This window comes from Curcuma longa, chromosome 20 (assembly GCF_044706935.1).
Source record: "Curcuma longa cultivar G26 ecotype Majalengka, Jawa Barat chromosome 20, ITB_CL_G26_1.1, whole genome shotgun sequence".
Classification (NCBI taxonomy): domain Eukaryota; kingdom Viridiplantae; phylum Streptophyta; class Magnoliopsida; order Zingiberales; family Zingiberaceae; genus Curcuma; species Curcuma longa.
Window position 1 is genome coordinate 11,796,294 of NC_133880.1, and position 64,918 is coordinate 11,861,211.

The following is a 64,918-nucleotide window of genomic DNA, read 5'->3' on the forward strand; positions in this document are numbered from 1 at the left end:
TTTATTCTTCTTCCTTGTTAGTGGTGATGTCAACCCTCCATCATGTTGTCTAAATTTGTTTGTCAACAGAATTTAGCGAGGGTATAGAACTAGAGCTGGTAGACCTACGACGAGGAGTAGGAAGCCTGGCAGAGGTCATATGGCTACGGGCCAAGTACGCGTTAGTAATATGAACTGAACTTGCTAATTTCCTTAGGGATGAAGATTCCTTTAGACTCTTTATTTGTAATAAAGCAGAAATAATGGTTACAACTGATTGTGAAGCTATAGTCAAATCTAAGCCAACAAACAAAAGAACTTAGAAAAAGTCTTAGTACAAAAAGATGACTAAAATTCTCTAATTCCATTATCAATAGAGGCTTAAAAATCCATTGGGAACATATTAAAGGAAGTGATAATTCCTTAGCAGATACTTTATCTAGGTTTTTTCACTAATAATAATTTTGCAGATGGATAGACAACGTAAGGTACGTTCCTTTGCTATGCCAAACATAAGATTTTCCCTTTCCTATAAATACTAAACATGAAGTTGTACTTCAAAAATATAAGAAAAAACATGATCATTGGTCTGCAAGAAAATTAGCAAGTTCAGTTCATATTGCTAATCCGTACTTGGGCCGCAATCATATGACCTCTACCAGGCTCCCTACTCCTCGTTGCAGGCCTGCTAGCTCCAGTTCTATACTCTCACTAGATCCTGTTGGCGAAATAAATTTAGACAACATGATGGAGGGCTGACATCACTATCCATTAATAAGGAAGAAGAAGAAAAAACAAGCATTACAAGGCACCAAGGGATAAGAACAAGGAACCGGTGACAAAAACTCTATGAGACTCAACTCCCAAAAAGAAAACTCCACTCCCAAAAATAAAACTCCACTATCAAAAAGAAGGCTCCACTACCAATAAAGAAGACTCCATTATCAAAAGAAGATTACCCCTTCATCCTTCACCCCTAAGGAAAAATCTCTATAAATAGCCTCCTCCTTTACACAACCAAGGCATCTAAAACCTCTTACTTGAAATTCTCCACACCCTTCTATTCCCTCTTCCTTCTCTTGTAATCTAAGTGTGTTTGACGTGCTACTAGTCTAAGTGTGCTATTGAAGTATTATAGTGTGTTCTTTCTTTTGCTTTTCTTTTGCTTGAAAGTCTTGTAAGTTTTCAAGTTTATGTAATCTTGTGCATATATTAATACTAGTTTAGTTTACTAATGGCCAAGTAGAACTTCTTCTAGGCCAAGAAAGGAAGACTCGGGTCGTATTTCCTCTGTTTCTGTCCCCAGTCCTTCTCTAAGTAATTTCTAAACGAGATGAACAGTAACTGTGAAAAGAACTAGAAGTTAAGCTCATAAGATTTGTGCGGGCTTAATAAGGCAACGGTTGAGGCCATAAGACCTGAATAAAGCCAGTGCAGAGTTTCAAACATAATTCTCTCACAGGTGAGGCTCACTGGAAGATAAATAGGACAAGAAGACTAATCCTACTTTCTTAGCCTAGAATTTGTACCAACCATATAAAAACCCAAAAAACCCAATGATAAAAACTCAACATAAAATCAACACACAATACAAAGCCCACAAGAATTGGTATCATAGCTTTAAGACCTTGGACTATGACAATATATGACGTCAACCACTACTCCTAGCTTAGAGTACTTAGACCTAGCTCTTTATCCAATTGGAATAGTGACCATAGCCGACTTTTATAAACATTGTTACATAAGGTTGAAATCCCCTAACCATGCTTTACACTGGTTCTGCATAGCAAAATACACTTATAGATCTACAGATAGAACTAGGAAGAACCAAGGATTGAAATTTTAGGTGAAATTTTTCGTTCTGCCGACGGAGCGGCACCAGCACCGACACCGTGTTTCCGGCCGGGAGACGCCGCCGAAGGTGTCCCCCGGGGCGGCGACACCTCCGGAGGTGCCGCGCGGGCCCGGCGATGCCTCCGTGTGTGGGCCGCGCGCGAGGCATCGCATTTTTTTATTTTTTTAAACTTAGGGGTTTAATTGAGATTTTAATAATCATTCCTAGCTGTAGTTGGGGATAATTGATATAGAATTTATTAAAATCTCTAAAATTATCTTATTACTTTTAAAAAATATTTTATTTTTTATTTTTAAATATTTAGATTAAATTTTTTTATTTTAGTTAATATATTTTATATTTTAAAAATATCGAAACTATACTGGCACGGTACGGTACGGTACTGAAACTGTATCGTTCCAGTCCGGGACCGAAACCTCGGTACGGTTTGATATTTTAAGCCTTGGGAAGAACTGTAGAAATCTACCAAAATCAGAATCATCTAACTTTAAAACAACTAATATAAACGGTAGAACAACAAAATCAAGACTTAAAAGATCTGAAGAGAAACATTGATTTTTTGAAAGATACTCAAGGCTCTTTAAACAGAATATTTAGTCAACTTAATTTACTTACACTTCCAAAGAAAAAGGATTTTCTCATACTAGCTAAACTAATAGAAGAAAATAAACCTAAACAGTTTGAATTACAATCTAAAGATCTACTGATCCAAGTAAAGAACTTCTTAGAAAAACCAAAAGAACAAATAGAATATGATTTTAAAACAATACATGGTATTTTAGAAGAATTAAAATATAAATGAACAAACTACAATATGAGAATACATATTATGAAGAAGCTTTGAACTTTACACAACAATATTCTAAAACCAAAGAAGACGGTTATTATAAAGGTAGACTTTTCAAGGAAAGGTGATTAAATCTTAACACAACAAAATAATACTATAATAGCACTACTAACTTCATTACACCATTAGATAACGTTATTAGAAAATAAATTATTACATTTAGAAACTCAAGTACAAAAGAACAATCAAACAACGGAGTAGAAGAATAGTATAGACCACTTAACCAAAGATCTCAGTAAGCTATCTACAAGGAATATTATTCCAAGAAAATAACCAAAAACATATTCTTTTCTAACTTATACAAAATGAGCCTTACAAGGCAAACTCAAACCAAACATTTACTGGTCCTTCTAGAACCCTTAGGGACCTTCAACACAATACAACAGTACCTGTAGTCGTCAATTAGAAGAAATAATTGATGTTGAAAGAAATCTAGAACTATTTTCCAATGCACAATTAAATGCTTTAAATCCAAACGCTAATATAATCATGGAGCTTTATCCTTCACCACTTTAGTTTTTAGACATCATAGAACTGAAGCCCTACACCTTCCAGATGGAGTAGAAGAAAGTCTTACCCTTATGATAGAAGAATCTGCCAAACCTCTAAATATGTTCGCGAGCTTACAATTCAAATATTGTTAAACTTGAGCTCGATTCGATAATGTTTTGGAGCTCGAACTCAGCTCGTTAACTTAATCGAACGAATTCGATCGAACTTTTTTTTTCGAATCAAGACCCGAATAACTCGTGAGCGGCTTGACTCGTTTACACCCCTAGGCGGAATGAAACATTTCACTTGTATTGGGCGAAATGACACGACATTTTAAACTATGTTCCATACTATTGTATGCTCCAAATCTCAACTTGGAAAATTGCCAGAAACATCATCTGATGAGCTTTGTGCCATTTTTCTTCAGAAACTACATTAATCCAATGATTTTCAGATTTCTCTAGTGTTCATGCGAATTCTCACTCTAAAATATTTTTTAGGCCTTGAGGAAAATACCTGTATGTGTGAACTCAAATATTCTTCTTGGAGCTACCACAGAAGTTGGGTTTCTTTGTTATTTCTCAGTTTGTTCAAACTCTGAAGAGGCCGCAACCCACCTTATTAAACCAATCTTAATGACCATATTATCCTCTTTTGAAGGTTCCCTGGTTACAAGTTTTGGTGGTGAAAGAGATTTTAATGCATCTCTAAACTATGAAGGTTTGTTTATATTTTTTATGTTTGTTTTGTTGTCATATGCACTCTCTGAATTATTGTACATGCAGGCTATGCTTTTGTCTGCACTTGAAACAACATTGGTGTATCATCTAAAAGTTCTTGCAATAGCCATAACTTATGGAGGGCCAGTGCTATTGCAGTTTCAGGATGAACTGAAGTTAGCAATTGGGTATGCATTTACTGGAAGGTCTTAAAATACTTATTATAGAGAACTTCATTTTATAGCCTGACAACTAGTTTAATTTTTTTTTATACTTTGAAGGTTGGTAAAAATGATTTAGTTGTGATATGACAGGTAATGGAGCTGGCAATGATGTCCGCTGCTCTCTTTTTGCAAGTCTGATTCTCTAATACCCTATCGACCAATTTAAGCATGCAGGAATTTCTGCCCTTAGTATTAAGGCTTATGCAGCTATTTGTTATGTATTGCTTGATTACTTGTTGTGGATGTGTGGGCTGTCTTCTAGTAGGCTTGCTATTTCATTGATAGAAGGATAGCTTTGTAGCAAAGTTAGTGAGAATGAAATGAATGAAAAAAGTGGTACCCCCTCCTTGGTGGCATATTCCTACTCATGATGAACTCTCCTTTGTAACTGAACTCTTGGATATATTCATTTCCAATTTAGTTGATTTTGATAGTTCTGTTATTGCTGGGGCTGTTGCACCAAATATTGGCAGTGCAGAAATGAGGGAGAGGGTTGCTCAGCAGATACATGCAGCATGTAGGTATGCCCATATCTAGCTATGTGTATCTATCTTGATATAATTTTCTGCTATAATTTTGACAGATATTTACTGAGAGAAAGGTCTGAAGATGCTTATCATTAATATTTTCTAGCTATGTACTTATAATACTTATCATTAATATAATAGATGCTTTAGGAAATTTTGGTAAGTGGTCAGCACTATAGATAGATATCTAACAATTCCTTGATGAGAATGATATCCTATTGATATAAATGTCTTGCCATTTGTTGTCCTTTCCTTTTCATAATGTAGGAAGCTTGGAATATGACAAATGGTCGAGGCACAATCAGGCATGGAACTTGGAGTCAGCTGCTACAATTGCCTACATGTAACTTCATTATATCTTCTCATGCTAGAGGGGAAAAAGGTACTTGCTGTGAAATTATTATCATTGAGCTTACCACTGAATGGTTGCTACTTGTACTCAGGTACTAATGTTTTTGTTAAAGTGTTGGCATTGAACACAGGTATGGTGGTGGGTAGATGAAGAGTACAATGTGAAGTAAACTCTTACTAGTTGAAGTGCTTGAATTTATTAGTTCATTAATTTCTGTTCAGACTATTGTATTTGTTGTGTGCTGGCACTTCTAAAATTAGTAGGAGAATGTGATTTTTTTATTTGACTGACGATCTTGTTGCTGTTAAGATAAAACAATCAATTCAGCTACTTTTTTCATTATTTTCTAATCTTTAGGCTTGCTGGAAGATCTCTTTGAACAATGTTGAAGTGATGGTCGTCTTTAGTTTCCAAGTGTGTCCTCACCCGAGTGCAAACTTGCAGGATTCAAAAGCTCCAGAACATTTAGTACTTGGTTCTTGCTCAGTTCTTTCAACTCAAACTGTTTTCAGGCATTTAGCAGTGGTAGTGTATTCTCCTACCGTCTTGTTTATGTTGGTTGTCCTAAATACATTGCTTTAACCATGCACATTCATTCCTTTACTTATGTCTCTATATATAGGATGCAGTTTTATTCTCAACATGCATCATTGGTTTGCTAACTAGGTTAGTTTTTAATATTATGTCTTCCCCATGTTATGACTTTAACTGCTGCAGTATTTGAATCTCACCTACACTGCATATCTATGAAGCTCCCACCATGAGTAATTGAATGTTGAAAAAGCTATTATTGAGGTATAGGACATTGTAGAATGACTGGGCATCTCATAAGTTAATGCATTTATATTTTCTCTCAAATTCAAGTTTTGCATTCTTTCAGTTGTTTGTTAAATACAACAATCATTTCTCTGGAATATCAAGAAGTTTTTTCAAGGCTTTAGGTGTTGAATGAGGGAAGTTAGAAATTATTAAGTTAATATCCCACATCAGTTCCTTGGGCTTTGAGAACACATGCTTGCATTGGATTTGAAATATTTCTAACATGTAGTTAATAAATTGGTCTTCATTATAATCTTAATTTGATTATATTTCTAAACATAAATAAATAGTATACCATATAGTTTGGCACGCACCATAACCTAGTTCATCAAGTTGATCATCTTGTGACTATCATGTAAATGATTATTTTGTTATAATAATAATGTCTTATTATTTTTCTTTATTTATTCACCTTCCTCTTATATTGTTATAGCGAGATTACAATAAGATTAAACACTCGTCTTCATTGTATTTCATTTTTTATTTTTGACTTTTTTTCATGATTTTTCTCCTTATATGGTTATGTAGCTGACTACACTCTTGTTCTTGTTGTTCTTCCTTTTCACCATTCTTTTTTCTCTCCTCTTTTCTTTCTTTTGGCTAATTTTCTTTTCATCATATTGGTTTATTCTATTTTGTGTTCTTCTATGTTCTCTTCTATTTTAGCCAAATTTTCTCATCTTCCTATGTCTTCTAAGCGTCATCCTATTCTTCTTGTTATCTTTTTAGTTGCTTCTACTCTTCCATAATTTCTATATAAATTTTCTTTTTTTTAAAATTCTTTTATTATTATATATATATATTTTTTACTTTTCATCTTCTTTGTACTTTAGAATTTCTCCTTCGTCCTCTAATTTGTATTCTCATCTGCATCTTTTTTTTTTCTCTTAGATTCTCAATGTTCTTATAATTCTTTTCCTTTTCCTTGTTCCTTCTTACTTTTCTTCTCTTTAATTTCTGCTTTTGTCTTCATTTTTTTGACATATTCTTATTTTTTATCTTGTTGTTTTATATATTTTTCCTTTTGTTTTTTTCCTTTTTTAACTTATCTTTTTTTTCTTTTCTCTATTTTCATTCTTTTTGTCATAAATTTTTATTATTTTATTTATCATTTTAAATCTAAATAATAGATACATAAAGTTAGCATCTCATATCCATGTAGTTATTGAAAGACTAAAAGTTAGATATATAAGCAGTTATCATTGTTTTGTTTTGTTTTATCTTAGTTCTTCTAATTTTCTTTCTCTTTTCCTTTTCATATACTCTCGCACCCTTTTTTTCTTTTTATTGTTCTAGTCTTTTTTCCCCATCTTTTCTTCGTTTTCTTGCTAAATTCTTTCGCTTTAGTTCTTCCTTTTATAGTAGATCATTTCTTCTATGTGTTCCTTCTTCTTCCTCTTTTTTTTCTTTTCTTCTTCTCTTTACTTCTTTTTTATTTTCCTTTTTGTCATATTTTACATCTTATTCTTCTATCTTATTACTTTTTTCTACTCTTCACATCTTCCTTTGTTTTAGTCTATGTGTTCATACGATCATTTTCTTCCTTTTTCTATTTGCTTTGGCCTCTTTTGATTTGTTCCCTCTTTGTCTCTTCTTTTGCAATTCTTTATTTTTAATTTTTTCCTTTGTCTTTACCTCTTAAATTTTCTTCCTACTTTTCCTCTCCATCTTTTATATCTTTTTTTACTTTTCATCCTCTTTGTTTTCATCTTCTCTTGTAGATGCAGTGTTGTTGCTCTTCTTCTTTGTATTCTTATTTTCTTTTTTTTGTTGTGGATAATAAGAGGAAAATATGAACTAAACCTAATTTTAATTGAATGCTCTAGAGAAGTGGTTGATCATATCCCATTACTTAACACATAAAAACTAAACTCCTATGCCTTAATTTGAATTACTATGGTCGATATGTACTAAAATGAAGGCATAGAACTGCTCAAGCGACGTCATAATATTTCTGCTTTTCACATTTCAAATTTAGATTTGTTATTTGTTATTATTCTTATTGATCAGCTACTAAGGAGGCTTTATAGTGATACTCTAAACTTTTATTCTTTGCTTTCTTAAAGAATATCATTAAAAGATTTTTTTCTGTATCTCCTATTTTTCTAACCAAATCAGATTGGCTTTTCTTAATGCTGAATTGAATTGTTTACTATTACTTTAATAATGGCCGCAATTAACAATTTAATATTTTAGGGGCCTAAAGCTCAAGATAAATCTTGTAGTTTCTTTGTCATTATCTCGTCTTGCCACAATGGTGATATGATCCCTTTGGTGCTGGTTCTTCTTTCTTAATCTTTTTCTTCCCCTTAGCTTGATCTTTTGACTTTCTCTTCTTAAAACATTTCTTTAAAATTTCAAACAACATAACAACTTTGTATTTTTTTCTTAATAGATGACTCTACTGTCTTAAACATGTTGGCTAACTTTGAAATTGTGAATTCTAGATGGTTCATTTGATAGTTAATCACAAACTGTGAATACCTATCAGAAAAATAGTGTAAAATAAAGTCAATACTTAATTTATGATCCATTACAAATCTAAGTGATCTTAATCACTCAATGTAGTCATTCATCTTTAGTACATACTGCATCTTTGAGCGAAAAGCTTAGTGATCTCGAACCGTTTGGATCTAGCTTGCTTAACAAATAACTCGCGAAGATGATAAACAATCATATAAGTATCCATATGCTCATGTTGTTTATGCAGTTCATTAGACATTGAGGTTAACATGATGCAACTGGTAAGCTCAGAATTAGTCGTATGTTTCTGATGGGCCAATATTTGATCCGATGTAATATCATCAGCTAGTCTCGGGGAAAGAGGTTCTTTGAGAACATAGGCTATCTTCTTAACCTTAAGAATAATTCTCAGGTTTAGAAGTTTGGCCCAATTAGTTTATTAGTATCCAAAATTGAGCACAAATTTAAAGAAGACATTCTTATTCTATTAACCTAGAAATACAAAATTTAACAATTATGAGAGAGATGAATTTATTATGTAATGTAATACATAAAAAGAAGTCCCACTTGCTTATCAAATTCAAGAATATTTACTTTATTCGGAAGATGGTAGATTTTCTCTAAGTGGATTGATATTCATTATAGATAAAAACAACCTTGGAGAGAGTCCAACAAGCCATCCTTAGTCCTAGTGGTGGGTATTAAGTATACCAATTATATATCACGTATATATAACTATCATATTATATTATCAACTTATTGATATTTGTATAAATGTCAAATTGTCAACTCATTAACATATATACATGACATGTATATCACTTAATTTCACCCCTATCCATATTAACCTTGGAGAGAATTCAACAAATCAATGCTTCAAGTTAAAGCCGACCTATTAATCATGAGACTATATCTCAATGGTCTGAACATGTTTAATTTTAAGTTGGGCTTGGAGAGAGTCTAACAACCCATGCTTAAAAATCAAATTCTGATTCTAGACTATATTAATGAAAGATGTAAGTTTTAAAAGTAAATAAGAAATATTTTATTTTATTTGGTATTATCAATTACATACAAAATAGGAAAATTATTTATATGCTTTTACATGACATAATTATGGCATATATATAACATGAAATTAATCATACATATATCATAATATAAATTATAACATAAGTCTATGTCACCATTACCATAAATTAATTTAGAAAATAAATATATTAAAGAATTTAATTTTATAAATTATAATTTTTAATTAGATTAAAAAATATTTTTTAAATCTAATTACATATCTTTATTAGGAAACAATTCTAAATCAAGAAATTTCTAATTAAATTATAAAATAAATTTTTAAATTGATTTTTCTCGAAAAATAGGTACATATGTATAAAAACTGATTTGAGAGGTAAGGACTCCCAAATCGAATGTCAAACATATAGTGTATCAAGGAGTTACCACCACAACAAGTTGAGGTTAACTCCACACTCTTCTCACCATCATGCACTCACATGAATACATGTAATCACAAAGATACAAATCACTTATCCACCCTACAAGCACTATCATACGAACCTAAGTCACATGCTACACTTGCCCCTGGTCAAAACAACAACCATAGCAATCTGCAGTCAGCAGCTCCAACCAACAGTGCCATCCAGCAGCTCAGTCCAGCGAAATCAGCAATGCAGTCCAGGAGCTCAGCTAACAGTCGACTGATTTTGCCTTAGTCAGTCGACTGAGTTTGCTTCAGTCGATTGATGTGAATTCCAGTCGAGTCCAAAAGCTTTCTGTTCACCATTAGTCGACTGGCCTTCAAAGGCAGTCGACTGGACATCAAGATCAGCAATGTTGTCCAGGAGCACAGCTAGCAGTCGACTGATTTGCCTTAGTCAGTCGACTGAGTTTGCTTCAGTCGATTGATGCGAAGCTCCAATCGAGTCCAAAAGCCTTTTGTTCACCATCAATCGACTGGATGTGAAGCTCCAGTCGAGTCTAAAAACCTTCTGTTTACCGTGTGCAAGAGATCTGACAATCTTTGGATAAGCGGGATAAGTGAAAGGCATGCATCAAAGGTATACCCTATTAGATAGGATTTCATAGATCTAAACTTGTATGAATTTTTCGCATGGATCACAGAAGGGATCCTATTTTCCACTGTGAATTTTGATTTTTGTCACATAGGATTCCCAACACTACTTTCATATTCTTGCTTCCATCTTCAGGTTCCTATAAGACACACATACAAGTATAAACAAGCAACCTAGTCTAATCCTATAAGTCTACCTGACTTACTAGGCTTTCCTCTTGTTTGGAGTTCACTCATCCAAGACTTCTCACCACCTAGGGTTCACTCCCCTAGTATTTTCCTTTGCCAAGCATCTGATCACTCTTGACCTACTTGGACTTGTCCTTGATAGACATCCAATCATCCTTGACCTACCTGGACTTTCCCTTGCCAAACATCCAATCACCTTAACCTACTTAGACTTGCCACTTTCCAGACATCTGGTCATCCTTGACTTGCTTGGACTTTCCCTTGCCTAACATCCAATTAGGACTTTCCCATCTGATCACCCTTGACCTGTTGGGACTTTTTCCTTACTAGTCATTCAGTCAACCTTTGACATGGCTAGACTTAGCTTATTTCTAAATATCAGATCTTGTTTAGATCAACTCTTGGTTAATACATTACCAAACATAGGTATATTATCAAATATCGAAATCCTAGAGGCTGATTGCATCAACACACTATTGTATCTATCTTAACATAACCCTTACTTTCATGGTAGCTAAACTATGATAGAACTAAATCAAGAATAAACACATCATACCATAAAAGATATGAATAAGAACATACAATTTAAATTCAATGTCAGGTTACTCCCTAACCGACATCCGTTGGTTGCTTTATAGACTCCAAAAAGTATCATAACATAATTTCCTTTTTTACCCATGGAGGCATCATCATCAAACTCTAGCCCCGTGGTGGGCTTTGGACATCTCATTGCTAATGATCAAAGGGGAACATAACCATGGTGGCCACCATTGCTAGGCTGTGTTCCTCATTAGAAGTTCTGGGTGATTCTCTAATGCAAGTATTCATTTATACGTGATAACTATTGGGTTTCTCCATATGTGTTTTAATATTTTATTTTGATAAACAAGCAACGGAAGCATAATAATCTAAATTATTATAACACACGCATCAAAAATCATACGAGGATACGCACGTGTGTGGATATAATCATAGAAAAGATGACATAAATAAATTATACATGTTAGATGATGTGAAGCAAAAATGGCATTAACTAGCAACCTTCAAAAAAGTTGTCTCTACTCGTATTCATGTCGAGATCTCCATGAGATGACTTCACTAAGTCATGTGTTGTATCTCCATTTTGATACTAGTCAAAGGAAGGGGACAAAGTGATCTAAGAGAGAACTTATAATCCGATTCGATATCTAACGGCTCAAAGCAATTCGATGATACAAAATCAAACTGAATGGAGGCAATTAAGCTGTCATTCGAAGGTCAGATGGCTTGCTGCCTATAAGGGGTAGCATGCCTAATGGCGTCAGAGTTCTAGTAATAATTGCTTGCTGAAACAATAGCCAAGGGCAGAGGAAGAAGACCTCACTGCTTAAAACACCTGCTGTCTAGCGACTCCTTGGTGTGTTGTTGGTTGTGACCGATAGCCACTCCACTTCAGGAGGTGGATGGCCGATGGAAGAAGAGAATTTAGTGGTTCGTCCCTCTTAGACATGGAGGCACCACCAAAGGTGATGGCGGCAAGAAGAAGAGAGGAAGTGGGTGGTGGCAAGAAGAGGAGAGGAGAAGAGGAAAAGCCTAACCTTTAGGTTTTTTAATTCGTTAAATCTCTCTTCCATAGAGATCTATTTATAGATCTCTAATGGGTTTGATTCACGAACCAAAAACTCATATCCATTAGCCTAAAATCCAAACCAATAACCTTAAGTTTGGTTTAAAACCAAACCATGTTAGTTCAAAATCAAACAATCTTTTAATTAAAATCAAACTAATTTGATTTATAATTAAACCAAAGAGGGTCCACTTTATCTTCAAAAAATGTTGCCCATCTTTGCTTCCATTCTGACAAAATATCTTTCATATTTATCGTTCATCTAGTCCAACCAGACTCAATCTCTCTCAATTTAAGAATTCAATTCTCAAACTTATTTTATATTTTTTTTGGATAATCTCATGGTGCATGTGACCTAATAGGTTCCCAGTTTATGTTGACCCTCCATAATTAATCATTAATTATAGATCGATCATGATTGGCGCCTAGTAGTACATCATGACCTCCAATTAATCAAAAAATCATAATTAATTACAAAACCACTTCTGAACCCTTCAACAGCTATAGTTATTTATGTGTCTGTTCCTTTCACTCATCTTATACCTACTTAGTTCAGGATATGGTTTATGTGTTAGTCTCCACTAGGGTAACTATGTCATACCTAGCCCAAGAAGTAGTTCCTTGTCCTACATATTCAAATTACTCAAACAGCTATCCAAGAGGACCATTATCTTAATGTGTTTCTGTTTTGGCCAAAAACTTATGAGTAACAATCCTGACAAGTAACTATAGGATATACGTCTCCTAATAAAGGAGTGGTGAATCCTCTATGAGCTACTCAATCACCTTCGGCACTTTGACTTATACCCAATCATCCCGGAGCCACACCTCTAAAGAGATATTTGCTTAAGATGTTAAAGTATAGGTCTCCTTGATCAAGATGACTTGAATACCTCAAGTTGAAGGAAACTTACACTCGAACTACAATGAGATCTTCATAGACATATATAGAACCACATGAAATCTCATGGCATGTCACATTTGATGAACTAGTTATCTTTAAACCCTAAACATCTATATGTTAACCCTAAACCAAACCAAGTTAGTTCAATTTGGCATTTTCATTGGGGATCATTGAATTACTCGATTCAAAGGTTGATAAGTTAATGATGTTAGAGTTTTATTCATTTATTATTATTTTTTTATGTTGTTGGATTGAGGATTAGTGAACTAATTGGTTAACTGATTAAGTCATATTAATTGATTAGGTTGGTTTAGATCCGGTTAGGAATAATTGGAGTCTAATTGTACTCAGTTGGATTTCAGGGTTGGATGAATTTCCGTTGGATCAAGTTAATGTGAGATCCTGTTGATAAGATCTGTTTTTATGGATTTTCTCGATCAGGGTTGAGTTCAAGTATAGTTGTGTGCTGTTAAGGATGAGAATTATTTGTTGGAAATCAAGATTTAATTAAGGTTAAGTATGGATTTAAGCTTAACCAAATCAATTGGTTGGGTTAGGTTAGTCGGGTTAAATGGAGTTGGTTGGACCCGGTTGATCAAATTGGTTGGATCTATTGATGGATCTGATTCGATTTGATCCGGCTAAGGTTAACCCTAGTTTTGATTAGGGCTTGATTTTGTTATAGTATTTAAAATACATGCTGGTATTTAGTGGGTAATTGTTATTATAATTACAGGACATTGACGGTTGATCCTGTTACACACGAGGGGTTCTTTTATCGACGTGCGTACATCAGGTGGGTACTCCTGTGCTTGGTCAATACAGGATTGTTTGTAAGTGCTTAATTATTTTTGTTGTTAATTACATTGTTAATAATCTTGCTATCTCAGTTGTATGATCCTGACATGATACCTTATTACGTATTCTTGATGTTGATCTATATCGTTGATACCTTACTGTGATTAGTACCTTACTTGTTGTATGATACCATTGTATGATATGATGACTATGCCTGATTAGATATAGGCTTAACTGTTGCATTGAGCATCATGATACATACATGATAGTAGCATATATATTGTTCATCATTATTGTTGTTGGCCCCACTTGTCACTGTGTGATAGTGGCATAAGAGTGAGAGCAATTGTTGCGCTAAATTGGGTGCAACCAGGACTGGCTATATAACCCTCCTGATCCCGCCCGCTCCCCACTTGTGTAGTAGTGGTTTGTTATTGGAGCGACTGCGATTTTTTTTCGTGCGCCTCAGTTCACTGTACTGGGTGAGTGTCTGGGGTGGCGAGTGCAGACAGTGACCATGCATTGCATATGTGCATACATTGTTGGTAGTAATTTTCTGCATTCATAATCATTGCACTTGTTGTTACATGGCTGTAGCTATTACACTTGCTGATATATGACTGTGATCGTATGGCATGATACTAGCTATTATACGTAGTTTATTGATTTTGTATACTATCCTGCTGTTCCATTATATATATATTACTTTGTTGTGCACTTTGTTGATTATACCCACTAAGTATTGTATACTCACTACCCAGACCCTGGAGCTACCCCCTCATCTCACAGTAGGTGTATTTGCCTTATTTCGTATGTTTTATTGGATTACATTGGATAGTGGTTTTGATGTTTACATTCATGTTGTACGAATTTGGATCTAGCGTTTATGTTTCGTATGTATGGACATGGATATTGATATGAGTCCATTGTGTCGTTTATGTTTTCGTAGAATTTATCGTTGTTTTGTTGCGATGTTTTATGGTTTATATATGTTGTAGTTGTGGTGATGCGGTTGTGGTAGTATATTATGTTACGTGCATGTGTTGGAGTAGTTATGGCCGGGTGGGCCTTTGTTCAGGTTGTTTAGTGCTATAAACACATGTAATATATTGTTGAGTGGTCATGTAGGCCCTACAATTTTATGTATTCAGGAAAGTTGGATTGTTACAGGGGAGATGCTGCCGAAATTTTTCGGACGACCGTCTCCCGGGACGTAACAAATTAATAATAATTATTACAACACACACATGCATAGTCTCGAAATAACAAATACAAGACATGGTAGGAATTTAAAATTTTTTTACAGAATAATAAATTATTCTACGCTTACCTATCGTATGACGCTAAACGAGAAGGGCCTCAATCGCATGGTCCTCGTCGGAGTCCTGCCTCTATGGTGGTCCACGGAAGTGATCTTTAGGATGACTTCCAAAGCTTCAAGTCACGTCACAGTCTTCGGTACTAGTCGATGAGCAATAAGGCTGATACGAGAGAAAATCCTAATATCGAAAACACGCAATAACACACATCGCGATCATTTCCAGGGCTTTTTTTTCTATCGTCGGGAATCAAATTTCAGACAATAAAGAAATAAGTAAAAGGGACCAGAGTAGTTTTCGAAGAATGGAAAACACCGTAGGCACACGAGCGCAAGGAAGGCGGCGTTGGAACCAGAACCATGGTGAATTCGTTCGTCCATTCCGTCGGACGCGAGCGTCGCACGAGAAGAAGAACTGGCATGCCAGAAATCACGGGTGTGGTTTGGGTCGGGTCGGGAGAAAAGAAAAAAAACCAGGTTTTTATGGTTGAACCGGTTAGGGTTGAACCGGGTCTGGGCTGAACCGGACCTGGCCTACTGTAGCAGACCGGTTCGCTTTTGGTTCACTTGGTTCAATGACCAAACGATCTTCGCTTTGATCCAAATTAGTATTGTTTGATTCATCTTCATAAGACAAATCTTCTCATCCCTTTTAATTTTCCAAAATAATTTTCATTATAAACCAAACCAAGTTGATTCAATTTGGTTCAAAATTACTCGGTTCAAAAACCAAGTCTTCTCTGATTTAAACCAAATCAATTTTGCTTGTTGTTTGGTCCAACCAAACTAACATTCTCTCTATCTAAGAATCAAATTCTCAAATTCATTTAAAGTCCTTCAAAAAACTTCTAGTGCGTGTGACCCAATAGATTCCTGATTATGTTAATTATCTATAATTGACCATTAATTACGGAATGATCATGAGTAACACCTAGTAGTACATCATGATCCTCAATTAATCAAAAAATCAATGATTGATTTCAGAATGATTTCTAAACCCTTCAGTAGCTTTAATGATCATGTCTCGTTCCTTTCACCATCTTATACCCGCTTGGTTCAGGACATAGTTTATATGTGTCAGTCCCCACTAGGCTGACTACGTCACACCTAGCCTAAGCTCCTTCTTGTCTGTGGATTCAAGTTACTTATACATGTGTCCAAGAGTGCCATATTCTTTACATGTGTTGCTTTAGCCAAAAAGTTCTAGTAACAATCCTAACAAGCAACCACAGAGTATGCGTCTCTTTTTTACAAAGAGCGGTGAATCCTCTGTGGGCTATTCAAACACCTTCAGACACTTCAACTTATACCCAATCATCCCGGGTCCACACCTCATCAGAGATGTTCTTCGGATTTTGTGGACCAACCACAACCAATATTAAAAACATATGCGATGTTTTCATGCACATTCCAGGTGGAAGATTATACATTGTTACAATAATTGACCAACAAAAATAATTTCTTCCTGATTTACCAAATAGAGCAAATCCATCAGCACAAAGATCTAACCGAATGTTTTGAGTTTCCTTCGCAAATTCAGGATATGTTCTATCAAAAATTTTCTACTGTTGTCCATATGATGGATGACACATTAGTTCCTCTTCTGTTTGATGAGTTGCATGCCAAGTCATGTGTTAAGCAGTGACTTTTGATGCATAAAGTCTTTGTAACCTAAGAGTTAAAGACAAATAAAACAACGGAGTGTATATTTTACGTCGTTGTTGACTCCTTCTGGTACACCCGACCACGGTTCAGAACCGACGGTTCAACGGTTCGAAACCGCCGGTTCGACGGTTCATGACAGGTCGACCCTTAACCTTAACCGCCCAAGACGGTTACGGTTCACGGTTCGGAACCGCCGGTTCACGGTTCGCGACGGTTCATGACGGTTCAAGATTATTATATTAAAAAATTTAAAATTTAAAATTTATATAAAAAAATATTGAAAAAAGAGAGAAAAGTCGATGTAGTTTAATGGTGTGTATTCCTTTCTCTCACGCGGGAGACTCTGATTCGATCTTCATTAACGACATGTAAATATAATTTTGAAATAAATATATAAATAAATTTATTGAATAAGTTTAATAAAGATGTTGTAGTATAGTGGTTTCTGTATCCATTTCTCACGCGGAACTCTCGGGTTTGATTCCCACCAATCGCGTATTATAATATATTTGAAATAACTATATTATATATAATATCGTATTGAAATTATGTATAAAAGTCATTGGGGTACAGTGGTGAGTGTCTACGTATTTGATCGGTGAGAATTGCATTCGTTGTCCATCAACGACGTCTTAAAATTGACTGGAATTAAATAAATATAAATATAGTATATATATAATTATATTAATTTTATAAATAAAAGGTATTGTAGAACAGTGGTAAGTATTGTTGGTGCAATCTTTGCCCCAAGTGCATTGAGTTTCAATGTTTGGCTAAACTATGTTTGAAGTTAGGCAATACTTGTGATCTAACATGTGTGATGCAAGTTTACAGGAAAGTTCAAGTGGGTAGTCTTGTCAAGCAAAAGTCCAAGTGGGTAGTCTTGGCAAAGCAAAAGTCCAAGTGGGTAGTCTTGGCAAAGAAAAGTCCAAGTGGGAAGTCTTGGCAAAGCAAAAGTCCAAGTGGGAAGTCTTGGCAAGGAAAAGTCCAAGTGGGTAGTCTTGGCAAGGAAAAGTTCAAGTGGGTAGTCTTGGCAAGGACTTGACATGACGAAGCTGATGGAAGCATCTCAAGCTAGTGCAGGGAAGGCATGAGGCTGTGTAAGATGTTTGAAGGCCGAGGTCTAGGTCAAGAGAAGCTGAAATGTGATTTTTCAGCTTCACCAGTCGACTGGCCCTGCCAGCAGTCGACTGCTCATAAATCAGACGCACACAGAGAAATCAGTCGAGCCAAAGGAAGACAGGAGTCGACTGGGCAGTCGACTGGTGTTATGGTGAGTCGACTGTTGCCAGTCGACTGGTCTTGGAACAGTCGACTGTGATTTGAACGTTGCAGAAAATTGGCAAGCATTTAATGCGCTTTAATGCGAGATTTTGTTGCCGATTGAAGGCATCAGTCGACTGGCCCTGCCAGCAGTCGACTGATGTTGCAGAGTTATAAGAAGAAGCCTGCACGAGAACAACTCATCTTTTTCGCTATTCTTTTATTGCTTTGTGCTTCTTCTGAGAACTTGTTTGTTCTCCATTCTCTGCTTTCTTTCTCTCCTCCTGGACATTCTTTCATATCATTTTTGAGGAGATCAAAAGAGTTGTAAAGGTTTCTCCGCCTTCGAGGTTTTCGAGAAGGAGAAGATTCATAGTGCATCGGGTGTGTGCGTGCGTGTGGATCCTTGGATTAGTCACCTCTGCGGAGGTGGAGACCAAGTAAACAAACCGGGTTAGCGTTGATCTCTTGTTTTCTCTTTTATATTTTTGCTTCCGCTAATCTCTGTGCAGAGAAAGAACAAGAAAAATTGAGAAACGCTATTCATCCTAACCCCCCTCTAGCGAACCAACCGATCCTAACAATTTCATCATCACCCCAATATAACATATAACCATCTTTGCAATCATCAATTCTTTCCACTGGAAGATCTAAGTCTTTGATGAGTTTTTTCATATTGTAATAATCATTGAGCATTATGTGATTACGTGGCAATGTCTCTCCAATAACTTGAACAAAATCATTAAAATAGTCTTCAAACATATTATGTTCTGCTTTAATATTCAACAATCTTGCTGTAAGAGATAGTTTAATGCAATTGTCACAACCAACCCATAATGGTTCATCTGTAGCACGCAATAATTCTTAAAATTTGAGATATAATTCATTATTCAAATTTTCACCAACTCTTGGTACTTGTCTCTCCTCCAACGATGATACATAAGGAGTAAACATTTGTTCAACCATTGGAGGAAAACTAAAACTTAGACCACTCAGTTCAACAATGAAATTCTAACCCACTGCATCAGTTACCATCCTCTGATATGGATTAAATTGATCATAATAACTTTGATCCCCCATGACTGAGTATTGTATATTTTGTCCATAATTCTCATCAGATATGAATGGTTCACCATGACAAGTCCAATTATAGTAATTGAGAGTGAAACTAAATTTACAAAGATGTTTTCAAACTTTATCACACTGTAAAAATTTATTATTGTGACACTTTCTGCACAGACATCTTATCTTTTCTCTATCCATAAACTCAACATTACTTGAAGTAAACTGCAAAAATTATTCTAACCCCACAATAAATTCATCGGTTAAACATCTACGTTTAAGTAATTCTTTTTATACATCCAACTTCTTACATTCTACATTTTTTCTGAACTCAAAAATTTTAACATATTAAAATATAAATAATACTTATATTATGTCCCGAGAGATGGTTATCCAAAAAATTTGACAGCATCTCCCCTGTAATAATTCAACTTTCATTGAATACATACCAAAGTACAGGCCCACACGACCATCTACAATCCAACATATGTAAATACAAGACTAAACTACATAAATAAGGGTCCACACGACCACAACTACATATCCAAACATACATCAACTATAGCAACCCCACTACAACAAATCCACATACAACAACGAAAACACCAAAGCACATCGATAGTGCACACAATGAAAATCCAACGACAAACTCCAAAAACCACACATCGAAAACGATCCACAACCGCACAACCAAATAAAATCCGAAAACCATAAGACGTAATCCAAACTGTTACTTTTCCTGCTATGAGATGGGGCAGTCTGGCAGAACTCCAAGCTTCAAGCAACATCCTTATCTACTACCTGAAGAGACAGAAAAAAATCCCAAGGTCTAGATGGTGAGCATAAAATACTCAGTGGGTACTAGAATAAAAGTGCACAACATAACAAGGTATCAAAGGAACATAAGCAGGGATATCAAAGGTATACATTCTCAACATGATACTTAAGGAACAAGGTCAACATTCTACGTACAACTATCAGGCATCATACAATATATGAATAATGTATGTCATGTCATACAAATGCAGCAACCATAACAACAAGTGCAATAACCATAAATACATATAATAGTAAGTGCATAAACTATAAATGTAGTAAACAACTAACAACAAATGCATGCATGGTCACTGTCTGCACTCGCCACCCCCAGTCATCCACCTAGTGCAATGAACTGGAGTGCACGATAGGACAACTGCACATCCTCCAACAACAAACCACTACACGTGAGTGGGGAGCGGGGAAAATGTCACTATTTGCCCTCAACATCCCCAGACACCCATGCTGTGTAGTGAACTGGGATGCACGGCAGGAATCACCCACTCCAATAATAGACCAGCTACATGTTAGAGGGAGGGACAGTATTTCAGGAGATAACAGACCAGCTACACGTGAGGGGGAGGGGCAGTATTCTAGGAGAGCTATCTAGCTAGTCCTAGTAGCACCCACATTGTGTAGTGTTATAATGTTCTCACCCACGCTGTGCAGTGAGAGTTAACAACAATAACATGTTATAATGCACAGTTCAACACATAGCTACTATAACATCAAGATATACACAACATCAATCATGATAAGTCAACATAGATAAGCAATTAAGGAGACTATATTAATGATAAACAGATCATATCAAGGTCAATGGTAAGTGTCAAGCAACGAATCAATAAGGATAACAATAGGATAATTTATAACAGGATTATACTAAATCATACACTACAAAAAGACCTGTGTTGATCAAGCACAGGAGTACCCACCTGATTGATGACTTGTCATAATAAAAACCCCCTAAATACAACCGAATCCACAAGTCAAGGTTCTGCAATTTACAAAAATGCAACACCCTCTAAATACAATATTACATTAAATTTTTACAATAAGGTAAACTCCAACCGAATCTAGACTAACTCGACCAAGTCCAACTAACCTAACCACATTTAATTAGATCCATAACAATTGTTACATCCGAATCCAACTATCCTAATTAGCACAACTCAACCATTAAATTAACCTAACCTAATCACTCAACTGAATCAAGAGTTAACCCTAACCCAAATCAACATCATTTCATTAATCTAATTAATCTAATTAAACTAATTAACTAAATATTAAACTAATTAATACTTTAACCGACTTATTAATTATCTAATTAGTCTTCTTAATCTAATTATTCATGGTAACAACAAAACCTAATCTAAATCATGCCAATTTAATGTCAAAATCAACAGCAACCTAATCCAACTGAATTTCATAATTCGACACATACGAACTTCACATCTTAACCGAATTTAACCTAACCAAGCCATAACACTCGGATCAATCACATGGTAACCCAATGGAACAGAACCTCATAGATCCAAATTCTTAACAAACTATCTCCTAAACTAATCCATAACCATCATAAACAAACCCTAGCAGAACCATAAATCCTATTAAACAGATCAATCAAATACTAACTTTATTTATTTATTGATAACAAACTCATTAATTTAATTAATTAATCACTAATTAAATCATTCATTAACTTAATCAACTATTAATTAAGCGATCCAAAATTAACGAACCTATGGTTATCTTCTTTCTTTTCTCCTATTTCCACGATGGCACCAATGACTCCGTTCCTGGCAGAGGCCGACGGTCGGCTAGTGGAAGGCAGTTGTATCAGGGCATAGAAAACCAGAGGTGTTGTAGCCTTCGTTGGAGCGCCTCTAAGGAATTCCCTCAGTGCAGACAAAGCGCCATCCATCTTGAAGGCGGCTGTTGATCGGAGCTAGGGTTCCACGCGCCATGCTCTTCTTGCTTCTCCGGTGTCCTACGAGCAACGCGAGAGCGGTGCAGCGGCGGCGGTGCTTGCATGGGACGAGGAGGACGGGAAGGCAGGGAATGGCAGCGGTCGTGCAGAGGGGGATCGCAGGGGAAAGTCAGGCAGACGGCGGCGTCAGATCGCGGTAAGCGCGGCGCGAGCAGGGCCGAACAGGGGAAGGAAAAGAATTGCAATTGAGCTCGTCTCTAGAACCCTCGGCCTCGACCCTCTCTTATAGCCTTCGTCGGCACGAGAAAAGCGCCGAAAATTTAGCTATCGACGGCGAGAACAGTGCGGTCATTAGGCGTGGAGGAAGAAGAAGTGCGGGTCATGCGGTTCATGTGGAAAAGGGCGTGCTGGGTTAAGATTGGGGAAGAAGAAGTGGTGGGTCACGTCAAACGGGCTGTTGCGGTTCATGTGGAAAAGGTTTAGTTATAACAAGGAATAAACAGTAACTTTCTGGGTTAAGATTGGGGTTAAACCCACTTAAAACTTAGGAATAATAAGCATTAGCATTCAAATAAATATAATTATAGCTAACCATTGAACTGGTTACTGTAGTATCTCTCCAATTACTTTACACCCACATAAATTATAAACATGCACAAACAACATTAAAAAATTAATCAATAATTAAATTTAATATGCTTAAACAAAAACTAGAAAAGTTGAATCAGTTTCGAACTTGCCACCAGTGACCATTGAACGTGGCAACCACCGATCACGATCAACGGCAACCAGCCAACTACCAGGCAGCCGGTGCGGCCAGCGGTCAGTGCCCTACGACCGCGCCTGTTGGCTGGCGGCTAGCGGGTTGCGGCCGTTGGCCTGGCCCCTCGACCACCAACCTGGCCCAGTGGCCGCAACAGCCACAAGGCCAATGGCGGCATGGCCAGTAGCCACGACCCGCCGCTGACAGGGTCGCGTGGCCAGCGGCTGACGAGTCGCGGGCAACGGCCCGGTGGCGAGAAGTATGATTCGGTCGGCCAACTGAAGGGAGGAAGGAGAGGAAGGAGAAGCATACCTAGCTCTAGACATGAAGAAAGCTTCATTCTTTGGAGATATCTGGCAAAAGCACGGTGACGGCGGTGATTGGCGATGGCGGAGGCATGCTGCGGGAAGAGAAAACGCAAGAAGGGGAAAAGTTGGCAGATCTAGGGTTTATGGGAATTTTGGCAACGAACGATTTTTGTCACAAAATTTGTCGTCAAATTGGAAACGAATTTTAAGTTTTGTCGCCAATTTGGCGACAAAATCTAGATTCGTCACCAAATTGGCGACGAATCCAATTTTCGTCGCTAAATTTTAGCGACGAATCCAATTTTCATCGCTAAATTTTAGTGATAAATCCGATTTTCGTCACCAATTTGGCGATGAAAACCGAAGTCGTAGCTAAATTTTGGCGATGAAAAAATATTTCGTCACAATTTCACGACGAAAAAAAATCATCACAAAATTGAGACAAATAATTATTTCATCGCCAATTTGTGATGAAATATTTTTTTGTCGTAATTTTGTGATAAAAGATTTTTCGCAACGAAATTTGCGATGAATTTGATATGTTGCAAAATTAGCAACAAAGAAAATGTCGTCGAAAAAGTTGTTTCTAAATGACGATGAAAATATTATTCGTCGCAAACTTTGTTGCAAATTTGGGACGAAAAATTTTCATCACTAATTTTCATTCTTAAAAAATTATTTTTTTGTAGTGTAAGGATTACAGAGCAATTACAAGATTGTCATCAAATCTGGTCCTCTTAGATACTCTCTTTTCTCCATATAATATAAAAAAAGGTTGTCGAATTTGGTCTTCTCGTACATTTCATAATGACGCTGTTCTATTTGATGTGGAGATGTTTTTCGACGACTATATAATCTCTAAAAAAAGGTTTATTCCAAGTCTTTTTTTTTCTCTCCTTCATATATTTCTCTTTTTCAGGGAGACTCACCTTCTCTTCTGTGAAATTCTAATTTGAGTGTCGGAGTGATCTGTTGAGATTTCTCGACATCAATCTAACTTTCTATTAAAGTGCATTTCAAGTTCTTTTCTTTTTCTCCGATGAGATCTTTCCAGAGGTCGTACATATCAGATTGTTCGTTGACTAATGACTTGACTATCTATAGTATTTGATCGGAATAAATATACATAGAACACCCGAGAGCTAAAGTAGCCATAAATGAAGGAGTTTTTAGTGGAGACCAAGGGGGAGTTTCTCGAGGAATTGAAGGCCCATGCTTTATCTTGCTTATGCCAAAGGTAATGCCTCCAAAAGAGCCTACTCAACGAGTAACCCCACTCTGCAATCTAGCAAGTGTAACCGGAAGGTAAGCTTGATATCAAGTACACTACTACTGATTAGGATGCTTTGGCCATCAACAGACAACAAGGATTATGCTCTCCCAATTCGCTTTGGATCGTCCCATTCACTTAGTCGAGCTTTGGGATGAAAAGGTAGGGGAGAGTAGATTTCCTTGTCTTCGTGCACGCATCACTTTTCAAATAATTTTCCGATCAACCATTCACAAGAGCCACTACCTCCAATCAATATCAGTTTGTTGAGAAACCATATAAATGTATTATGCAAAGAACAGATCTCCAGATGGCATACTTAATTAAGGTCTTCGGCTAGTTCCCAGACTCGTCTTTTGGGTACATGAAGTAATTTACTAGGGTCCTTGACCATAGTTTGCAGATGTTTGGATAGTACCTTGGAGAAGAGCTTAATTAATGAGCAGATATTCTAGTGCAATAGGCCACGAAAGTTAAATTTATGGATCTCAAGAGGTCATGTTTCACTAGACTTGTCATTTAGCTTCTATCAATCAAAATTAATTAGCTGAAGACAAACCACTACATTCATCCATGGCGCAGCTCGGCTAGCTTGTAATCATAAATATAGTAGTCACCAGTGTTTCGCTATTATATATATATTATATATAAAGGAGTACTATTAATATTGATTGTTGAAAATATAAATATGAAATAGCAGAGTTCAAAATACATATTTAGATTTCAGTTTATTTCATATATAATTATTATTATATTTAATTAGCCGGACATTGGTAATCAGAGGGGACGTGCTTGCCGCAATCTGCCAGCACCTCAAGCGCGATGGGGAGCAGCAGGTTGATGCCCAAGGCCTTCGCCTTGATGGTGGTGCAGAGGCACAGTGCTGCATCGAGGTCGGCAATCCCTTCCAGCACCGGGCAACACTCACTCCTCACGTCCCCGCCAATGATCACGTGGACCAGCCCCCCGAGCAAGTCAACACACGCGTCGAGCTTCAGGGTGTCGATGGGGCACGACGATGTCCGCGGCGGTGGAGGGGGGCACGGCACCGCGCTAGGCGGTGGAGTGCTTGACGGGGCCTTTGGAGGCGGTGGCGGTGATATTGATGGCAGAGGAGGGCTTGGAGTTGCCTTCGGCGGCGGTGGTGATGGTACCGATGGCGGAGGAGGGCTTGGAGTTGCCTTCGGTGGTGGCGGAGGGCTTGGGCTCTTCTTTGGAGGAGGAGGGGCAGGTGTGCTCTTTGGAGGCGGTGGAGGGCACGGTATTGTAGCTGGCGGTGGCGGAGGAGGAGTCTTCTTGGGAGGCGGCGGCGGAGGAGAAGTTGGAGTAGGGCAGTAAGGGCAACCAAGGGAAGGAAGCAAAAGTGTTGCGAGGTTTATCAACACCAACAAAAGACCAACTGAAGCATGCTTCCTCATGGTGATGAGCAGCTACAAGGTTCAATGCACTGAAGAGTGGAGAGTAATACGATTTATATAGAAATTAGATGTGCTCAATTTCTTCAAATTCTTATTTGCCAAACTGAAGAGCCCACCACTACATCCCTTCCAATTTCTTTGACTTCGTTGTCATGTCCAGCGACCATACTGGGGAAAAATGATCATAAAACATGACCACTACACTACATCCCTTTCAATTTCTTTGACTTCGTTATCATGTCCAGCGACCATACAAACATGATTAACGAAAGATCGGATGAATTTTTTAGAAAATAAAAATTTAAATTTTAAAATTATTTATGTTAGTTAATTTATATTGATGGTCAGTAGAAATTTTTATAGGATCGAATCGATCGTATTTAAGATTAATTAAAATTAATCGGATAAAAAAATTAAATACGTGGATTATAAAAAATATATAAAATAAAAAATGATTAACTATATATTTTGAAGGATAATTAATCAGTGATGCATGCATCTTTGAATTTGCAGTAATGCATGCGATCTTTGAATCTGTCATCGGATCTCTTTGAAGGGGACCAAAAGGAGGATTAATCAGATCATATCATTCCTTAAGCCAAAAGACTAGCGACAGTAATATCAATCTCCGATCACTTCATTCACTCTGTTGGTTAGTGCCGACATCAACTCATTACTGTATTCACAAAAAACATAAATTTTCTGTGTTACACATGAATGGCTGGTCTCTGTCATTTTGTTCTTTTCTATTGTTGTCAACCTTCTTTGTCTCTATATCTTATACCAGCTGCGGGGGTGAAGCTTCATTTATGCACTAATGGGGCTTTTGTTGTTTTGCTTCAAGTTGTATGAAGAATAATAATATTATTTCTTGGGTTTCACAATTACGGCAAGAGTTCTTCCAGCTAATAATATATGCATGCACTCTTAGCTGGCCCTAAATGTCTTACTTGAGAAAATTCTGGTTCGGAACATCGATCGGCCAGATATGAGTTTGTATATACTGTCTTCCGTCGTGTGTACTTGGAAGGCACATAGTTAAGATGAAAACAAAGAAATGATGCGTGATTCAAGGTGGAAATCATGCAGTGCATGTTTGAATTGTTCATGGAGTTAATTTCATGTGAAGTTAGAATTAGCTTCTATCGAGAGTGCCGTGGCCTGATTTGTGGTCCTTGACATAAATGGACTTAGTTGCTTTTTGAGAAGCAAGTTGATGGTGTCATGGTTAAAAGGTTTAGATTGTGATGCAGGTAAAAGAAAAAGGGAGATTGGGTTTCAGTTTCTGCTGCAGCAGGAAAGAAGGCACGTCTCAAAACTAAATGAAGAGAAGGATTCCAAAGATAACCAAAAGAATATCTCCTCGACGACAGTCTCTGTCTGTTTCCAAATTCAGAATTTACCTGAACAAAATCAGGAGTTAAAAGAGGACTCACTAGTGAACCCAACATTCAGTCGATAGATTGGATTGGGCAAACAATGAAGGAAGGATGGGTCGAGCGGTACACAAGGTTGGATGGACTGAGCACCTAAAGGATTGGACGAGCCAAGCAAACAGTGAACGGAGTGGGTTATAGACGACCCAAGCAAATTAATCATGCAATCCAACTGAATTAGTAAAGCTAGTTAGGCTGTCAAACAGATTGAGTGAGCCAATAACTTGATTAGACCAAACAATATGAATGGACAACTCGGGCAAGTTGAACAAGCTAGCAGTGGGGGAGGCAGGGCTGATGTCAGAGGTTGTGTTTGGCTCGACAGCTAAATAGGTTGATCGGGCACATCCAATTGACGCCGCTAGTTGGATTGAACAAATCGAATGGACAAGAAAGAGTCGGGCAGATCAAGTGAATAGGAAGGAGAATTGAGTAATTTAAACATGCGCAATAGGTAGAGTAATGTAGAATGATTAGGCATTTAAAAGGGCATAATGCCGAGACAATCTAAGTGAACCAAACACGTTGCACAAGTTAAGTTAGACACACAAGACGGATTAAATTGGATGAGTCAGATGAACTAGGCTAACTAATCATTCCAAAGGAACTAAATGGGTTGGTTACATGGATAAAAAAAAGTCAAACTGATTAGATGTACCAATAGGCCAACCCTATCAACTGATTAATGAGAAATAAGTCGATCAAACGGAATGTGTAAGATAAACAAGTTGGAAAATTTTTAAAGAATCGAGATGGACCAAAAGAGTTGGACAAGTCAAATGGACTACCGGAGACAAACCTAGAGAACCTAATGTGTCAAACAAAGAATGACAAATAAGTTGTACAATGGGTATGAAAACTAGAGCGGTAAATAAGTTGAGTCGAGTTGAGCCAAATTTTATGGTATTCAAATTTATTTGATAAGGTAATCCAATCAAACCAAGTTGAACATAAAATGAACCAAATTTTTTAAATGATTGTAACTTGATTTATTTTTATGAGTTTGAGTTTGGTTTAAGCTTGACTTGAACTTGGTCCGTTTAGATATTATCAAACTCTCAATTCAAACTTATTAGATTATTTGAGCTTTTACATTTTAACCTTTATTTTATTTTTTTTTAAAAACTGTTTAATGGCAAATATTTAAAAAATCACTTAACCACATATCTTAACTTTGAGGTTACTCTCTCCCTTTGACATAATAAAAAATAAGTAAGATTTTTAAAATGTTAGGGAGAAAGTTTAAAAAAATATTTTAAGATTTTAAAACAACTAGAAATTTTGCATGAAGGTTTGAAATTTTTTTTAAGATGCAATACTTGCAATAAATAAGAAATAAAACAATACTATTCATAATTAATTGTATTAACAGTAAAGATATTTATAGAATCTAGAGTCTAAGCATGATGACTAAGTTTATAAAATAAAATATATGAAAATAGAATATCTATGAAATTATCCTTGTCAACATGTCTAACTTGTGTTATTAGCTGACTATCAGAAGATAGCAATTTTCACTAAGTTAGTCAAGTTAAGTGTAAGTTTTCAACTAGTCAATTACTATGAAGGAACACTTAACTTGATCTATGTGCATTTATACTTTTAGCCCAGATTTATGGTGATGCACTGACATAAACATATGAATCCATACTTGACCCTAAGCATCTCACACCATTCTAAGTGGCTCAGTACACAAGCAAGTTAATCCTAAAGTGCTTGTGAGATATTGGTTGCCTAAATCTATAGGTTCATGATTTCTATTAAAAGACCTAGGCTAAGTCTATATTTAAATTATTTTTGAAAAAACCTAAGTCATTACTAAGAGTTTTTGAAAAATAGGTTAAAAATATAAGTTTTGAAAAATTTGAAAAACATAAGTTTAAAAAAAAAAAGTTGTTAATAAACATAAGTTTTTTTTAAAAAAAATTACTGAAAAGGACTATTTTTTTTTAAAAATACCAATTCTAGTCTACCTATTTTTCCTATTTGGTTAAGCCTAGAAGGTTTAATTAGGTTTGGTTAAGTTGTTCAATTGGATGAATTTAACAATTAAGTTTAAGATTTTCATGAAGGTTTATTTTGGGTGAGTTGTGTGAGTTTGTTAATTGAAATCAGAGGTAAATTAATTTAGATTTATTAAAGTTTAAGTTAAACTTATTTAAGGTTTTTACATTATTTGATTAAGGTTTAATTAATTAATTTTATTATTATTGAATTAATGTAAGATAGATTAAGTTGAGTTTAATTAAATTTTAAATTTAGTTGGAATAGATTAATTAAATTTATTAAGGTAAATTAAATTAATTTAGTTGAATTAATTAAATCACTATGAATTTTTAGTTATTTTTTTTTGGCGAAAGATTTTAGTTTAGTTAATTGCTTTCGATTTACCTCCTCATAGATTCGTGGGAATTTCAATCCCGTTGGGTGACAGATCTTACCTTTTGCTACAGTGTGAGATGGTTGTTCAATTGTATTCTTGATTATTTTAATTTGGAATTCTAAGACTTGATTGACCTTGAGTTAGATTCAAGTTTAACCATTGATCAATTAAGTATACATTTCAAGTTTTAGCTTCCAGGACGTGGCGAAGCACAGAAGCCTTCTTAGGTATCGAAGCAATGATCACTTTCTAAGATAAAGCTAATTCGTGAAATTATATACTTAGTTAATCTAATGAAAACTTTAATCTAACTAGTGTAGGGTTTAACGAGATAGCTTTAGTTGGTTTCACTTAGCTAAGCAGACCAAGTAGGATACTCCTTACCCTACTTGACTACCTATACCAATTTTTCCTAATGTACTATCATCTTGCCTCACACCTTGTACTAGGTTAGGCAAGTGTCAGTCAAGCCTTTATCCTTATCTAGCCTAGGTTCAGTCTAAGTTCAAAACATAAAAAAAATAAAAAATACCACTCAAATTAATTAACTATTATGTTTTTCTATTGGCTCCCTTTGGATCATGGATCATGACCCATATAAGATCTGGTCAGAAAGTGAATTTGATCCTTGGGGATCCAATGTTGATTTAGTTTGACTTGATTAATCAAGCTGGACTTGGGAACCCATGCTTGGACTCGTTGTCGTATTTGTTCGATTTACAAAAGATAAGTACAATTTGAATCATGTTTTAGCCTTATATCAGAGTCTGGACTAGATTGTATACAACCCTTTGAGTTCCAAGTATCATATTGAGGCACTATAGTGGAATCGTCGGCTGTGTGTGTGGATCCTTGGATTAGTCACCTCGTAGAGGTGGATACCAAGTAAATCGAACGGGTTAGCGTTGTGATCTTTTCTTCTTTGTTTCTTTGCTTCCGCTAATATTTTTGCAGGAGAAAAGTCGAAAAATGCTATTCACCCCCCTCTAGCGAACGCACCGATCCTAACAAGTGGTATCAGAGCCTGGTTCCTTTCGGAAGATCCAACGTTCAACCGAAATACAAATGGCGTTTCAAGAGGGATACAGCACCGCACGACCACCGTACTTCGACGGCAACGACTTCGCATATTGGAAAGGTAGAATGGAATATTATTTAATGAACGATATTGAAAATTGGTTTAGCATTGTAGATGGCTTCGAAAAACCGAAGGATGAGTCTGGAAAACCCCTACCTACAACGAATTGGACAAAGGAGATATGCAAAAAGGCTCAAGCAAATGCAAAGGCCACAACCACCTTGCAATGTGGACTCTCCAAAGATCAACTGAGCAAGGTTGGACCTTTCAATTCGGCCAAGGAACTCTGGGAGAAACTCATTGAACTCAACGAGGGTTCAAGTGAATCTAGAAGAGCAAAGAAGGATCTTCTAGTTGGACAACTCCAAACTTTCACCATGAGGCAAAATGAGACCGTGAGTCAAATGCATGGACGATTCAAAGAGGTTGTAAACGGTCTACATGTGATAGGTGAGAAATTGGACAACCGGGACTTAGTGAGGTACGTGCTACAAGCCTTCCCCCGAACCACTTTATGGGCATCAATGGTCGATGCTTATAAAGTATCGAGGGATCTTTCAGTTGTAAAGCTAGATGAATTGTTTTGCGAATTTGAACTTCATGAACAAGCTAACTTGTCTTCGAAGGAGAAAGGTATTGCTTTATTTGTAGAAAAGAAGGAGAAAAAGAAGAAGAAGGAGAAGGAGTCCTCATCCGAATCCGAACAAGAGACATCTGATAGTGATGAGGAGATGTCTCCCAAGCAAGTGGCACATTATGTGAAAAAGATGATGGGAAGATCAAGAAGGTTCACACAAAGGAATGTGAAAAAGATGTTCACTCCACCATCCCAAGGTAAAAGTCAAAGTTCTAATTTCAATCCTAACGTGACTTGTTTTGAGTGCAACAAAAAGGGGCACATCAAGCCAAATTGCCCAAAGCTAAAGAAGAAGGAGGAGTTCAAGAAGAAGGATAAGAAGAAGAAGGAAGTCATGGTGGCTCAAGCTTCGTGGGATTCCTCAAGTAGCGAGTCATCCGATGACGAGGAGGAATTGTGCCACATAACCCGACACATGGCTCTTATGGCAAAAGGAAGTGACAATGATACATCAAGTGAGGAAGAGCATTCAAGTGACGATGAATCCTCATCTAGCGAGGAAGAGGTAATGGACAAGGTAAAACAAAGATTTCTTTATCGCACTATTGCTTATCTTAAGAATGCGCTAGTTAAGTCAAAGACAAAGGTCAAGGCACTAAAAGAAGCACTTAGGAACACAAGGAATATTTGTGATCATGTTGACCTAGGAGATGAAAATGAAAAACTGAAAAATGAGATTGTTGACTTGAGGAAATGCTTAGAAAAATTCACACTAGGATCAAAAAATCTTGATATGGTGCTACACAGTCAAAGGGCAGTGTATAACAAGGCAGGAATAGGATATAAACCTAAGGAAGCTTCTTACATTTCTCTAGTTGGAAGGCAAGGGCCACTTAGTCAACAAACATCAAAGGGCAAATCTAGACTAGCTTGGGTTCCCAAGAAATACTTAGAAAACATTAGTGAATCTAGCTTTTGGGTACCTAAAAGTGATGTGTTTTATGTTGTCTAGGTGAGAGAAAAGAAGGACACAAACATGTGGATTATGGACAGCGGGTGTTCAAGCCACATGACGGGGGATGTAAGTAAATTTACAAAGTTGAAATACATGAAGAGAGGAAAGGTGTCTTTTGGAAATAGTGGGAAACTCAAAATTATAGGAAGAGGAACAATTGAGGTTTCATCCACAATTACCATTCACAAGGTGCTCTTAGTCAAAGGTATGGAGTTCAATTTGCTTAGTGTGAGTCAACTATGTGATTCAGGCTATCAAGTTGAGTTCCACTCCAATAAATGCTTGGTTAGGAAAATTGACTTGAAAAATGTTATCCTAGAAGGGTATAGAAATCAAAATCTTTACTTTATGGATTTATCTTGTGCTACTAACCCTTCTGTTAAGTGTTTCATGTCAAAAGAAGAGGAAAGCTGGCTATGGCACAGAAGACTTGGACATACCAACATGAAGAACATAGCAAGAGTAGCAAAAATGGAGCTTGTGAAGGGACTACCAAAGATCAAGTTTGTCAAGGACAAAATGTGTGATGCATGCCAAGAGGGTAAGCAATTTAAATCATCACACAAAGGTAAAACTCTAACTAGTACTTCCTTACCACTAGAACTTTTGCATTTGGATTTATTTGATTGCCATAGTACACCTTCATTAAATGGTAACAAATATTGCTTGGTTATTGTAGATGATTACTCTAGGTTCACTTGGGTGTATTTCATGAAACATAAGGATGATACCCTAGAATTGTTTGTTGGGTTTAGTAAAAGGGTAGAGAACGAACGAACCTTGAAAATCAATAGGATTAGGAGTGATCATGGTGGAGAGTTTGAAAACTCAAACTTCTCTAAATTCTGTCTAGAAAATGGGTACAAGCATGAATTTTCATGCCCAAGGACTCCTCAACAAAATGGGATTGTTGAAAGGAGAAATAGAGCTTTGCAAGAAGCAGCTAGAACGATGCTAAATGCATATTCACTACCCACCTATCTATGGGCAGAAGCGGTTAACACCGCTTGCTACATACAAAATAGGGTAGTAGTTCATCGGTTCTTGGGTAAAACTCCATTTGAGCTATGGAGTGGAAAAATACCCAAAATCCACTACTTTAGAGTATTTGGATGCAAAGTCTATATCTTGAACACTAAGGATGACCTACGAAAATTCGAGGCAAAAGCGGATGAAGGAATCCTAGTTGGCTACTCATCCACTAGCAAGGGTTATAGGGTTTATAATAAAAGAACTCAAACAATTGAAGAGTCTTCAAATGTTGAGTTTGATGAATCAACCATCACCTACCCCAGAAAATCACCTATTGATGATGACATAAATGAAAGAACACAAGAAATTACAAACGAACTTAAGAATTTGCAATTAGAGAGCAACAATGTAGGGGGAGGAAAGAGATGATGAGCCTCCACATGAAAATAATGAGAGTGAGGAGCCTACAAGACCTAGAAATCTTAGACATCATCAAAATCACCCCATCGATCAAATTGTAGGAGATATTGAACATGGAGTGAGAACTAGATCTCAAGTTAGAAATCAATCTAGTCAAATTGCTTTAATCTCACAATTTGAACCTAAAACAATTGATGAGGCTCTAGGTGATACGGATTGGATATTAGCTATGCAAGAAGAGCTAAATCAATTTGAGAGGAGTGATGTGTGGGAGTTAGTTCCAAGACCTAGTGATAACACAATAATTACAACAAAATGGGTCTTTAGAAACAAACTAGATGACCAAGGCAATGTCACTAGGAATAAGGCTAGACTAGTAGCTAGGGGTTTTAACCAAGTTGAAGGGCTTGACTATGATGAGACCTATGCCCCAGTAGCTAGATTAGAGTCCATACGCATCTTACTAGGATATGCCGCCTATATGGGTTTTAAACTATATCAAATGGATGTAAAATCGGCATTCCTAAATGGTTTCATTAAGGAGGAAGTGTATGTAGAGCAACCTCCTGGATTTGAGAGCTTAGAATACCCAAATCACGTATACAAGCTTAAGAAAGCTTTATATGGGTTGAAACAAGCTCCTAGAGCTTGGTATGAGAGGTTATCAACATTCTTAATCTCTAAAGGATTTAGGAGAGGAGCAATAGATCAAACCTTGTTTATAAAATCAAAGGATAACAACATCTTTGTTGCCCAAGTCTATGTAGACGATATCATCTTTGGGTCAACAAATGATGATTTCCTCCATGAGTTCATTAAACACATGGAAAACGAGTTTGAGATGAGTTTAGTTGGAGAGTTGACCTTCTTCTTAGGACTTCAAGTAAAACAAACAAATGAAGGAACTCATGTATTTCAAACGAAATATGCTAAAGAAATGATAAAGAAATTTGGAATGGAAAATGCAAAATCAATCTCAACTCCTATAGGAACAAATGTCAAATTAGACAATGATGTTGAAGGAAAATTAGTAGATTCCAAACAGTATAGAAGTATGATTGGTAGTTTGCTTTACCTAACCGCTAGTAGACCCGATATTTTATTTGCAGTAGGGATGTGTGCAAGGTATCAATCATGTGCCAAAGAGTCTCACCTTGCCATAGTTAAGAGAATTTTGAGATACATTAAAGGAACCTTAAATGTAGGCCTTTGGTACCCTCGAAACCAAAATTTTGATCTAATAGGGTATACCGACTCAGATTATGCAGGGTGCAAACTAGATAGAAAGAGCACTAGTGGTGGATGCCAATTTCTTGGATCCTCCCTAGTGTGTTGGAGTAGTAGGAAGCAACATTGTGTTGCTTTGTCTACCACTGAAGCAGAATATGTAGCCTTAGGAGGATGTGTAGCTCAATTGTTATGGATGATGCATACACTCGAGGACTATGAGCTTCACTACTCCAAGGTTCAAGTTTTATGTGATAACATAAGCACAATTAATCTAACTAAAAATCCTGTTCATCATTCAAGAACTAAACACATCGAAATAAAACATCACTTTATTAGGGATCATGTTGCAAGAGGAGACATTGAATTAAATTATATTGACTCTAAATCTAATCTTGCTGATATATTCACTAAACCACTACCCGAAGCTGAATTCACAAATCTAAGACGGGGTTTAGGAATGTGCTTTGTTGATTGATGATTGCTAGTTTTGCATGATCCTATGAAAAATACTTTACATCTCACAAGACCATAGGGTGACTTTGGATGTGTATTGGTGATTTGATTGATATGTGAGATGATAGGATGATACTCATGTTTCACAAATGCTCTTTAGCATCTTGATGTGAAACATAAATGGTATCAATTCAATTATATTTTAGACTAACTATGGGAAAGGCAAATGTCTAATTAATGGACATCTTGCTCATAGATCATAGTTGGACATTTTAAAGAATTTAACACCATTTCAATAATTAACTAAGGATAGGGAGACAAGAGACCAGATTTGAAATCATAACAAATCCTAAACTTGATACAAAATGGATGCATTTGTGCCAAAATTCCAAGTTCGTATCAAACCATGGAAACAAGAACAATTTTCACAAAACTATATTTTTCCTAAGTAGAGAATATCAAAACAAACATGTCTGCAAAATTTCAGATTTTTCTGAATTTTGTGGAATTTTTGTCGCATTTCTGAAGTTCGTATCAGAATATGCATGGGCTGATTTTCAGACCATCAGTCGACTGACACAGAATATCAGTCGACTGGTGCAACTCGGCAAACAGTACTAAAGGCATCACTGATCCAGTCGACTGGTGCACTCGACTGATCTTTCTGTGAGTTTTCACAAAAAGCATCAGTCGACTGCAGTCGACTGCTTCACTCGACTGATCTTTCTGTAAGTTTTCACAAAGGGCATCAGTCGACTGCAAATGGCTCAGTCGACTGATATCAGTCGACTGGCAACCCATCAGTCGACTGACGCCGCGATTTCTATATAAGCAATCATAAACGGCGGTCGACTGCTAACCCTAGGGTTGCGTCGTCCCGGCCGTTCTTCGTCTCTCCAAGCCTTCCTCCAGCCTTCTAGAGCCCTAAAACTTCCTCATTTCTCCTTTCCTACAACCTCTACTCATCTTTCAAGCAAAAACTAGGGTTTCATGGCAGACCAACCAAGCCAAAGAAGGTAAATCTCTAAAACAACTCTGTTTAATTCTATTTCTTTAAAATCTATTTCTTTTTGGCCTAACTTGCTTATGTTTTCATGTCCTTGCATCATATATTGCATCAATCTTAGAGTTAGGCAAAAGCATGTAGCCCATAAACCTCCTAGGAAGTCAATTCTACGTAAGACCAAGGATACACCACAATATCCTGATCCTTCCTATTTCCATGGTCGTCCTGAGCCTAGGTTTCATTCAAAAATGGCACAACATCTCTTTGAAACATCCGAATTTCACTTCATGGATTGTCGTTATCTGAATCGACAATTCTTTCAATCAACTACTCCTCATATCTATGAACGTATCTTGTACTACCAACTAGAAAACCTAGTGAATTGCACAAGCAACATCAATTTAGACTTGTGCAAAGAATTTTATGTAAATCTTCGACCAACAGACATAACTGAAAAACATTATGTGTCTACTGCAGCCGGCATGCATATTGAGTTCACACCTGAGTCCATTCGATCTTTTCTTGGCCTTCGTACTTCCTCAAATCCATTTGTATGTTTCCCTGATGTTACTGGTAAAATCACAGGATCCTTCTCAAACGTGACCGTTGAACAAATTCATACATACTACTTCAAGCAACCAAGAAAACCCACTAAGAAAAACTTTCATGCCACAAAAATGTCGGCTGATCATTATGTCTGGTACCGTATCATACTTGACTGCATTTTACCCATAGTGACTCGAGGACGAGCTATGATACGTATACCTCATCTAATCATGATGTATGCCTTAGAGCAGCATCTTGACATTGATATTGCTCTCCACATCTATCACTCTATTCTTTACCACTCCGATTCCACGAATGGCAAGATCTATATGCCTTTCGGTCATATCATTACTCAATTTCTAGCATTCCAGGGGGTTGATATCACAGTGGGAGCCATACGACAATTATCAAAAGACTATGATCAACTTGGTCCTCGTCACCTGAAGCTAGCAAGGATTGTTTATTCCAATGGTGCTATGACTTGGATTCAAAAGGCAGCTCAAGTAAATATTTCTTCTGACATGAGGAAGAAAAAGATGCAAGTGAAGATGAGAGGCTTACCCGTCTGGAGAAGAATGATTTCTGATGTTGACGGGCGAGTGGACAAAGTCTGTCTTGCGGAGATTCGTGTTCTGCGTCAAGAAGTTAGAGCTGTCACACAAAGACAGCAGCCTTGAGTTGATATCGCACAAAGACAGCAGGATTTTGCTTGCACAGCAGCAGTTCATATGTGACATGGTGCAGAAAATGCATATGCATTTTCAGTCTCCTCCGACCTCCTCCACCTAGTGATGATGACATGAGTGACTTGATAATTCTATGGATTTTGTGTAAAACCTTTAAAATTTGCTTATGCTTGGGATGTTAAGAATATTTTGGATGTGCTTAAGGTTTTATGGATATTTTCTTTGAATTCATAATTGTTGATTTTAATCTTTTTTTTAATTTATATATATTGCATGGATTTAGGGGGAGCTTCTTTTTTAAAATGGATTGTCAAAACCAATATATTTAGGGGGAGCATATTGGATTAAAATTATTCGTTAGGATAAAGATAAATTAAAACAATGCTTTGAAAATATCAAGAAATCAACACTCCATACTATTTCTATTATGGAGTCAAACATCCTAGAACCATCAAAGGGTGTAAATATTTACTCATTCCAAATGTTGATACTTAACTCTCTAAAACTCAAAGTTTCATGTTTTTGATACTTGGTATCAAAACGATGTTTTAGTGATGCAAAAATTTTGAAACTAATTTTCTCTCACAGATAATGGGCTAAGAAATTACATTGTCAAATTTTAGAATTTTTGGACGAAAATTGAATTAAATATGAATTTCTAAAGTTGGGCTGAAAAATCAGAACTTTCAGCCATCAGTCGACTGCGACAGATATCAGTCGACTGATATCTCTGTGACACTGTAATTTTGACCTGATTTATAGGAAATTGACCATACCTTGACATCAAATACTTGATGTATGCTCTAAATTCACTCTACTAGTCCAAAGGATTGGTACAAACAACATTTTAATACCCAAAAATATTTTAATACTAATGCAAGTCTCTTAAACAATTGAAATCTTTTGGCACATAGTATCAAAATGATATCTTTGGGATTGAAAATATGTTGAAACCATTTTTCAAAAATTATTTATGGGTCATTAAACCACATTGTCAAATCTCATATTTTTCTGAATTAATATGAATTTGTTATGGCTTTTCGAAGTTGGCACTGTTAATCAGTTTATCAGGCATCAGTCGACTGGTGATAATGGCAGTCGACTGATCTCTCTGTTTCCTGTATTATGCTGATTTTTCAATGAATCTTTGATTCCATCTTGCAATACTTAATATACTCCTTGTTCACTGATGTGCTTGTGTGGTTCATTTTATGTTTTTAGTGCGTGAACAAAGGAGAAGTAAGGATTCAGGGGGAGAAAATTATAACATCTGTCATAATTCATTCCTCTTGAAATGATTGAATACTTATCCATTATTTGCTCTGATATTCCCTATTTCTTTTTGCTGTATGTCAAAAAGGGGGAGAATGAAATGGAAAGTTAGGCTTTAATGATTATTTATTCATGCTAAATGTTTATGCTTACTTGATTAATTCTGATTAAAGCATGATTATGCATGGTGATATTATACATGTTGTATTTAAAGACCTAACTTAAATGATTTTTGCCAAACATCAAAAAGGGGGAGATTGTTGGTGCAATCGTGCCCCAAGTGATTGGATTTTAATGTTTGGCTAAATCAGTTAAGTTAGGCAATGTTTGTTTATCTAACATGTGTGGTCTGAGTCCACAGGAAAGCCCAGGAGTGGAGACCTGGCAATTGGTGAAGTCCCGGAGGCGCGGCCCTCTTGGCAAAGGTGAAGTCCTCTTGGCAAAGGTGAAGTCCCGGAGGCGAGGCCTCTTGGCAAGGATGTCTTAGCACGATGAAGTCGAGGGAAATGTCTCAAGCTAGTGCAAGGAAGAGCACGAGGCTTGTGGAAGACGTTTGAAGGCTTGCATCAAGGCTAAGGGGTGAAGAGAAGCTGAAAAGGGAAGTTTTCAGCTCTGGCAGTCGACTGGCCCTGCCAGCAGTCGACTGGGGTTGATCCGGAGCACACACAGACAAGCACAGAAAAATCAGTCGAGTGGACAGTCGACTGGGACCAGTCGACTGGCCATGGAGCAGTCGACTGATATACTGCCGTTGGGGTGACAACTGGCGAATTAAATGCATATTTAATTCCCGTTGAAGCCCATCAGTCGACTGGCCCTAGGAGCAGTCGACTGGTGCACTGAATTTCATAAAAAGAGCGGTCAACGTCGCAGAGAAAAGAACAACATTCTGACATCTTCTTTACTGCTCTCTGAGATTGTAAAAGCTCTTCTCTTCCTCTCATACTTCATTAAAGATCTTGTACGAGGAAGACATCGTGTTGTGAAGGTTTCTCCGCCTTCGAAGTGTGATTCGAGAAGGAGATTTTTCTCATAGTGGAATCGTCGGCTGTGTGTGTGGATCCTTGGATTAGTCACCTCGTAGAGGTGGATACCAAGTAAATCGAACGGGTTAGCGTTGTGATCTTTTCTTCTTTGTTTCTTTGCTTCCGCTAATATTTTTGCAGGAGAAAAGTCAAAAAACGCTATTCACCCCCCTCTAGCGAACGCACCGATCCTAACATTTGTGGCTTCTCTCAAACTCCGCTTCGGATTCGAATCTGGACTCTGGCTCAGACTTAGTTTCGGACTCTGGCTCGGACTCAGTTTCGACCACATGATCTTGCACTAGTAGTGCTAAAAAGTTCACTTGGGCTTGTTCTTCTTCATCGAAATCTTCTGATGATGACTCATCCCATGTGATTTTCAGTGCTTTCCTTCTTCGTTGGTTTTTATCCTTCTTCTCGTTTGGACATTCTAATTTGTAGTGACCCTTTTTGTTGCAACCGTAGCAAGTTTCTTTAGTCTTCAACTTATTTATTGCTTGGGTCATTTTCTTGATCTCGTGCTTTATGAGTCCTTTCTTCCTTTTGAATAGTTCCCGAACTAGGTTGACTAGTTTGGTGTTAAGTTCTCCGTCATCGTATGAATCCGATTCATCTTTGGATTCGAGCTCCACTCGAGACTTGGACCTTGACTCCTTCTTCTTGTGTTGTCCTGCAATTACGTAATACTTTTCTCGATCGGAGTAGCCTTAGTCTGTTCATGTAACTCAAATTCCATAAAAAGTTCATCTAACTTAATTTTCAAAAGGTCTCGAGAGATCTTATAAACATCGACCATTAATGCCCACAAGGTAGTTCTCGGAAACACTTTCAGTGCATACCTTATCACATCTCGATTTTTAATTGGTTGTCAAATTGCGTGGAGGTCGTTGAAGAGGTCTTGGATTCGGACGTGGAGTTGGCTTGCCGATTCTCCTTCCTGTATTTTGATATTGTATAATTTATTTAAAATCAAGTCTCGTTTACTTACTTTTGTATCGGAGGTTCCTTCGTGCAACTCAATTAGCTTGTCCCACAAGTCCTTTGTGCTGTTGAAGGGTTTTACCTGATTGAGTTCCTCCTTCGTTAGGCCGCACTGGAGGGTATGTATAGCTTTTGCATTGGCCTTAAATTTTCTCTTGGTTTATTAGTCCCACTTGTCACAAGCTAGGGGACTCCTTCGTTGGTAGGGGTAATGTAACTAGTTTGGATGATTATCCATATCTCCATCTGTGTCTTCAAGTGGCATTCCATCTGGCTCTTCCAGTAGCCGAAGTCTTCTTCGGAGAAGAGGGGTGGACAGGCTGTGTTGTAACCTTCTTGATAGGTCATTAAAGCATATCTCTTGCACAGAAAAAAATTAAAAGAGATGTACCAAGACTTAGTCTTGGATTAGTAGTGCAAGAACAAAGAAGCACAAATAACAAAAATAGTTCGAGTGGTATTTGCACCAAATTCGAGCAATTTTGAAAAGAAAAAAACTGACCAAGTTGTTAGAAGAGGTGATTGCACCAATTTAGACTACTAGATCACTTAACAAAGGAAATAAAAAAAATTGCTCAAATGGTAGTTTCATCAATTGAGAGCACATCCGCTCTGATATCAATTGTAAGATTGAAAAGAGCGATAGAGGAGGAGGGGGTTAATAGCGTGCTTTACTTTTTCATTTATTTTTGAAATTTTATTTTAAAAACTTTAGAGTGCACAACAGAAAGTAAAAACAAAACATAAAGTAGGGACTCGTTTATTTTTACTTGGTTCACAGCCTCTAACGACTACTCCAAGGCTCGCAGTCTTTCATTGTTTCCGATAGGCAATTCACTAAAAAAACTTTCTCACAACGAGAAAGAATCTCGTCTTTTACAAGAAAAGGAATGGTAATACATTTACCATTCGTAGAAAAATGAAGCACAAAAAGACATAAATGTAACTACTTATTATCGGCTATAAAAGAGAAGTTGAGCGTGATGTCGGTGTAAGATCTTAGTGTTGTAGCAGCGTCTTGGGAGCATAGAGCATGTGAACAGTGGTTGCAGAATTGTCGTAATTGGTGTGCTGAAGACTCTATTCATGGTTGCTTATATTGAGCAATCTGGATGCTCGGATCCACTTCTGGACACCTCCACATTGGCTATCTGATCCCCTATAATCACTGACTTAAACATCTCCGAGCGTCTAGATTCCTTCCGACTGTCTAAAATGCTAACGTGACGATTATTGGATCAGCCTTGACTCCGCTATGTTTTATCCTTCTCCAAGCGCTTGGATCCCTTCAAGACGCATAGAAGCTGAGATGTCCTAACTAATCGAGATTTACCACCTCATCCGCCTAACTGGCCCGAAGAATCGATATTCGAACGCTCGAATCTGATAAGGGCGCTTGAAATTTGAAATTCTAAATTCTTATTTTCCTACATCACAAAATTAACACAATACAAATATACTATCAAAAATTAAGCTTTGATAGTTTTACAACTGTCTGATCTTGACTTTTAAATTTTTAATAAAATCTTAAATCAGACTGACATCTACTATTCTCTTCAAAGAAACACATCCTCATCTACTCTTTTTAAAAGAATTACTTTTTACAAAACATCCAATCCTCTAGCTCTGTTTGAACTTCTACTCAACATCCAATCCTTTGACTCCTATGATTTCCTTTCGATGTCCAATCCTCGCTCAAATGTCGATCCACTAGACATTCGATCCATTGATCCACCTAGACTTCTTAGCAAGTGTTCTTGATCTACTAAAATTTTTTACTAGAGTTTTTTGCACAATCAAACTGAAATAACTAATTTTTTTAAAAAAATTAAAATTTTAAAAAAAATTAAAATTTTAAATTTAATTGATTTTACCGATATATTCGATTTTATCGAATTCTTGTTCACCTCGAGCCACCAGCATCCACTGAAGAAGCGGATTCTAGATGCATCATCCGACAAGACTTCTCATAATATTTAATTTAAAGCTTCCTTGCTGACATCTGTACCAATTTTTACAATTATGTACAAGATAACCCTGCAAAAAAAAACACAAAATCCACAAATAGCGAATCAAACTACAAGAAGAAACTAAACCATCATAATGCCCACAAATGAGTGGATCCATGGGAAGCAACAAACCCACAAGAAGAATAGCTGCGGAACTCAATGTAACAGTACATCGTTATTTAATAGTTACCAAAACATAACACCAGCTCCTAAAACAAACTAATTCACAGTTCCAGTATGTCACTAGAATATGAACTTGATTCCCCAGTGTTACCTCGCGCATTCGTTTCTTAGTATTAGCCTGTCAAAACATGTTGAAATAGATGAGCAAGAAGTGTTTACATGAGCTTAGGCTTGCTTAATAAATAAGTTTTGCATTCATCATTTGCCTATTTTGATTTATACCGTATAGGTCCAGTGTTGCAGAAAATTATTCCATCATTTCCAGTTAATGTATATAACATGCACTTGCCTGTTGCAAATTTGTGCACCAGTTGCTTCATTATCCCTGCTCGCACCAGTCAACCATCATTAGATATGAAATGAGTTTTTTGAGACATGGAATGCATAGAGACACCTTATCCTTTCAGCAACCTCACCTATAACACATTTTTGTAGACGCAGCGTGCATTTAAGTATCAGATATAAATAATGCTAAAGGCTTATACAATTCAAAACTTTTATAGATTGTGCAACCACATAGTTGACGATGGGGCACCACGAGCTAGGAGGATATAGAACAGGCAGCTAACAGATTAAACATGACATGAAATTCTTACCCATGGTGGATCACAAATCCATCAAGTTGAAAACCAGCAGCAATTCCATTTTATTTCAGAAATTACAAAATTAAGAATAAATCATATGTGCTTAAACAATATCATTACAATTTTCTATTTGGAAGGTATAGAACATTAGAAGAAAAAAAAGGTTTACAACAGCACAAGTGAATATTGAAGTTATCATTCTGGCTTCATATAGTACTTCTATTTTTTATGGGTTTCCTGTTGCACTTCCATTTCAACATTTTCGTCATCTTACATTAAACTTCTATATAATATTTCTTCAGATTGACTCGTAAAAGTTGGCTAACAGAGTTTTATAAATTTTTTTGGCGTACAACAATTACAGAACGTTCCTAAATTCATATTAATCTCTAGCAGTGAGGAATAATAGTTCGGCAATACCTAAAATTCTTATAGAAATTGCTTCAAAATTAACTATTTCTTCAACGATTTTTGCAGTTTTATTATAAAATGAAAAAAAATTTGCAGCTTTTCTGCTAAGTTGAATATCATAGATTACATAGAATACTGGAACAACCACATAATTGAATTGCAATACAACCTGGGCACGTTATAATATTAACGTGTTAATGTAATAATTTCTAGTAATAAACTTCCATGCGAACGTTGGTTTTCAGGAAACAAAACGAGTTGAGCTAAAAAAATGTTTAATATACTTACAGTTGACGTGTTCCTTGTCCTCTTGATTGCAGTCATTGCATCTGTAGAGTATCATTATTACTACTGAACTTTTAGGATAAATTGTAATTGAAGATCCATACTTTCAGTTGGAGCACACCTGATATGAGAAGAGGCTTCTCCAACAAATCCCTTTTCTATATCATTCCAGATAGCCCTAAACAAAATTGACCTAAAAACCTAATCTGAGATATAATGAGCAATTAGAAGTTACAGACAACTAAGATTTAGTCATCCAACTAATTGAAGCAAAAAAACAGCAAGGCAACAACAAATAGAAATGTTGAGTACTTATGTAATATAGGTAAAAGAATTTACCATAATGGAATAGCTGCCACAAGTACATGGGATAGCTGCCATAATTTGTGATGCTGAGAATCCACTAATGCAGTCACATATTCAATGATATCCTTTTCCTAATCATAAAAGAGAAAAAACAGTGTTGGACAAGAATTCCAAGACAGCCTCACCAAAAAGAACTGATCAGGAAAGCACAACATGAATGACTACTTGAGGTATCCTAACTTGGAGTCAGGAGCTCATTGATCGATGAAGGAATGCTGCTTATGTTGTATCCACAAAATGTAAATATTAAAGTGGGGGTCGGGTGCAAGATATTTCTTAAAACCAAACAATCAAGTATCTGTTAACTCAATGGAGCACCTTTACTTAAAAAAAACATCATAATTTTAACCAACTGGATAAAAGAATAAAGGATCTGTCAAGACAACGGATACCACCACGAATTCTCTTGCCCTAGAACCCCATAACAAAATGGGATAGTTGAACGTAAAAATCGAACCTTACAAGAAGCCGCCCGAACTATGTTAAATGAATATAGACTTGCTAACAATAAATAAAAGACATAACAAAACAGCGTATGAAATCTTTAATAATAAAATACCAAGTTTAAATTATCTTAAGGTATTTGGATGTAAAGTACATATACTTAACACCAAAGATTACCTAGGAAAATTTACATCCAAAACATGTCCAAGGATTTTTCTAGGTTATTCAACAACAAGTAGGGCATATAGGGTCTATAACAAAGAAACTCTGAAAGTAGAAGAAACAACTAATGTTACTTTTGATGAAGAAACCATACCAATAAGTGAAGTAAATCAAAATGATTATTTCCAAATAAAATTTAATAATCAAGATAATCATATTCAATTTGTTGATCGAGATGACGAAGAACTAAGTATTAGAAATAATAATGAAGATAGGACTGACCCTGACTCAAAATCTAAACGGACCTGAATTAATTCAGACTTCAAGACTTAGAACTAATCACCCACCTGACCAAATCTTGGGTGATCCAACCTTAGGTGTTAGAACCCGATCAGCCTATAGGAACCTAAGTCAAGTAGCCTTAATATCTAAAATTGAACCTAAATCTATAGAAGAAGCGCTACCAGACCCTGATTGGATTATTGCAATGCAGGAAGAACTAGCCCAGTTTGAACGAAACCAGGTATGGGACTTAGTTCCCAAACCTGATAACAAATCAATAATAGAAACTAAATGGGTGTTCCGCAACAAAACTGATGACAAAGGGGAAGTAGTAAGAAACAAGGCAAGACTGGTAGCCAAAGGATTTAGCCAAGTAGAAGGGTTAGATTATGATGAAACCTATGCACCCGTAGCTAGACTTGAATCCATTCGAATGTTGTTAGCCTACGCGGCACATAAAGGATTCAAGCTCTACCAGATGGACGTTAAGTCTGCATTCTTGAACGGGTTCATAAAAGAAGAAGTCTACGTAGGACAACCACCAGGATTTGAAGACAAAGATCATCCTGATTATGTCTTCAAATTAAAGAAAGCTTTATATGGACTTAAACAAGCTCCTAGAGCATGGTATGAAAGGCTTTCAACCTACCTAGTAACCAAAGGTTTTCAACAAGGACAAATTGACCCATCCTTGTTTGTAAAAACTGTAGAAAAAGACTTCTTTATTGCTCAAATCTATGTCGATGACATAATTTTTGGGTCAACCAACTCAAAATACTTAAAAGAGTTTATTAAATTAATGAAGAGTGAATTTGAGATGAGTTGGGTAGGGGAACTACACTTCTTTTTAGGGCTCCAAATAAAACAAACAAAAGATGATAATTATATTTACCAAAGTAAATATGCTAAGGACCTAATTTATAAATTTGGAATGGAAAGTTCAAAAGAAATCAGAACCCCAATAGCAATTAACTCTAATATAGATAGTGACCCAAATGGAAAGCAAGTAGACTTAAAATACTATAGAAGTATAATAGGAAGTCTACTTTACCTAACTGCAAGTCGACCTGATATATTATTTGCAGTAGGTATATGTGCTAGATACCAATCAAATGCTAAAGAGTCACACTTAACTGCAGTTAAGCGAATACTAAGATACATTAAAGGAACAATCAATGTTGGAATGTGGTACCCTAGAAATACCAATTTTGACCTAATTGGATATTCAGACTCAGATTACGCTCGGTTGCAAACTAGACCGCAAAAGTACAAGCGGTGGATGTCAGTTCTTGGGTCCTTGTCTAGTCAGCTGGTGTAGTAGAAAGCAACATTGTGTTGCACTATCTACAACTGAAGCTGAATATATTACCTTAGGTGAATGTGTTGCTCAGTTACTTTGGATGATGCACACATTAACTGATTATAATCTAGAATACAAAAATACAAAGGTATTAATTGATAATATAAGTACAATTAACTTAACTAAAAATCCAGTACATCATTCACGAACTAAACATATAGAAGTAAAACATCACTTTGTACGCGATCATGTCGCTAAGGAAGAAATTGTACTTGACTATGTTGAGTCAAAATCTAACTTAGCTGACATATTTACTAAACCTCTACCAGAGTCCGAGTTTAGCACGTTAAGAAGACGATTAGGATTATGTTTGGTAGAATAGTAAAATATGATTTTCAAAATTCACATGTTTTTAATCTATTATAAATAAGCTTTCAAAATGATTTCAAAATTTTATTTACTTTAGTTTTGAAAAACTTATTTTTAATTTTGTTTTTTAAAAATAAGAAATGGATGTTTTAGCCTTAGACTAGACTCAAACCCCTAGAAAGCATGATCCTATAGATCTAGGTGGACATCTCACAAAGCACACTAGGTAACTTGCTTGTGTTTGTGAAACATAGAACGGTGTGAGATGTATAGGATTCTAGTCTAAGTACAAAGATGCTTAAGTCAGTGCATCGAACCTTACTTAGACTTTAAACAAATATTGATCAAGTTAAGTGTCCCTATGTCCAAATGATTATTGGGATGATACACTTAAACTTGGCTAACTGGGTCAAGCTACTACTTTCTAGTAGTTAGCTAAAACTCAAGTTGGACACGTGCCCCAAGGAGAAATTTTTTTTGTCTAAGTATATATTTTTATTAAAAGCTTGGACTCAAACCCTTAAGGGATATTTTTGATTATGTCAAAGGGGGAGAGATAAAAAGAGTGATTTTTTTCAAGTTAAAAATTGAAGATTTTCAAATTTTTTAAGTTAAAAGATTTGAAATTTTCAAGTTAAAAAAAATATTTTTTTCTAATGTTTTAAGAACTTGAAATAAGAACTTGAAATATTCTCAAAATATCAAGTTCAGGGGGAGTGAATTTTAAAAAATTTAAAAAGCATTAATTCAGGGGGAGACCTGATTAAGGGGGAGGGGGAGTTGAACACTTCATGCATATTTAGTTTTTGTTTAACTTATTGTTTTAAGTTACTTAAATTATTTTAACTTAACTTGAAACCTTAAGTTGCCATAATCAAAAAGGGGGAGATTGTTGGTGCAGGGAGCACCAGACGATCGAACCTTAGTTTTGATAATGACACTAGGTTCAAGTTAAGTGTGTTGTTGAGCTAACTATGTTGATCTAAGTGTGCAGGGAGCACAGGTTTGAGCAAAGTCCTAGTGGAAGCTAGGCACTGGAAAGACCTGATCTGGAGGATCAGGCTGAAGACTTGGCAGAGTCAAAGCACCAGGTGAAGTCTGGGCTGGTCAGGAGGACCGAGTCGCAGCAAGAAGTCTGGGCTAGTCAGGAGGACCGAGTCGCAGCAGAAGTCTGGGCTGATCTGGAGGATCGAGTCGCAGCAGAAGACTGGGCTGGTCAGGAGGACCGAGCCGCAGCACAAATCCTGGGGGCTGAGGACAGAGCCGAGCAAAAGTCCAACGAGTCAGGAGGACTCAGTTGGCAAAAGGTAAATTCTCCTGAGAGGAGTGGGTCAGGACGCGTTCCCAAGGGGAACAGTAGGCGTCGGTCTAACCCAGGGTCTCACTGGAGACCTGAAGTTAAGACCCAGAGAAAGTTCTAGGAACTATCTCTAATAAATGATTAAATTTGCATGTTATTTTGGCTAACATTTTATGCAGGGTTGGAAAAACTGAACAACGCAGACTCCGAGCAAATCTGTCCAAAAAAGGTTGTTGGAGTCGACTTGAGTCATAACTCGAGTCGACTTGAGCCTGGTCAGCAGCCTCGGACGTCAGCGCAGTTCAGGATTTCCTCCACGCGAGACTCGAGTCGACCGTTGGAGAGATGGCATTGGAGTCGACTAGAGTCGAGAAATAACCACGTCGAGCCGGATAGATAACGCAGCAGAGAGGAAAAGTTATCAGGAAGGCTCCACGTCGGATTGGAGTCGACTTGAGTCGAGGCTCGAGTCGACCTGAAGACACAGTCACAGCGGAGGAACAGGATCGAAGCTGAGCTGGAGTCGACTTGAGATAGGGTTCGAGTCGACTTGAGTCCTGTATAAAAGAACAGTTCGACCAGCAGCCAAGAACATCAATTTCCAACGATTCCCACGTGCACTCTGTTGAGACGTCGGCGCCCCGAGCATTCCCGAGCAACCCTAGAGCCGCCGCTACGCCGAATTCACAACAAAAAGAAGATCAATCAAGATTCGGCTAATTCTGTTTGGTAACAAGTACTTAATTTGTTTATTCTTATTGTTATCAATCTTGTGATTTTGTAATCGTTCAACTTGTATCCGTGAGGAACAAGTTTATCTAGTGGATTGTCCGCAGTAAACGGTCGAAGACCGTGGGCCTTGGAGTAGCAGCCTTGGGCTGTGAACCAAGTAAAGAATTGTGTCTGTGTTTTTATTTTCTAATCGCTTACTTAGCATCCGCAAGATTGTCGTTTCCGCAAGTATTTATCGAAAATCGGTTGAAAAGCGAAACGCGCTATTCACCCCCCTCTAGCGCGTTCTATCGATCCTACATGTTTCTATTTTTTTCCTCAATGCACAGAAATGTCATCTATCCACTAGAAATTTTTTCAAATTTTTTGAATATTTTTTTAATTTTCATGACTTTTCATTCAAAATTCAAATTCTAAATCTTAAAAATAGATAAAAATATTATTTTCTCAAATTCACTTTTTCCAGATTCAGATATAATTAGTAGACTTCAGTGAAATTTTATTCAAATTTTTTGAAGTATTTTTTAATTTTTAAAATATGTATTCTTCAAAAATCCTCTCCGTTAATATTTGATTTATTTTTGGACTTAGCGAACGATTTTAAAGTTGAAAATTTTTGTACAAACTCATATTTTCCTTATAATAAAATTTTCAAATTTTTTTGATGGATTTTCAATTTTCTATGAATTTTTTATTAAAATCTATTTTTTTAATTTTAAATTTGGATAGAAAATTATTTTGATCATATTTGATTTTTCCATATTTACACATCATGTGTTGACTTTGTCAAAAAAAATTTTACATTTTTTAATGTTATTTTAAATTTTAAAAATTTATTCTTCAAAATTTTATTATCTGAATATTTAATTTATTTTTTCTCATAGAAAATTTAATTAATTCTGAAAATTTTTGTACTATTCCCAAACTTTTTATTCAACTTTCTCAAAAAATTTTGAATTTTTATGACAATGAAAATTCAATGAATTTTTAAGTGAAAATTATATTTTAAATTTAAAAAATACTTAGCTAAGCCATTTTTGACAACCAAATTTTTTATGATCTGTTCTACATTTATTAGACACTTATAAAAAAAATTCAATTTTGTTTGAGGTTAAATCGGACTTGCACGATTTTTTTTCCTTACCTAGTTTTAAATACCCCATTTTTATTGTGATCAAAGGGGGAGAGTAGACTGAAGTTCAGGAGGTGGTATCATAGAAACCCTAAACCCTTAAATGGATAACGTCACACTGAACACGAGGAACATACAACTAGATGAAGAATCTTCAACGGATGATGAAGAAACGTTGCAAACAGTAAGAAATTTATCTAAATTTATTAAAGCTAATTGTTTTAACAAAGTACAGAGAAAAAAGAAACGAACAGTCCGATGATACAATTGCAATGAGGAAGGTCACCTAAAAGACCAGTGTCCTAAGCTGAAGAACCAATCGAAGAAGAAAAAGGCGCTGAAAGCCACTCATGTTCATCTGATTTATCTCACTATTAAAAATAGAAAATAAAATTTTAAGAAATCAAATTGAAAAATTAAAAATTGGCATTGCATGTTTACGTATAAAAAGAATACTTTTCCTGAAGGTGTAAATTGGTATATTAAAAATCATAGCGGTCAAATTAGAAAAGTGCCCAAGAATTACATGCCTTCGAAATTTCTAACTAATCTGGTAGATAGGAACTTGTTTTGGGCTCCTAAATCATTTTTAAATTAATTTTTTGCTATTATATAGTTTTTTTTACTAATATTTTTTTGTTATTCTTCATTATTAATTTTATAAAATTTAGTTCAATAAAATTTTGTTTGAGAAAAATTCAATCTATATTTTTTTTATGCACAGATATGTTATCTACATACTATGAATTTTTGATAATTTTTTAGATGATTTTTGAATTTTCATGAATTTTTATTTGAAATTTAAATTTTTAATTCTAAAAATTGATTAAAAAAAATGTTTCTGCTACATCTGAATTTTTCGAATCTACACGTCATCAATTGACCTCAAGAAATTTTTTTTTAATTTTTTATGTAATTTTTGACTTTTAAAAAATGCATCATTAGTTTTTAACTCTAAAAAGTATTTGATTTATTTTCAAATGTCGTGAACAGCTTTGCACTTGAAATTTTATTGTACAAAGTCAATACTTTATCTTCCACCTATACATAAATTTTTGAATTTTTCCAATAGACGAATTATTGTCTATGAATTTTTAAGTGAAATTTATATTTTTAAAAAATACTTTAAATTTTTATTTTTTGAAAATTAAATTTCTGTGATCTGCACTTAACCTATTTAATGCTCAAAAAAATATATTTTTTCTTTCCCTAGTTTTTTGTTGTCCCATTTTTGTTGTGATCAAAGGGGGAGAGTGCCTTAAGTTCAGGGGGAGGTTATGGTTCTGGTTCTAAATTGCAATAATTTTTTTTGCAAATATATTTATTTTTGTTTATCTATTACAATATTTATTTATTATTTTTGTTTTTAACCCTAACTGAACTTGGATTGATCCACATCAAAAAGGGGGATATTGTTAGTGCCTCGGTTGATTTTGATGTGATAAACCAAGTTAGGTTAGGTCATGTTATAATCTGATCTCTCTGTCTAAGTGTGCAGGAGCTTAGGAGTAGAGGAAGTCGAACGAAAGATGCAGCGGTCAAGAAGGATGGCATAGGAGAGTAAGCCGACGAGCTCAGTGCATCCAAGGGACGCAGAAGCTGCGGAAGAGTACACCGGTGGAGTGAGAAGGACGTGCGCGGCGTCCGAGGAATGAGAAGCCGGGAGGAAGGATGCTCGACGGGTGAAAGACCAGAATCGGGTTCAGGTGAGCCTAACTCTAGTTGGCTAGAAATCACCCAAACGATATTTCTAAAAAAAGTCAACTATGTTGACTTTGACCAAGTCAAAATTTGACATGGCTTCAACGTGCACTTCAGCTTTTAATCATCAGTCAAATTAAGGATAGAGATTATCGTTAATCAAGGATGATTCAAACGTTGTTAAACGTTTATTTTTTTAAAGGATAATATTTATCCTTTATCAAAGATCAACTATCAAGATCAAATCCTATCGACGATCAACGGTCAAGCTTAGTTTACATAGGTTATAAATAGGCTTAGAAGCTAAAGAGAAAAATAACACTTCAATTGTAATATTTTTCTTAGCTTCCGTCTTGTGCTACAAACATCTGTAAGAGGCTTCTCCGCCTACAAGGAGTTTTTGATAGTAAGCTTCAACGACCTTGGCTCACAACGATCTAGGTTGTAACCAAGTACATCTGTTTGTATTCGCCTCTTATTAGGTTTATTTCATTTAATTTATGTTAGATTTATTTAATTGTTGAAACTAACGTTTATCCTTGTAAAGTTGTGTAAGAGATCCAGTTTTATTTGCAGGGGCAATTCATCCCCCCTCTTGCCAGTCCACATTGATCCAACAGGAACAGTAGGCGTCAGTCTGACCCAGGATTTCATTAGAAATCCAAAGTTAGACCTACAGGATAAGGCTTAGGTTGCTTGTGTGTTTGTATGCTTATCTTACAGGAACCAGGAGCTGGTAGCAAGATGGAGAAAGTATAAGTGGAGCAAACAAAGGCAGCCGAACTAAACTCGGGGACAACTCAGATCAAACCCGAGTTGACTGGATCCAAGCGCCCTAAAGATTTCTAGGCGCCTGGATGGTCTGGGCACCCCTATCTCTTGCAGGTGCCCCAATCGAGAAGAATCAGCCCAGATAAGACTGAGGAGATCAGATCAAATCAGATCTTATCCAGGCGCCCAGATAAGTATCCAAACGCTTGGAAGGGGCTATATAAGGAGGTTGAGCGTACACCACAAGAACACAACTTCTCTACACCATCCTCTTTATCTAGTGGTGCTACTAAATATGAACGGGGCCAGACTTGTACAACCGGGGAAGTTCTAGGAGGAGTGTGCGACGCTCAAGACTTTCGGATCGACAATGACACAATTGTTTGGTTACTTTACATTACGTCTTACTTTCTGTATTTCATTTATATTATTATTTGGGTTGTAAGATGGGTTTCTCTGCCTTCGAATAAGGTTTGAAAAGGAGACCACTAGTGGACGGGCGCCTCCCGTACATAGGTCTTGGACGTACTAACCCAGAGAGGTTAGGAACCTAGTAAATCCATGAGTCCCTACTATTTTACTAATTTCGTTGTAAGTATCTCTGATAGAACGAACAAATGAAAATGAAACGAACGTGTTATTCACCCCCTATAGCGCGCTCCACTGATTCTACAATAAATGATGGAGATATGTCCGGCAGTGAGGAGCTTGTTAAACTAACTGAGTCTAGCGAGGAGGATCCTAAAAATGTTAATGTTGATAATTTAGATCATAATGATGATTAAATATTAGCATTATTGTAAATTAATTAAGAACAAGTTAAAAATGTTTGTTTTGTTACATATATGTGTCATAATATTATTGTTTTGAATGTGTATGTGTTATAATGTTATTATGTAGATATAGATTTGTCAGAACAAGCAGTAGCACCCGATGGCCAGACTGTCTTACGAGTTGTTAGGGTTGGTAAGTATTGGTGTTATTAGTAATTTTTAATTCATACATTTATTTTATAACATATGTTTAATATTTATATATTTTATAATGCAGTTTACTCCAGATGACCATCGAGTTGTGACATACATATCTACTAAATTTAAAGAGAGTGTGATCTTTCTGGTACTACATGGAGGCATGTAGATGAGGGCATGCAAGATTTTTACTACTAGGAGTTTTTGGCAAGTTATTTTTATTATCAGGAGTTTTATTTGTTTATACCAATTTGTAAAATTTTTTTTTGCAAAAAAAATATACCTGAGAGCCAGAGCATGAGAAGGCATTTAAAGAAATATGAAATAATGTTTGTATCAAACTTTACAAGGATCTGCTATATAAATACAGAAGAAAGGGCGTAAGTGTAGGGATCGTCTAGGTGCAATGCGTGTGTTTACACTCGTAAACATGCGCAGCGAAAATATACAAATAATTAAACTAATTATCATAACATACGTATGCAAATACAAGATATAACAGTATACAAGACATGACTAGAAGTTAAAATTTTACAGAATAATAAATTATTCAATGTGTACCTTATTGATGATGTTGAGAGAAGTTGGTATCAATCGAGCAGTCCTTGTCGAAGTTCCGTCTCTACTAGTGATTTATACCAAGCTCTCGTCTGGATGGCTTCCGAAGCCACGAGTCACGTCATCGTCTTCGGTACTAGCCAATGATCGATAACCATCGATTTGAGAGAAAATTTTATTTCGAAAAACACGCAACAACGTTTGTCGTGATCATTTTTTAGGGTTTTCTAACTATCACCGGCAATCATATTTCCTAGTGTAGTTTTCGGTGGTCAACCTTTAACCGTCGATTTAGGACAAATGGTCAGAACCTTTCCAATGTTGATAAAACGATCTCCAGAAGCTTCACAAGCTTTCGGCAACAATCTGACGACAAAAACTCCCATCAATAATTTGACGGTTATTCCAGCAGCGATTTCACAAGTCGCTCCTGGAAAAGACAAAATGGATGATCTTTTCTTCTCCGACAATCACTGTTCACGGGAATCAACTGTAGGTGACTAACGCTGGCAAGAAGGACACTCCTCCTTGCGGTTAACCACTGGTCTTCACTGAGGAGAATCCAAAAGGCAGCCGGCGACATTCCTATGGCAGCAGCAGAACAGAGGATGGTGGTGGCAACGAGGCCTCCACTTATTGCTCCTCTCTGAAAATGATGGTCGGCCAGTATCTGAACGACCATCATCCTGCGCTAGGATTTCGATCATCCTCCCTCTTCCCACACAGCCGGCTGAATTGGGCGGAGCAGAGACGCACGACGACTGGTTCAAACAAGCGGAGCAGAGCCCGCGATTGACTAGAACAGAGACGCACGACGGACCGGAGCAGAGGCATGCGACCGCCAGCGCAAAGGCGCGACCGGGTAGAGCTAGAGGTCGTGACTGACTAGAGCAGAAGCACGCGACCGCCATCGAAGAGGTCACGATCAGCGGAAAGTCCCCCGACCTCAAAATCGTAATTCACAGCAAGTGGAGAGCAGACAACTGACTCTAGGGTTTTGACACCCCTTTAAATTGTGTTTTTCATGATTTTTCTGTCGAGGATGCTAGAGATCATATCGCTGGAGAATAATGAGATCCTTGTGTGCCGTGGCCGAGCGGGGAAAATCACGCCCTTTCTCGCGTGCAGCGTGAGAAGCGACAAAGAAGAAGAAAATCAGAAAAGAAAAAAACTTAAATTGGGTTTGAGTTTTAGGGTTTACTATAGCGAATCAATCTGATTACTATAGCAAACCAAACCAGGTATTGTAGCAAACCAGGTTTAAAACTAAATCGCTTGGTTCAATAACCAAACGACCTCCAATTTGACCCAAACTAATTTTATTCATTTCGTCTTCACAAGACAAAGTTCATCATTGCTTCTAGTTTGCCAAAACATCTTTTATCATGAACTAAACTAAGTTAGTTTAATTTGGTTAAAAATAAAATCATCTGGTTCAATAACCAAACCACCTCTGATTTGAACCAAACTAATTTTATTTATAATTCTTCATAAGATGAATTCCATCATTTTATCTTTGTCCGGTCCAACCAGACTTTATTTCTCTCATTATGAGAATCCAATTCTCAAACTCATTTTAAGTCCTTCGGAGAACATATAGTGCGTGTTATCCAATAGGTTTCTGGTTATGTTGGTCATCCGTAATTAATCATTAATTATGGAATGATCATGAGTGGTACCTAGTAGTATATCATGATCTCCAATTGATCAGAAAATTAACGATTGATTCCAGAATAATTTTTAAACCCTTCAGTAGCTACAATGAGACGTATCTTATTCCTTTCACCGTTTTATACCCGCTTGGTTCAGGATATTGTTTATGTGTGTCATCCCCTACTAGACTGACTATGTCACACCTAGCCCAAGATTGTTTTCTTGTTCTGTGGATTTAAGTTACTTGTACATGTGTCTAAGAGTGTCGTACTCTTGATATGTAATGCTTTAGTCAAAGACTTTTAGTAACAATCCTAATAAGCGGTCGTAGGGTATACATCTCTTTTTACAAAGAGCAGTGAATCCTCTGTGGACTATTCAAATACCTTCGGGCACTTCGACTTATACCCAACTATCCCGGGCCCACGCCTCCTTAGAGATGTTTGCTTAAGATGTCAAAATATAAGCCTTCATGACCAAGGTAACTTGAATAACACAATTCTAAGGAAACTCACACTTAAGCTGCACTGAGATCTTCATTGACATATGTATAAAACCATATGAAGTCTTATGGCAGGTCACTCTAATAAACTGATTACCTTTAACCAGCATTCACGTTTAACTCTCAACATCCAATGTCTCCAGCCAGTGAGAAATGGTGTTTGACAAACCAAGGAGTTTAAACGTGCTAATCTCAACAAAATCGATAGCATCCTTGCTCATCAATTTCTTAACTAGGGATAATTTCAACACATTCATAATTGCACATGTAGAGATGCTCACTAGTTGTGATCCAATTATAAATTCTTTCATGCTATGAATCGTATTAAGGACATTCAATAAATGAGTTTAAGATCCAATCAAACACATAGAAAATGTGCACTCAAATAGTGAATTGTTATTTATCCAATAAATAGTATAATCTTAAGGCGATTGCCTTCGGACACCTCTCAAATATAACAGTAAGATCACTCAATTGATATTTAGGATGTATGGCAAGTCATTTGGGCAGCAAAAAGAAGGCAGTCAAATTCAACCACAACTCGAGCCAACAGAAACACCGAGCTAGTTGGTCCTAGCACCGGATCCACAAAGCATATAGTTGGATCTCGTTCTATCGTCGAGCATGTCATGGACTTGGTGAGTTTCTAATTAATATATTTATATTAGAATTATTTAATTATCAATGATTTTATTTTAATTTAATTGTATTATTTAATATTTAGGAGCATGAGCTACAGCGACTTCCTACTTGTTAAGAGATTTTTACTAAGACACACAAGTTTAAAAATGACACATTTATCGATCCTTGATCGCAGACATTAGATGTAAGATTTTAAATTTTAAATTTATTTAACTATTAAAAATAATTAATTTTTTTAATTTTATATCTTATATGAATTTATTTTTAAATAGGCTGAAATGACTGCTAGAGTTGCACAGGTATCTCAACCTGATAGAGAAGGAGGTGAGATGCAGACTCTCTCCACCAACTAAGTAAATGAGATCTATTATAATGTGGTCGGTGGAAGGAAAAAGAGTTCCACCCTCTATGGTCTTAGGTCTGAAATGAGGGTTGTTTATGATTGTGTGATAGTCCCTAGGGTCAGGGGTCGTTCCAACAGATCATCTACTACGGTAGAAGTCCTAGAGCAAGAAAACGCTACATTGAAGAATGAATTTCAAGAGTCTCACCAAGCCCAATTGAGATACAAGGAAATTTGGGCGAGAAATGCGAGAATTCATGGCTCGCATGAGTCAAATGTCGCAGCCGCTGCATGACTTTGACTCTCAGGAGATTCAGGACCCTCACGACCATCAAGACCTTGATCAGTAGCTGCATGAGAGATATGTTAATATTTTTAACTTTTTTATTTAATTATCACTCATGAGCATACAAATTTAATTTATTAATTTTCATAATAGATACATATCCTTATTTTATTACTAACTTATCTTATTATATTTTTGCAAAATTCGATACTACTAATTGGATATTTTAAATATTTCATAGATTGTAATTGTATTAAGACATTTAATATATTATCATTGTATTTAGATATTTGATATTTGTGTTTGTATTGTGATTTAATTCATTTAACTTGAGATATTTGATATATTGAATGTATTCATTTGTTATATTTGATATGTTGTGATTAGATTGATTTAAAATATTGAATTTGTTAAGTTATTGTATTGGTTTAACTTGTATCGTGATTGGATTGTTTAAGATATTGAATTTGCTAAGTTATTGGATTGATTTGAGATTGTAATGTTGTTTATTTAAGTTGTTGGATTGTATGTATTATCAAAACAATCACCTATGATGATTTATGGCTATTTATGAAAATGTAAATAGGAAACTATGATAACTGAAAGAAGATGTAAAATTTTACTAGCTATTAGCCATGGAATTTTAAATTTCCATCGCTAATTGTGATGGAATTTTTAAATTTTTATCGCTAATTAACGACAGAAATTTAAATCTATCGCTAAAGTTAGCGATGAAATTAAACATCTATCACTAGATCAGAGATGGAACAATGCATTCCGTTTACGATTTTATCGACAGATTAAAATTTTTGTTGCTAAGATTAGCGATGAACATTACATATTCCGTTACTAATTAACGATGAAAATTAATTTCGCCATTAAATGATGTCATCGATCAAATTTTTAGAGACGAGAAAAACAGCCGCTAAAGTTTGATATCAACAGAAAATTTCGTTGCTGATGCTGATTATTTTTGTAGTGAAGTATTGAATGATCTTTGAGCCAAAGTTTACAACGGCCTAGCTACAACTATCAGATACAATCTAGTTAATTTGAGCTTAGAACTGATCATGGTTCATAATCCACAACTTGACAAAACTAACTTATCTCTACTCCTAAGCTAATAGATTTAGATTAATATTAAGTTTACTTGGATAGATATAAGATAGAAGAGAAGAAAAATGAAATGAAGACATCATTCAAATAAAATAGAGAAGAGAAATAAAATGAAGAGGTCATTCAAATAAAATAGAGAAGAGAAAGTGATGTCGGGCGGAATAGCGATTATCCTACAAGCAATATTGAATCCGTTGGTTTGACTGCGAACGTCAAAAATAATATTCTAAAAACCTATTAATTCAGAAGAATATTAGAAGATAAGAAAATAAATGGCTCTGTCAAAAATATTATTAAATCGAAAACTTCTTCTCCTAAACATCAACTCATAAGATATTTATATAGACCCAAGCTCTAAGAAAAATTCCTAATAAAAAGGAAAAATTCTTAAACAGACTTAAAATCCTAAAAATCCTAAATGGACTTCAAATATAAAATTCTAAGAAAAATTTTTAACAGACTCAAAATTCTAAAATTCTTAAACGGACTTAAAATCTAAAAATATAAAAATTAGAACTTTTCAAAACTACTCAAAAATAAAAATTATCAAATAAATAATAAAGTTTTTGAATCCTTTTACATCAATTGCCCCAGGTTGAAAGAACTTGTCCTCGAGTTTAAAATAGTATTAGGTGGTCATCCAGGAGGAAGATCCTTTGACATCAATTCGACAGAATCTACCATCATCTCTCCACTGTCATCGTATCTGCTACTTTTTGTAACTTCTAGATAGGTGAAGTAGCTTGGTCCTTGAACATTGTAATGACTTGTGATCGCATGCTAGAACTTTGCATACGGTGATGCATAACGAGCACCGCTACCGTGCATACAATCATAGCGCTCACCACCGTCTTTGTCACCGCCACCTTCCCCATGATTACCAGAGTTGGGCCTAGCGAATTCGACGAGCCACTACCCACCTCCCAAGTAACACAATGATCAAGGAAAGCTCCGCCTTCCAAGATCCTTCTGCAGGATATCAAAAAAGAAATTGGAGCAACTACAATAATTGAAGTTAGCAAATTAGTTGACATGGAGTTTGAGAAAAAGATTGGCAAGGCATATGTACTAAAGAGGGGGATATTATTGATGAGCTAGCTGGCTTACCTTTTTTTCCTTCATCCATGAGAATATCTTTATTCAAATTACAATCATCTACTATTTCTTTGGTTCCGTTAGTTGAAACCTCTGTTTGTATTTGCTCTTGTCCTTCTACTACAATCGAAGTATCTATATTTTTTATATCGTTGGATAAATCTGTTTACTACTGCATCATGGATGTTGAAGCTAAATCATCTGAATGGTCAATAAAGTTATGGACAAGGCTTGGTGCTTTCTTTGAAGGAGAAGCCTCCCGTGCAGTGGAAGGGTCGGTGCATCCGAAAGCATTGACAAGGGCTTGATTGAGCAACTTGCCAACATCGACGTTAAGATAAAGAATTGGATCACCGACTATTTCATATCGACAACTTCATCCTTGTCGTGTATTAGCTCACCAGTTGACTCGGTCTTGTCTTTATCATGATAAATAAATTGGAATGCCTAATCAATGCAAGGATGAGACGATGAAGATTAGTGCTTTATTGATAGATGAACTAGGTTGTTGATTGTCATCGGACAAAGTGGGCTTCTGGTCTTCGATCAACTCTTCATCTAGGTCTATCTCCTCTTCGTCAGCATCATCATAAACTGGATCATCAAATATTTCAATCTTGTTGTCATCTCCATCGCCTCCTATGATTGGATGATCGGAAGAGTAGGACTGGTCATATTCGATGTTGTCGAGGTCCGCATCTTCATGATTGTCTCTGCCGTAATAGGAGGAAGAGGGAACGTAGAGGTGTTGCAAAGTCAGCGTTCTCTTGCAGTTATAAGTGGTAGGGTGGTTGATCTCGAATTTCTTGAAACCAAACTTGTGCTTTGACATCTCTCCTCGATTGGAAATTAATGAATTTTCAAAAGGAGAATAAAGGAACTTACGACTTTTAAGATCTTACACCGCTAGACGCTGGAATAACTTTGTGACTTGTCTCTATAGATCTTGAAGTATCTCGTTTCAAGTGCTATGATCACGGTGCGAGGCTTTCTCAGCTGAAACCTGCCTATCACGACCACAATAACGATCACAACCATAACGACAATCCATGGAATCTAAGAGCTGACTTTTACAATCTTGTGCCACTAGACGCTAGGATAACTTTGTGACTTGTCTTTGTAGATCAAGAATCTCGTCTTAGGTGTTACGATCAGGGTGTGAGACTTCCTCTGTCGGAACCTGCCTGTTACGACCATGATAACTCCCATGAAGATGATCCATCGGATCTGAGAGCTCTGATACAACTTGACGCCGGACGAGATAGCAATTATCCTGTGAGCAATGCTTTGATACCAACTAACGCCGAACGGGATAGTGATTATCCTACGAGTAATATTGAATTCGTTGGTTCGACTGTGAATGTCAGAAATAATCTTCTAAAACTTGTTAATTTGGAAGAATATCAGGAGATAAAAATAAATGACTCTGTCAAAAATATTATTAAACCAAAAACTTCTTCTCCTAAACATCAACTCATAAGATGTTTATATAGACTCAAACTCTAAAAAAAATCCTAATAAAAAGAAAAAATTCTTAACAGACTCGAAATCCTAAAAATCCTAAACGGACTTCAAATATAAAATCCTAAGAAAAATTTTTAACGGACTCGAAATTCTAAAAATCTTAAACAGACTTAAAATCTTAAAAATATAAAAAATAAAACTTTTTAAAACTACTCTAAATATTAAAAACTTTAAAAATTATCAAAATTAATAATAAAAATCTTTGAATCCTCCTCTCCTGCATCAGAAAGGAATTTATTTTAATCTAATTCCTCTATTTTATTTTTGTCTGAAATCATCGAAACTAAAGGAAAGTGAAATTTAAGCATCCAATAAATATAAGTTGAACATATTAATTATTTATGCTCAATCCCATCCAAGTAGAAGAGAATAACATAGAGAGGGAATGAGATATCATTGTTCTAACAAGAAGTTATATCATATATTGTGATTAACAAAGTAACAATGTATATCAACTATAAAATGCCTTTCTAAATAGTGTCTTTGCTAATGGAAATTTCAAATATAATGTTCTTACAAGGAGCGCTTAAATAAGTACTCTTAAATTTTGAAAAATATATTTTTCCTTGTGAAACTATCTAACTTAAATACATTAGAACACCTAGCTCTTTTCTCTATTCCACCTTCATCTACCCTACTCATGATCACTTCTTCATTAAAGTAATTTGATACAAGTATATCACCATCTATGGTTCTATTCTTTTCATAATTTCTACTTTTATTTCTAATTTATAATTGATGCAACTCACATTTGTTGTCTATATTTTGAAAACAAGCTAGCATTGCAACCTCAGTTGAAAATGATGAAGATAACTCATTGAATGTAAGATATATCAAGATATATTGGATATATTATTAATGCCAATATTTTTTTCAAAATAATCTTTGTGTGTGTTTAAATACTTTATGAGTTACATTTTACAAATTTAACTCATTATAAAATCAATAATTTATGTTTACTCAATGTAACCTTTGTTTTGTTAGACTAACATATTTTGACGTTTAGCTATATGCTTGGTCAAAGATATGTTTAACTCAGGTGGTTAAGTTAGGACAATGTGTTATATTTATATGATGTGTAAAGTTGGTCAAAATTAATTGGATACTTCATATGAGATGAAGTCTAAGTGAGTTAAAATTGATTAAAAATTGGTAGTTGAGAAAGTCCAACATGTCTCGATAAAAGAAAAGTTAGTAAATGTGAAAGTGTTTATATGTCAAAGTGAACCTAATCTAAGCCAGAAGAATTCCTAACAAATCAAAATGGATCTTAACTAGGCAAGAGAAAGTTATAATGGATTAAAGTTGACCTAAGAATAGACCAATCGATGTCTTGGAAGGTCAAGGAAGGTAGGTCAAAATTGATATAAGGTTGAACAAGTGGAAGTCATAATAAATCAGGGTTGACTGACATTAGATAAATAATGAAGTCTTAACGGCAAAGACTTTTGGTTGAGGAAATCCTAGAGGGTAGGTCTCTTGGTTAGTGAAGTCATGGTAGATTAAGGTTGACTCATAGTACTATGTAGATATGGAAGTTCTAAAGACAAGACCTCTTAATAAAGAAAATTCTAGAAGTAAGGACTATTTGTCACGTCCCGAGAGACGGCCATCCGAAAAATTTCGACAGCATCTCCCCGGTAACCATGACAAATTTCCATGAATACATGTATACATAAAGGCTCACACGGCCTATCCATACTACATAATATGGATTTATGTGCAACTAAACAATAGAAATGTGACTCACTCGGCCACTCACACATCCTAACATATGCATAACAATGTAAATCTAAATCTACACAACCACCAACGAATAAATTTGAAAAGTAAAGAAAATCTGAAATTACGTATGCGGAAACATAAATGGATACGACTATAAAATCACGGATAAGAAACATACTAGAGTCTCAAAACACCGATATGAATCATAAACTCGAAAGTAAAGAGGATAGAATAGAAAGTGCCACAACTCTATACTAATACATCCACACACAAAAACATAAGAAATATCTTCTGCTGTGAGATGACATGACTGGCAGGATCTCTTCGGTATCAGCTGTGATCTCCTACTTGATATCTGGGAAGATAGAAAAATCCCAGGGTCTAAAAGGTGAGTACAGGATACTCAGTAGATAATAAGAAAAGACAGTGCATGATCAAAAAGTATATAATCAAGAGCACAAGTTTATAACAATAACAGTAATCAACATGTGATCAATAATAACTCTGCAGGTAGTATATATACTAAAATGGATCTAATAAAATGCATCAATCCATATGAATGATCATTTCATACCGATGTATCAATCAATAAACAGTCATGTATACATCCACATTCCAATGCAATATATGTACAGTCCAATACATAGTATCAAGCACGCAATACAATGCAAGTATATGCATGATGCAGCTGCCTACACTCACTCCAGTACTCATGTGTCTATATGAGACTGAGGGTGTCCAACATCCAAATGGTCATACATCCAGCCCTACAATAAAGTAGCATGGTGACCCAAATAGTAGGTAGTCATCTATAGCTACAGGCATCCTATTGTCAATGTCTGTCCTCTAATACTCGTCCCTGAGTATCACTCCTATTCTCTCCAAGTACCACCCCTCGCCGATGTCAAGGTCAATACATCGACTGGCTGCGTACAGGCCATACAGCCACCATCACCATGATGAAAAATAGGGGAATCATAACCACCTAATATAAGCATGCCACTACAAGCCAACTATCCATAACGATAGACTCACAACATTGTGGCTTCCAATCGTCATCATACATCATGATGTGATGATCAAACCACAGTAATCAACATCTACCATGCTAATCAACATGCATAGGTAATAAAGCCCTAATAATCACAGGTATCATAGACAAAAGATAATAACCTCTAATAATCACATCTAACATAAGCAAGGATAGGAACAATAATCCCATAAATCAAAGGATTCATACAACAGAATTGATAATCCAAGATCAAAAGAATTAAGGGCAAGCATGGTATAAAACATGAGTAACATAAATGTCTAATCTACAAACAGAAATAGCAATGTGATCAAAAGGCTAATCAACAACAATAGAAAAGGAAACATGCACTGGAAATAAAATAGATCTGTATTGACCAAATACAGAGATTACCCATCTAGTATATCGCAAGTCAAACAATAGAATCCCTAGAAATATCCTCGTATATAACGAACTCCCAGAATCACTCAAGGTCCTGCAAGAAGAGTAACAACATCCTAAATGCCTTAGAAAGAAATCAGTACGGCTCGTTTTGTCCCTCTATTCCCTCTCATTTGAGATTCCCAACTGGGCTTCTAAAGAAAAGTAGCATCAAAAGATAAGAGGTGAGGGACCTACCCATGGTGACTTTCATGAGAAAGCTGCTGCCTGTGATTCGGACACCAATCGGTATAGATCTTGAAGGTCGG

At 36.2% G+C, this 64,918-nt stretch overlaps 1 protein-coding gene, 2 long non-coding RNA genes and 1 other non-coding gene across 4 annotated transcripts; 1 reads left to right on the top strand and 3 right to left on the bottom strand.

Moving 5' to 3' along the window:
• Nucleotides 1–3,702: 3,702 nt before the first annotated feature.
• On the top strand, nt 3,703–4,274 carry LOC141813122 (uncharacterized). The gene is made up of 4 exons (XR_012600383.1): nt 3,703–3,733; nt 3,834–3,893; nt 3,959–4,080; nt 4,207–4,274. It is a non-coding gene; the product is annotated as an uncharacterized LOC141813122 (long non-coding RNA).
• Nucleotides 4,275–23,204: 18,930 nt separating this feature from the next.
• Nucleotides 23,205–23,308, bottom strand: LOC141814092 (small nucleolar RNA SNORD90). The gene has a single exon (XR_012600439.1). It is a non-coding gene; the product is annotated as a small nucleolar RNA SNORD90 (small nucleolar RNA).
• A 1,594-nt stretch (nt 23,309–24,902) lies between these two features.
• On the bottom strand, nt 24,903–25,687 carry LOC141813638 (uncharacterized). The gene has a single exon (XM_074701599.1). It carries the CDS (start codon nt 25,671–25,673, stop codon nt 25,011–25,013), a length of 663 nt encoding a protein of 220 aa, XP_074557700.1. The 5' UTR covers nt 25,674–25,687; the 3' UTR covers nt 24,903–25,010.
• A 17,107-nt stretch (nt 25,688–42,794) lies between these two features.
• Nucleotides 42,795–44,655, bottom strand: LOC141814028 (uncharacterized). Its single transcript, XR_012600427.1, has 5 exons — nt 44,565–44,655; nt 44,347–44,431; nt 44,229–44,269; nt 43,235–43,361; nt 42,795–43,063 (listed from the first exon to the last, which is right to left on the bottom strand). It is a non-coding gene; the product is annotated as an uncharacterized LOC141814028 (long non-coding RNA).
• Between the last annotated feature and the right edge of the window lie 20,263 nt (nt 44,656–64,918).

What these genes read in the sequence shown, in the direction of transcription:
- LOC141813638 (XM_074701599.1), bottom strand. Translation starts at nt 25,673, where the DNA reads ATGAGGAAGCATGCTTCAGTTGGTCTTTTGTTGGTGTTGATAAACCTC.